The sequence below is a fragment of the Lepidochelys kempii genome, chromosome 5 (genome assembly GCF_965140285.1).
Source record: "Lepidochelys kempii isolate rLepKem1 chromosome 5, rLepKem1.hap1, whole genome shotgun sequence".
Lineage (NCBI taxonomy): Eukaryota > Metazoa > Chordata > Testudines > Cheloniidae > Lepidochelys > Lepidochelys kempii.
This window is the reverse complement of record NC_136384.1, coordinates 82,142,845-82,214,933: the sequence shown is the minus strand read 5'-3', so window position 1 is coordinate 82,214,933 and position 72,089 is coordinate 82,142,845. Positions and strand designations below refer to the sequence as shown.

General features: G+C 40.8%; 1 protein-coding gene across 1 annotated transcript; it reads right to left on the bottom strand.

Moving 5' to 3' along the window:
- Nucleotides 1–11,891: 11,891 nt before the first annotated feature.
- On the bottom strand, nt 11,892–67,632 carry SLC27A6 (solute carrier family 27 member 6). The gene is made up of 10 exons (XM_073346228.1): nt 67,152–67,632; nt 60,695–60,901; nt 56,529–56,687; nt 54,862–54,986; nt 32,863–33,057; nt 20,226–20,316; nt 16,942–17,140; nt 16,043–16,140; nt 14,006–14,136; nt 11,892–12,068 (listed from the first exon to the last, which is right to left on the bottom strand). Exons 1-10 carry the CDS (start codon nt 67,630–67,632, stop codon nt 11,892–11,894), a joined length of 1,863 nt encoding a protein of 620 aa, XP_073202329.1.
- Nucleotides 67,633–72,089: the final 4,457 nt, after the last annotated feature.

Below are 72,089 nucleotides of genomic sequence, written 5' to 3'. Positions count from 1 at the left end.
AGTACTGGGAGACCATTGTCTTTTAAAAGCATTTGTCATATGATGAGCTTACAAATATAATGTTTGAGGCAAGTTAAAGGATGGGGGGAAATGATTAAATCTGATATATAGCAATGTGATTTTCTAGTGGAAGGTTTGACTATCTGAAATGTTTATGATAGTTGATTGCCAATGAGATCACTTAAGGGTGCAGGTATTAAAGGGTGCAGGAGTTGCTCCCTGAGAATATTCTCTGAGCATGAGGCCTTGCCCATTGATGTAGAGATAGCAAGAGGACTCTAAGGCTAACCATGCTCAAAGTCCCTCCATATTGGGAGGAAACGGGTAGGCCAGGGAAGGGTCTGGGCTTAGCCAGAGACATTGTACTGAGACTGAGAGCTACTTACATCAGGGACTGGGCAGGCTCCTGACTGTGCCAGAATGTAGGGAGCAGTGGCTAAGAACACCACTTCCATCCAATCTTCTTCCATTCCTGTCCCAGTGTAGGAAGGAAGAACAGTGTCCTTGGTCTCTAGTCTGTACCTTCAGATTATCACCCTAGGAACTGAACATGCTGTTCTGAGAAGGAGGACTGCTGGGAAGAGATGGGGTCTGCCTGACCAAGAAGAGGAAGAACATAAATTGTGCATCAACCTGCCAACCTGGTGAGTAGAGCTTTAAACTAGCTTTAAAAGGGGCAGTGACAATTGCTACCAGGTAAGCATAAAAAAAGCAACCTTAACAGAGAGTTAGATGTTTTGGGGTGGCAGGGGGGAAGCATGGAAAATTACGAACAACAATAGGAAAATCAGTGGAGGAATCTGTTCAGCATCTTAGATGTCTACACACAAATGCAAGGAATATAGGAAATGAACTGGATGTATTAGTACATAAGTTGAATTATGATTTAATTGGCATCACAGTGACTTGGGAGGATAAATCTCATGACTAGAATATTGGTATAGAGAGCTATAACTTGTTGAGGAAGAATAGGCAGGGAAGAAAGGGAGGAGCTGTTGCATTATACATCAAGAATATATAACTTGTTCTCAGGTCCAGAAGAAGGTGAGAGAAAGACCAGTTGAAAGTCACTGGGGAAAGATAAAAGTTGGAAAATATGGGTGACATCAGGATAGGGGTCTACTATAGGCCATCAAATCAGGAAGAGGAGGAGGAGGAGGCATTTCTAGAACAAATAACAGAAATATTCAAAACACAACACCCTGTAGCAGTTGGGGACTTTAGCTACACAGACATCTGCTGGAAAAGTAATACAGCAAAACACAACATTTCCAACAAATTCTTGGAATGTACTAGGGACAACTTTCTGTTTCAGAAAGTGGAGGAAGTAACCCAGGGAACAGCCATTTTAGGTTTGATTCTAGCCAACAGGGAGGATTTGGTTGCTAATCTGAAGGTGGAAGACAATTTGGGTGAAAGTGATCATGAAGTGAGATAGACTTCATGATCCTAAGGAAAGGTAGGAGTGAGAGCAGAAGAATATAGGACTTCAAAAAAGCAGACTTGTCTGGAACTACAGGGGGAAATGACATGTGAAGCCTGGCATGGCAGATTTGATAAAGCCCAATAAGTTGGCTTTTAGACTTTGATAATAAAAAGTCACTTTGAACCAAATTTCGTAGCCCTCAATCAACCAAAACTCCCATTGTTGTCAAAAGGAATTTTGTTTTATTCTGTTGTTTGTATACCATGGCCATCAGAGTAGTATCAGAATTTGTTCCTTTGTTTTTCCTTTTGGCATACAGTAACTAAATCAAAAAGAGTGGTTCCAGCTGTAATTGATATGTCATGGAGAATAATGAACATCAACAAATATGAACGTTGTAGAAACTATGGAAATTAAAAATGGAGCTCAGAAGAAAAGAGATTTCTCCTTTCTGCTCCTCCACTGTCAGGGACCATTCTCATTTGTATCTATTTTTAAAATTAAAGACAATTACTCTATACTTCTTAATTTGCCAGTTCTTAATATTTTATCCTGCAGATGTAATTTACAAACTCAAATGCTCCTTTAAAGGTTTTTTAACTCGATTCCTCTTACATCTGCCTGACAAATGTCTGCATTATCAGCTATTCAAAGAATGAGGTTTTTATTACTCCTGAGACTGACCTATTTAATTCATGAAATCCTTGATCCATGAGTGAGTGTGCATTAAATTAAGATTTACTCCATGCCAGATTCTTCCACAGGATTTACTTTTATTTTTAATGGAGAAACAGAATGCAAAGGAATTAAGATGCCTAGCACAGAGAAAATTTGAAATTGTAGGAGTAGATCACCCTGAGAGAACAGAATCTGTGGCCTTATATTCCATGCAGGTCTGAAACACCTGTGTAAGTAACAGATTATGTTCACGGTAGTGAGGTCTGAGTGGCAGCCATCTCCTTCTGCAATTAAGCATCCAAGTGCAACTGAAACATTTAGAAGTTATTTATCGTGAGTATGCGCCAATGCAATGAATCAATCATAGAGTATCAGGGTTGGAAGGGACCTCAGGAGGTCATCTAGTCCAACCCCCTGCTCAAAGCAGGACCGATCCCCAATTAAATCATCGCAGCCAGGGCTTTGTCAAGCCTGACCTTAAAAACTTCTAAGGAAGGAGATTCCACCACCTCCCTAGGTAACGCATTCCAGTGTTTCACCACCCTCCTAGTGAAAAAGTTTTTCCTAATATCCAACCTAAATCTCCCCCACTGCAACTTGAAACCATTACTCCTCATTCTGTCATCTGCTACCACTGAGAACAGTCTAGAGCCATCCTCTTTGGAACCCCCTTTCAGGTAGTTGAAAGCAGCTATCAAATCCTCCCTCATTCTTCTCTTCTGCAGACTAAACATCCCCAGTTCCCTCAGCCTCTCCTCATAACTCATGTGTTCCAGTCCCCTAATCATTTTTGTTGCCGTCCGCTGGACTCTTTCCAATTTTTCTACATCCTTCTTGTAGTGTGGGGCCCAAAACTGGACACAGAACTTCAGATGAGGCCTCACCAGTGTCGAATAGAGGGGAACGATCACGTCCCTCGACCTGCTGGCAATGCCCCTACTTATACATCCCAAAATGCCATTGGCCTTCTTGGCAACAAGGGCACACTGTTGACTCATATCCAGCTTCTCGTCCACTGTAACCCCTAGGTCGTTTTCTGCAGAACTGCTGCCGAGCCATTCGGTCCCTAGTCTGTAGCGGTGCATTGGATTCTTCCGTCCTAAGTGCAGGACTCTGCACTTGTCCTTGTTGAACCTCATTAAGGTCAGGCTTGACAAAGCCCTGGCTGGGATGATTTAACTGGGAATTGGTCCTGCTTTGAGCAGGGGGTTGGACTAGATGACCTTCTGGGGTCCCTTCCAACCCTGATATTCTATGATTCTATGATTCATCAGATTTCTTTTGGCCCAATGAACACTATTTCTTATTCAGGGCAAAAGAAGAATCAACACACCTCAAGAAATAAAAATAAAATTGTTTCTTGCTTTTCTGAAAGTTTTGTGCTGCAGCTTTCTTGGCCTTTTCAGTGATGCCACTATTGGGGGGCAAGGCTTGTATGACTAATTGTTCAAGGATAGGTTATAAAATGAGGCCAGGTCTAAAAAGTAAATAATTGAATGGAATTTTTGTGAATATGGAGAGATATGACTGGATATGTAGGGCCAAAACCACTCCTGGTATAATTCCATTGAATTCAACTGAGTGAGAACAGCAGTGTCAATAAAAACTTCAATACTGTTCATGAGATAATAGCATTTGACTTTTCTGGGTGATGACTGGCTAAAATCCTTCTCGTGTCCAATAATCCTCAGAAATTAGTTCAAGCGGAATAGTAAAATACATTTTTTGGAATTTAGAAAAGAAAGCAAAACTCTGAAGCACCCCACAACGTGATAGTCACATGAATACATTGGGTGTTTTATTATGTTCCTTACAATTAATGCTTTTCTCATTGTTCTAAAACAATCAGGAAAATTAAAACTTGTGATCAATGACTTAAGACCAAGCTTTCATTTAATGTTATGGTATATCCTAATACTGTTACTTGCTTATTTCTGTAATACTTTGACTTACATACAAATGATAAAACCAGAAAGATTAACATTTTGCTAAATACATGTCATTTTTAAATATCATACAAGAAGCAGAAAGGTCTTTGAAATAACAAATACACACAAACTGGAATGGCTACAGTCTCCAGACTCAGACTCTTTCAAGTTTGTACCAGAATAGCGTAACAGGGTCTGATTCTCCAGTCTAATGCAGTTCTGCTGATGTAAAATGGCAGTGAAGCAGTGGTGAGTCAGCCCTATTATCTTGAACATGAATATCCCAACAAAAACATTCCATTAATGACAGATTACAGATATTTTCATATGACATGTGAAACCTTCTCCTCAGACAAATTAGATAATGCCCTTCACAATGGAAAAAGGGGCAGAGGCACCACGTTAAAAAAAGGTGGGGGGGTTCATTTTATGATGAAATATGACTTTCTAGATGTATATGATCTCAGAAACAAAACATTATTACCATGCTTTAATGTACTAACAGGTCACCTATCGGATTATCTCCTAGCCTTGATCATTACTCTAATGGAAAAAGAATCAGCTAAATTTATACCACTGGCCTTGTTGCTAGCAAAATGTAGAATTACAAATATTTTTATAAAGCAATGCTATCTTTCCGTTTGTCTTCAGATTAAAGATGTCATGCACAATCTACCATCATAAGCAAACAAGAAAAATGTGGTCTAGATGAAATTACTATGAAATGGGTACATAACTGGTTGAGAGACCATTCTCAAAAAGTGGTTATCAATGGTTTGCTGTTAAATGGAGATGTAGTATTTAGTGAGGTTCTGCAGGGGTCCTGTTCTGTGGCTGGTACTAATCAATATTTTCATTAATGACATGGCTAACTGAGTGGAGAGTATGCTTATAAAAACTGTGGATGACACCAAGATGGGAGGGGGAGGGGTGGCAAGCACTTTGGAAGACAGGATTAGAATTCCAAATGACCTTGACCAATCGGTGAATTGGTCTGAAATCCACCAGATGAAATTTAGTAACAAGTATGAAATACTACACCTAGGAAGGAAAAATTAAATGCACAACTACAAAAATGGGGCTAGGCAGTAGTAGTGCTGAAAAGGATCTGGGGATTATAGTGAATCACAGATTGAATACGAGTCAACAATGTGATGCAGTTGCAAAAAAGGCTAATGTCTTTTGGGGGTAATTTAACAGGAGTGTGGTATGTAAGATGTGGGACATAATTGTCCTGCTCTATTTGGCACAGGTAAGGCCTCAGCTGGAGTACTGTCCCCAGTTCTGGACGCCACCTAGAAAATAATAAGGTTATAAGAAATAGCCAGCATGGATATATCAAGAACAAATCATGCCAAATCACCCTAATTTCCTTCTTTGACCTGGTTACCACCATAGTAGATAAAGCAGAAACAGTAGACATGATATACCTTGATTTTAATAAGGCTTTTGACACAATCCCTTACAACATTCACATAAGCAAACTAGGAAAATGGGGTCTAGATGAAATTACTATTAGGTAGGGGAACAATTGTTTGAAAAACTGTACTCAATGAGTTTGCCATCAAATTGGCAAAGTGTATCTAGTGGGGGGACACAGGATAATAATTAATGACTTGGATAATAGAGTGGAGAGTATGCTTGTAAAATTTGGAGATGACAAGCAGGTAGGAGGGGTTGTAAGCACTTTGGAGGACAGGATTAGAATATAAAATGACCGTAACAAATTAGAGAATTGGTCTGAAACCAATACGATGAAATTCAATAAAGACAAGTACAAAGTACTTAGGAAGGAAAAATTAAATGCACAGCTACTAAATGGGGACTAAGTGGTAGCACTACTGAAAAGGATCTGAGGACTATAGTAGATCACAAATTGAATGAGAGTCATCAATGTGATACAGTTGCAAAATTGACTAATATCATTATGTGTGTATTCAGAGAAGTGTTGTATGTCAGATACAGGAGGTAATTGTCCATCTCTCTTTGGCAGTGGTGAGGCCTCAGCTGAAGTATTGTGTCCAATTCTGGGCACTTTAGGAAAGATATGGACAAACTGGAAAGAGTCTGGAGGAAAGCAACAAAAATGATAAATTTAGACAATCTAATCTGGGAGGAAAGGTTAAAGGGCATGTTTAGTTTTGAGAAAAAGAAAACAAAGGGGGGACCTGATCATAAGTCTTCAAGTATGTTAAGGACTGTTATAAAGAAGATGGTGATCAATTGTTCTCCAGGCCCACTGAAAGTAGACTAGAAGTAATGGGCTTAATCTGCTGTAAGGGAGCTTTAGGTTAGATATTAGGAAAAACTTTCTACTCTAAGGGTAGTTAAGCACTGCAGTAGTTACCCAGAGAGGCGGTGGAATCCCCAGCATTGAAGGCTTTTCAAGCACAGGTTGTACAATCACTTGTCAGAGATGGTCTAGATTTACTTGTTCCATCCTCAACATAGGAGGCTGGACTTCACAAGGTTTCAAGGTTGCTTCCAGCCCTATATTTCTATGATTCTATTAAAATTGTGTGTGGGTTTTTTGGGGTGGGGAAGAGGGGTTTGTTTTTGGTTTTGTTGGGGTTTTTTTGGGGGGGGGGTGCGAAAGGTAGCCATTTGTGGGAAAGGAGTGATTTTGGTTAATTTCCTGTTCAACATTTTTTTAAAATTGTCATAATGAGACTTTTTACACTTACAAAACCAAAGAGTTTTATCTTCTGGGCCAAAATGATTTTTTATTTAGAAATTTAATTGAATGTATAGTTATAAACTCTTTTTTATTCCACGCATTTTCAGTTCATGAAAATTTTTGAAATTTTGTTTTTTCTTCCCAAGTTGGGATGGGAAAATTTTTCAAAATCTCGAATTTGTGCAGGTTGGGAAAACCATTTCCTACTCTGTTATATACTGTGCATGACCTTTTCTTTCAGATGTGGACCTCACAGTGATGGTGCATGACTTTGTATCTTCAAGGTTGGTGTCAGGGTTCTTTTCCCACTCTGAACTCTGGGGTAAAGATGTGGGGACTGGCATGCAAGACCCCCTCAGCTTATTTTTACCAGCCTAGGTTAAAAACTTTCCCAAGACACAAATTCCACCTTGTACTTGAACAGTATGCTGCCAGCACCAAGTGATTTAGACAAAGAATCAGGGAAAGGACCACTTGGAGTTCCTGTTCCCCCAAAATATCCCCCAAAGCCCTTACACCCCCTTTCCTGGGGAGGCTTGAGAATAATATCCAAACCAATTGGTTACAAAGTGAACACAAACCCAAATCCCTGGATCTTTGGATATTGAAAAAAAAAATCAATCATTTCTTGAAAGAATAATTTTATTTAAAAAAAAAAAGAAAAGGTAAAAATCCCCTCTGTAAAATCAGGTTGGAAGATAACTTTTCAGGGTAACAAAAGATGCACAAAACACAGAGGAACCCCCTCTAGCCTTAGTTTCAAAGTTACAACAAAACAGGGATAAACCTCCCTCCAGCAAAGGGAAAATTCACAAGTTGAGAAAACAAAGATAAATACGCCTTGCCTGGCTGTACTTACAATTTCTGTAATATGAGAGACTGGTTCAGAATGGTTTGGAGGACATGGATTGATGTCCAGTCCCTCTTAGTCCCAAGAGTGAATGAACACAGAAACGAACCCAAAACAAAGCCTCTCCCCCCACCCAGATTTGCAAGTATCTTTGTCCCCATTGGTTCCTTTGGTCAGGTGCCAACCAGGTTATTTGAGCTTCTTAACCCCTTACAAATAAGGAGGAATTTTAGGCTACCCTTATGCTTATGACAGTTGGATTATCGTAATGTGTTCCGCCTTGTGACTTTTCTTGATGACTTCAATACAGTGCTCAGTAGCGCTAGATACCCCAAACATATTACACTGTACTAGTTTCTTCATTGTTGCACATACTGTTTTTAATATATTGTATAAATCTCTATCTGGCCTCAGTCTTTATAGACAACCTCTCCTCCCCTATATCTTCATGATGATTGAGGTCAGTCACAGAGCTCAAATTAATGTTGGAATGAGTGTTGGAAACCTTGTGGAACAGCAATTTTGGTGGAAGGTCCTCAATTTTGGAGTTTTGCAGGTCTTGTGACCCTGTTATGATTTTTTTAATCTTTAGGGATCAGGTCAAGGCCTGTCTATTTAGCTAGAATTTGTCTTGTGCATAGGTCCAAATGGGTGCGATCTCCTGCTTAAAGGTAATCCTGCTTAAATGATGACCCATTTACTCACACTGGTGAGCAGTCATCCACACAAGTAGCCCCACTGGTTTCAGTGGGACTACTCACCTGAATAAATGCTCACCACTGTGAATAAAAGGGTAAAAGGCCTTTTAATGCAAAAGTAGAATCTTGTAGCCAACTCAAAAAATGGCCAGTTGTAGCCTCAGCTATCCATCGCCTACCAATTGGAATGAAAACCCGAAACTATACAAAAACATCCTCAGCCTCACTAACAAATACGTTTACTTAGGCTGAGTAACTGCAATTAGAAAAAATGTATTTTTCTTAAACATCTGTCATCTGTTCATTTAATAGGACAAAAAATGCTCCACTTTCATAACTCAGATCTGTGTTTTGAATGTATACTTTGTGTAAACTGTTGACTTGACTGATGTAAACATAAAAAATGTCACCACAGTGAGAGTTTGCAACTGATTATAAACATCTCCTGCATCAGTGAAATAGGGTGTCTGATCTGGAAACCAATACAAATAGTTTGGCCACTTACGTTTCTATTATACACACAGTAATCTCATTAGCTTTGGTCACAAATACATAAGTTCCATTATGAAATACAGCTATCTACCAAAATCTATTATCTGGCCATATATCAAATGGAAAACTTACGTAAGCCATTTTCTTTAACACTTTAAAAACAAACGTGTTTCCTTGCATACAGTAAACACTGAGAGTTGTGTTTGAAGGATCACTCACCCTTTTGAAAATTGTGGGTATCTGCACACAGCAGGTCATTTTGAATTAAAGAGCAGAATTAATCAGAACTCTTTCAATATCAGAATTCAGATAATATGCATCAAGGCAGTCAATCACCCTATTGCAAAATGTGCTTAAAATATTGTCTGTACTCAACACTGAATTTAAGATTTTTTTCCTTTTGGCTTAGATTGAGTCATTAGGCTGATTCTAGACAGCAGGTCTACACTAGAACGACTTTCCCAATATAGTTACACTGGGACAGCTATACCAGCAGCCCCACTTCCCTGTGGAGACGTAGTTCATTGTGGCAAAATAATGCAGTTCCCCAAACAAACTAAACTGGCAAAAGGACATTTTTGACAGGATAAATGCATTTACTCTAAAGCTCTTGCTGTTACAAAAATGTTGTTAAGAATCAGGCCTCTAACCGATATTATCCTGGTAAAAGTTTCTTGTGTAAACCTGGCCAGAATAAGGGGGATGTGTAAATTGCACCATCCTAGGAGAAACTCAGGGTGGTTTTGCATCTCAGAGAGGCCTCTTGCTGTAGGGTAGGGTCAGGAGTACTTTGCTATAGCCCTCCTTTCTTGTACCCAGCCAGCTCCACCATGGCTGTGCCCAATACCTGCTCATTTGTTTGTTGGGGGCAAAGGGTAATATAGCGCTCCCAGAACATGCCCTACCACTTCTGCCTGGAGTCACTCTCTGGGCACAGTTAATTCAGCCACTCCTCTGCCTGGCTGAGTAGCCAGAACCACAATCTAGGCTTTTGTTGAGCCAATAAGATCTTCTACATGGCAAATTGGTTCATGTAATGGCATGACTTTTGCTGGAATTCTGTTGTTCTCTAGTGATCCCAGCTAACAGATAGCCCCTGGAAGGCTGTTGCTAGCCAGCCTAAGTTAAAGCAGCCTTCTTTATGTCAAGCATAAATCAGCCCTGAGAGTTGTTGGAGCATGCAAGGTAGTGTACATTCAAATAGCGCAATGGTAGGACCTTTTATTTTTTTAAGGTCCAAATCAAATTTGTAATCTGAAAAAGGACTGCAGAAAGGCAAAGATTAGACCAATATTTAGTTAAAGGCCAATAGCAGTGAACATTCTGATCTCAAACAGTATTTGTACTGTACATTCTAGTATAAACATTAATAACACGACTTCAACAGACTTCTAAAGTTAAAAATAAAAGAAGAAGATGTAAATTGTAAGCAATCCATTTTAGACTACGACTTTCAGGTGGTCTTTGTGCTGCAATCATACCAGATAAAGAGATGTTGTGTACAATGCTGAATAGCAGCAGCAGCATCACTATATTTTGAACAATGAGGAGTAGAAGACTCAATTTTTGTAAAAGTCTGTAAATATCACACCTGATTGACGGACTAATTGGAGAAATTTGGCATAACAGGAAGGTTCAGGAGAGGAGACAATCTAACCTAATATATTTTTTAAATCCGCCATCTGTCCTCTGTGAGGCGCATAATGTAACCAATCCCAAAACAAAACTTTGTCATTAATCCTAAATCAGACTGACACAAATACAGTTTATTTTAACTTTTACACTTTATTTTAAAACTCTTAAGAACAGTGTTTTAGCATGTATGTCTAGAATTTTAAAATACCTTCAAATAATAATCCGAATCAGTCATTAAGAAAACAAGGCACCCACTGGTTAATTAAGATGAATCTTTTAAAGAACTAATATTCTTGTTTTATACATTTTTTTTAATGTTCTAAGAACAATTTTTGCCCTCAGCTGGCAATGACTTCCAATCCATTTGTCCTAACTACATCTGAGTGACACTACCCAACAGACCAGGACTATGCACATCAATGCATGGATATTTTTATCCAGTGCCACAAGTGTGCTAGTTGCTTTACCAGACAGTATACCCTGCCCTCAGAAGTTTACAGTCTAAAGAGACAAGGTACAAATGAAGGAAGGGAATAGATGGCAACAAAAAGGCATGCTGCTGAGCAGTGAAGCTACCACACCTTTCGTTAGTTCCATGTTTTGTTAAGAGGATTTTTTGATGTCCAACTCTCTTCTTATTTATCTTGTTGATGTTGCTTTGAGGGAGCATTATGATCTGTAGGCTTTAGGCATGTGTGCGTTTAAGATTGGATTATGGAAAACAAGGTCAGGAAGAGGGATGGTTCCCCCATGTATGGAAGTGAATGGAAAAAGCCAGAGAGATCACCATTGCCTTCAACGGCTTTGGCCTGGGCCCTTAGAGCAGTAAACTTGCATCTTGCATGTGGACAAGGAATTTAAATATGCTGCAGAAGGTAAGTGGATTAGGAATCAGATGAGGACAGAACCAAGATCCAGATGCCATGTGGGAAGGAGATAAGAACAATGTATGCTGTATGCCTTCCATGTATTGAAACTAAGCAGCTTAAGTCAATGTTTTCATAGAGCAGGAAAATTATAGTTTGTGGTTTTTTCCGTACCTTTCTTCAGTTCCTTTTTAATTTTAACATTTTATAAATAATCATTTGGCTTTATGAAATTTAAAGGAAAACTATTAAGTACAGTAAAATAGATGTTAGTCTCAAGCAACAATACTAACAGTAGTATATTTTTCCAATATAATTTATTTGTGTATATTATTATTTTTCTGTAACTATCACTCATTCATGTCTGATATAGAAAATAGGTTCAAGACGTTCATACCCCAAATCACAAAGAAGATACATTTTAAACATGTTTCATAAGTAATATAAAGTATATTTGGTGTTTCAGGAGATAGAAAATTATTAGTGTTCAGTGACGATCAAAACTGAAAGGTGTAGTGAAACTTCTGAATCCAAAAAGATATGGCTGCAAAATATCAAGAATACAAACTACATAGAAATATTACTTAGTGCCTTTGTTGCTTCTTACAAAGTAGTTATCAAATCTGTTAATTTAACACTAATTAAAGTTTCAGTTGCCCAGATAAGATCTTGTCATGAAGTTCTTTGGTTAATGGAACATAAGATTTTTTAGAACTGTATAAAAAATAAAGTGGATCAGTGATTGCAGATAGATTAAACCCTTCCCTCACCAACCGAAATTTTTGTTGTTTGAAAGTTCCTGTCATTTCCATTGTTTCCTAGGGGAGAAAGAAAATTATTTAAGGTTAAGTGGAAATATTTAATGCTTTTTCTCTTGTCTGCATGGACACCTACCTTCTTGACTTAAGTGTAAGGTTGGTTTACCCAGTGATGACAAATTTGCAGTCCATCCCTTAAGTAACTGAGGCCCAATCAAGACTAGCGTGAAATTTCCTGCTTATGTTCCAAAACCACAAGGAGCAGAGCAAAATCGTTTCTTGCTGACTGACAGCTCCATGGTGACAACAGTTAACCCTCCCTCCTATTCAATCTGGGTCTTAGCCCTTTTATTGTTGCCTAGGCTGGGCCACATTTCGAGTTTCCTTGTCCCTCTATTAAATATTCTTCTACACACAAACATATATGTCTCTCTAATTTATTCTCTTACTCTCCCTCTTCAGGGACTGAGCCACAGAACCCGCATGCTGGCATGGGGCAAGAGTTTGAAACAAGAGGGAAGAATGTTGCAAACTATATTTTGGATCTTGCAACTGTAGTATCAAATCAAAGGCTTTATAGGAGAGCCCACATTTGACTGAAATAGCCCAGCTTCTTAACTACTCTGCGTTTGTGAACATTTATAAAGACAAAATTTAGGAAGATGTTCACAAAGTACAGACTGTCACAATCAAGAGCCTCTATTTATAATGTAAATGAGCATCTCTGAATTCCCCCAATAAGTTCCCATACTAATATCCAGAAACGGAAGATGGAAGAGTCATATTGGATCATCCAGTCCAGTGGTTCTCAAACTTTTGTACTCGTGACCCCTTTCACATAGCAAGCCTCTGTGTGCGACCCCCCCCTTATAAATTAAAAACACTTTTTTACGTATTTAACACGATTATAAATGCTGGAGGCAAAGCGGGGTTTGAGATAGAGGCTGACAGCACGCGACCCCCCCATGTAATAACCTCATGACCCCCTGAGGGGTCCCAACCCCCAGTTTGAGAAACCCTGATCAAGTCCATCCACTTGCTATGCAGGATTGCTCTCTACTAAATACTTTGTAATGTTCTGCCTAGTCTAATTTTTAAAATCACTCCTTCCTGGCGAGGGAAGGGGGGGATAAGGGGGAGGGAAATGGGAATGGTAGGTTAGTCAGAACCTCATATCTGTCTGTCAGGAAATTTTTTCCTCCCTATTTAGCCTGGTTTGCTTTTCTAGTTTCATCCAGCTACTCCAATTTATAACAATACATCATTCCTCTCTTCCCTTGCTATTAACACCCTTCAGAAATTTGTAGCATTACCTCTTGCACCTTTACTGTTGCTTACACAAACAATACACAGTTTGCTCTTAACCTTTCCTCCAGCCTCCTGATAATATTATGTTCCTTTCAACTCCCTTCAATTTGTCAAAATCTCTCTGGTAATATGTGCTCAGAATTAAATATACTATTCCAGGTGCAGGAGCATCAGAGCTATATAGAGAAGGTTTGTTAACTCTGCTCCAATACAGGATACCTTGGCATTTTTGTGGCTATGTCACACTGCAAATGCACGTCTAGTTCGCTGTCTACTATCACCCCTTCTCTTTCAGCATTACTTCTTCCCAGCTCTCTCCCTTCCATTAACTATATAGATTTCAGGTTATTTTCCCAGATGCATTAGGTACCATTTATTAATCTGAATATAATTTGTTATTCCCTGTCCATGTTTCTAATCTCTGTAAATCTCTTTGTATTATCTCCGTCCTCACAGCTGTACATGACTCCTCCCAGTTTAGCATAATGTGCAAATTCCATTACTATGCTGTATAATTTCCCCTTTTAGATCATAAATGAAGATGGTAAATAGGACTGGTCATACGGTCAATCTGTGCAATACACCATCAGATACCTTCTCTTCAACCCACCATATTGCCTTTTATGATCTTTGTCAGTGTTCTGTTCACATGTGATATTTGTGTGTCCTGCACAATAAATGTAAATTACCTGGAGTCTTAAAAATAGTGGGCAAGCATAGCCTGGTAGATATGTCACAACTTGTTCATACATTTGTTCTAAATCTAATGACTTATTAGGCTTCAAAGTAACAGAGACCATTCCCACTTTTCCTTCATGATCTGTGAAAAAAAGTTTAAAATTAGTTATATGCTACATAATCTGGAAATTTTCAATCTTAGTGTAACCTGACTTTAAAAATCATATATTAATATACTGAAAATTTGTCTGATTAAGAATGTATGTAGTATTTATGTTTCAATCAAACGATAAAATATACACGTGAACACACAAAATGACAAAAGCTTTACTGGAATAAATGTGGAATGACTACATTACTCTTATGTACCAGAACCATAAGTGAGTTATGTAGGCAGTCTCAAATGAATTCCTTATACTTCATCACCATATCGTATATTTTGTCACAAATTTTATAGGGGAAATTATTATAGGAATGTCTGAGAATAACTTAAGTACTGGCAGAAAAGAAAAGTTATAACTAGATAGCTTAGGTTTCTAGAACTTTCTGTAATATTTTTTCTGTTTAGGATGACTGCATTACTTATTAGCAAGGCTACAATTTAGTCATGGAGGTCATGGAATCCATGACTTCCAGTGACCTCTGTGACTTCAGTCTGCCGCCTGTGGGGGGCAGGGAGCTGCAGGGTACCCCTGCTGCCTCTAATGGCAGCAGGGGTACCCACAGCTCCCTGCTCCCATGGGAGGCAGGTGCACCCCACAGCTCCTGGCCACCACGGGCAATGGGGGGACCCCCCAGAGCTGCAGGCAGCAGGAGTACCCTACGCCCCCCACCTGCTGCAAGCTGCTCTTACCCCCTGCACAGCTGCCCCACTTCAAGCAGTGCTGGGACCCGCAGCTCCCCATTTTGTCCCAGATATTTTTAGTAAAAGTCAGGGATAGGTCAAGGCTTCCTTGAATTTTTCTTTTGGCCATGACCTGTCCGTAACTTACTAAAAATATCTGTGATAAAATCTTAGCCTTATTATCCACTCACAGGTTATGCAAGCTATTCCAGATGAGTGCCTCTGCCACTCTGGAGTAAAGCAGCCACCCTAAACTCATAACAATAAACCTTTTTATATCACCTTGCAATTATGTGGTCTCTTACTTTTAATACACAGAGGGCGGCTGCCATTAAAAATTCAGTATTTGCCAAAAGTTGTCCCACAGTGGCATGTGAGATATTGCAATTATTCCTTTTTTTTAAAATTTGGGTAAAAATTATACTATTTGTTGGCCAGTGTTGAACATACAATGGAGACCACTGTAGACAGAGTAGTCCTGATTCTCAGTTACAGTAAGGCTCCTTTACATTGCTCTTTCAGAGTAAAGGGGCTTTAAAGTGTGAGTAAATTAAACTTGCACCTACTTTCAAACCTCTTTAACTTCCCAGTGGGGTGTAAAGAGGCTGTAGCATGAATGGAAATCAGGCCCAGACCATTTTCGGCAAACTTTTTTTTTTGTTTATTATCATCATACTGTTTTACATATTTCATTCATTTCTTTTTAGGTTCCCAGGGAAATTCTCCCTCAGCACTAGTTTACTGGACTGCGTTAAAAGATGAAAGCAAACTAGCTCAAATGCTTAGTTTAATGTGACTTTTTTTTTAATTTAAATGATTAAAAGTTCTTTGCTTCCTCACTCTGTTGAAATGTTTCTATTTTTCCATACAAATGTTTGGGTTTCCCAGATGCCATATTAATGATGCTCAGAGGATTAATTCAAGTTATGCAGTAGTCTCAAATTCATGGCAAAATAACCTTTATAACAACAATACAACATCAAGTTGTCTCTCTTATATTCCACATAAATCAAAGTACAGGGTTAAATGGCTGATCCACAATCTTTTGTTATCTGAGCTCTTCTTAAGAGCTTTTTAGAGAGCTGAATATTAAATAGCCAAGTTAATTAAAAGTGATTGTATAACTTTGTAAAGCAAAAATAAAAGTTATGAGGAATAGAAGCATGAATTTAATGAAAAACCTCTAGAAATAAAAGGTTCTTACCTGGCACAGGAACACCATATACATTGGCTTCCTGTATGAAGTCCAACATACCAATGACATCAGAAACTTCAGTAGTTGCAACATTCTCTCCTTTCCATCTAAATGGAGTCGGGAGTGGAGAACAAAACACTGTACCCTCATGAAAACATATGGGCATATTGTACTCCTGATGGATATTATGAGCTCTTTGGGGGAAGCTAACATTAATATTATTATTAATAATAAAATAATAATAATAATAATTTATCTTATTATTGTGCCTAGTAGCCACAGTCATGGGCCTTGACTCCATTGTGTTTGTACAGGACCTAGCACAGTGGGGTCATGATCCAAGATTGGGGCTCCTAGGCACTATAATAATACAAATTAATAATAGTAATATTACCTTTTATAGGAATTATGAGTACATTGGTCTAAATATACCCTACATTTGTTCTAGCATGTCCAGTTAATGTGATGCTCTGATCACCATAAGAGTAAGCTTTGCTAAAACAGCTGCATTTAAAAATAAATAAATAATGAAAACAAGTAAATCCTATACTAATCTGAAATAAATTATTTTCAACATTTATATCCAGCTAAATCTACCAAATGTAGACATCTATTTTGTTTGATACATTTCCCCACTTCTCTACTTCAGTGTGCCAAGTCTCCTTGCCCACCATTTGCTAGAATGCTCATGAGAAGGATCATGAGGAACGTTGAATGAAAACCTGCCACAAAATGAAGTTAGGTATGGTTGCATGCTGCTCACAAAATTAAACACTAGCACTGTTATATACTTCAAGAATGGATATGAACCAGAGACACTTGGGAGCGAGGAGAGGAGCAAAACAGGTCAAGCAATATTATCCTATCCCATGCACTAATGCTTTTTAATAAGGACATAGTGATTGTACCTGTAGGTATCCCCAATCCTATCCAAAAAGTAAAGAAAATTCTCTTGGTCTTGAACCATCAGATCCCCTGTATTGAAATAAATGTCTCCCTTCTTAAACACCTCGCAGAGTAATTTCTTTTCTGTATGTTTCTTACTCCCAGCATAACCAAAGAAGGGATTCTTTGCATTCACTTTGGAAATGAGAAGACCAGCCTCACCTACAGAGAAAAGTTAAGGTGAATAGTGATGTAAGATATCACAGGATAGTTCATGTTAATGTTTACATTAATGTTAATTGAGTACATATCCTACATTTACAATATTAAGATACTAGATACCCAACTCGACATGGTGGAATTAGCCTATGAGACCAACAAACAATAGTGTGTCTTCTGCTCTACTGCCTTGCACCTTCTGTAGTCCTTTGCAGTTGTCCAAGGTGCATATAAACTGCTGCCAAATAGGAAAGATAGTGTTTTACATTACATAAGATCATAAGAATGGCCGTACTGGATCAGAACAATGGTCATCTAGCCCAGTATCCTGTCTTCCGACAGTGACCAATGCCAGGTGCTTCAGAGGGAATGAACAGAACAGTTAATCAGGTGCTCTGTCCCCTGTTGCCCATTCCCAGCCTCTGGCAAACAGAGGCTAGGGACACTTCCGAGCATGATTTTGCACCCCTGTCCATCCTGGCTAATAGCCTTTGATAGACTTATTCTCCATGGACTTATCTAGTTCTTTTTTGAGCTCTGGTATAGTCTTGGCTTTCACAACATCCTCTGGCGAAGAGTTCATACAATGCACTGTCAACCTGTGGAAGAAATACTTCCTTTTGTTCGTTTTAAACCTCCTGCCTGTTAATTTAATTTGGTGGCCCCCTAGTTCTTGTGTTATGAGGAAGAGTAAATAACACTTTCTTATTTACTTTCGCCACACCAGTCATGATTTTAGAGACCTCTATCATATTTCCCCCACCTTAGTCATCTCTTTTCCAAGCTGAAAAGTCCCAGTCTGCTTAATCTCTCCTCATATGGAAGCTTTTCCACACCCCTAATCATTTTTGTTTACCTTTTCCAATTCCAATATATCTTTTTTGAGATGGGGCAACCAGATCTGCACGCAGAATTCAAGATGTGGGCATACCATAGATTTATATAGAGACAATATGGTATTTTCTGTGTTATCATCAACCCCTTTCCTAATGATTCCCAACATTCTGTTTGCTTTTTTGACTGCTGCTGGACATTGAATGGATGTTTTCAGAGAATTATGCACAATGACTCCAAGATCTCTTTCTTGAGTGGTAGCAGTTAATTTAGACCCCATCATTTTATATCTATAGTTGGGATTATGTTTTCCAATGTGCATTACTTTGCATTTATCAACACTGAATTTAATCTGCCATTTTGTTGCCCAGTCACCCAGTTTGTGTGAGATCCGTTTGAAACTCTTCGCAGTCTGCTTGGGACTTAACTATCTTGAGTAGTTTTCTATCATCTGCAAGTTTTGCCACCTCACTGTTTGCCCCCTTTTCCAGGTCATTTATGAATATGGTGAACAGCACTGGCACCAGCCAGACCCCTGGTGGACACCACTATTTACCTCTGTCCATTCGGAAAACTGACCATTTATTCCTACCCTTTGTTTTGTATATTTTAACCAGTTACTGTTCCAGGAGAGGACCTTCCCTCTTATCCCCATTAACTGTTTACAGGATAAATATCACTACACAAGATGCAAGGCAGTGGAGGATCAGACTCTGCTCTGTTTTAGAGATATCACTTACTAAAGTGCACCTGCCAAGAAAGATTAGATCTCACATTTCTTAGTGAATTATAATTGTCAGCATTAGTTTCCTTTTAATACTCAAAATAAAGTACCTAAGATTTGCAAAAAATGTATGTCTAAAGCTAGGTATTAAATCCATATTTAAATAGCCTGATTTTCAAGAGTACTGAGCTCCACAGCAGTTTCCATTGAAGCCAGAAAAGTGGATTATATTTATACAGAATCAGTTTTTTTTCTTTGCCAATTAACTTATAAAAGTTAACCAAATCTATTTTCAGAAAATAACAGACAAGTTAGGAGAGGAGGAAATAAGTCTGCTTGTTGCACATAGAATGCATGGGTAGAATACTTCTATGGACTACTAGTTCGAAACAGAAAGTATACAGCGCATTCCTGGAAGGGTTGGTTGTGTCCCTGAGCATTCTAGGGTTACCCATACACACAAGTTTTAATTGTAGGGTCTCACATTTATTAAAGCGTTTTCTGAACAGTAAAACCAGAGGGTTACATTGTTCTAGCAGAGAAAAGTACTCCAATAAAAAATATACCCAAAAGGGATAGAAAACGTTACAAGGAGTTTAGGACCAAATCCTGGAGAAAGCATAAAAAGACTACATAACAGGGTTTTGCCTTGCTTTTCTTAGATTCATAAAGTTTAAGGCCAGAAGGTACTACAGGCGCATCTACTCTAACCTCTTTTATATCATAGACCATTAATTTTACCCAATTACCCCTGTATTGAGTCCTATAACTTTTGTTTGGTTAACACATAACTTCCAGAAAGGTAGTCTCCTTATACATGTATCAGGTAGTCTCTCAATCTTTCTGATAAGCTAAACAGAATGAGCTCTTTTAGTCTTTCACAGTAAGGCATTTTTTCCAGCCCTTTAATTATTTTTTGTATCTTCTCCAATTTTACAATATGCTTTTTAAAATATGGAAATCTGAACTGTATACAGTATCTGTCTCATCAATCACTTATACAGAGGTAAAAATCATCTCCCTAAACCTACTCACTGCTCCCCTACTTATATAGCCAAGGATTGCATTAGCCGTTTTTGCCACAGCATCGCACTGAGAGCTCACATGGAGTTGCTTGTCCACTGTGAAGCCTAATATCTTTTCAGAACCACTATTTTCCCAGATACAGTTAGAACTTGTCAAAACTCAGAATTTCATTGTCTGGAAAATTCTGACACTTAAAAAGGTTTTCATTCTGATAAATTTTGAAATTTCAAGCAGAAAAGAAAGACCATCTTTTCCCTATTCGTGCTTTTGTCCTTAGGCAGTCTACCATTAAACAGATTGTGCTTCTAAAGCCTCACATGTTTAAAAATGTACCACTTCAGGTCATTAAACCTACTGATTTTGTAGGCAGATTGTTATAGGTTATTATTAGCTGATGTTGGTGCTTTATCACTTGTAACACAACAATACAGTTCATTTAAAAAAAAAAAAAACACCTGCAAGTTATTTATAGGGTGGACATATCCTGTTATAATGAATGCTTACCTTTCTTAACCTTCTCACACCAACCATGCCTATTTCTAATCGGTTCATCTTTTTTAAAATCATACTTGATTAAGTCAAAGGGGAAAAAAAGCTGAAAAGAGAAGAGAACAGATGAACCATCACTTATTTATAAACACAGCGACATCTGGTGGCAGCAGAAGTAAGCAATGAAACAATTTTATGTATAGCATTCAAATCTTTTTTACCTAAATGTAGAATCCAGTTTTATGTAAATACAAAGTGCACAAGATAAACTTATACTATTCACTGAAGAAAAGCAACATCTGATTTTAATAACTCTGTAACATTAAAAATATCTCTAGAACACATATGTAATCTCACTTATTTCCATTACAGCATCCTGTGGTACAACTGTGGCCCCTATATACCATTGGAGCAGTGTACCAGAATCAGCACCAGGATGTCATAATAATAGAATCAGATCTGCAACTTTAGCTATAGTATTTGATAGTGGTGCCTGCTACAAAAACTACTCCTGGAACCAGATCCTTAGCTGGTGTAAATGACTGTAGCTCCATTTATTTCACTGGAGTTATGCCAATTTATTCCAGATGAGGCTCTGGCCCACAGTTTTTAGCATTGCTTGCTCGTGAGAATGCTTGAAGTTGTAGACTGTGGAAGTATTGTCAAGAGCAGATTAAAATGTTAGAAAAGGATTGTAGATGAACCAAAAGCAGCAGTCCTTAGGATCCTAAAAACTTTCAAGCTCACTCAGCACTACAGTATGGCTCTTAGGAAAAGCCTCATTTTGGTAAAGCTGCACTACCTGAACAAGAAGACTGGGAGCATTCTACTTCCCTAAACGTCAACAGGGAGGGGAGCATTTCCACTACTATACTTCTTTATGGACTGCAGCTTCTCCCTGCTGGGCACCAGTCCTGTTCAGTGGGCCTCACATCCTCCTTTTGGGTACTGTCCACTCCTGAGAGCATAGGGACAGAAGTTTCTATATTCCCCCGATCACAGACATTGCTATTCTGATTGACCCCCTACATAGGCTGCACACCAGAGTTGAAGCTGGGGTGAAAGGTTCTTGGGACCTCTTGCATAAGACTAGACAGAATCTGGCCATGGCTGCAGGACTGGGCCCCATATTCTTCCCAACATTAAAAACCCAGGTACGCTGTTTTCCACTAAATACTCAGGACCTGATTCTCATTTACACTAAGGGCTTGTTTTCACACTAGTGCAACTGCACCACTGTAGCACTTTAGTAAAGATGCTCCTTTGTCAACAATTAATCCACCTCCCCAAAGGCTGTAGCTATGTCAGCAGGAGAAGCTCTCTCATCAATGCAGCACTGTCTACACAGGGAGTTAGGTTGGTATAGCTATGTCGCTCAAGGGTGCGGATTTTTCACACCCCCTGGATAACAGATATACTGATACAGATTTGTTGTGTAGACCTGGCCTAAGGGCCCTTTGCAAGTAGTGTAAAGTGGTTTTCATGTAAATGATAACTTGACCCAGAGTCTTTGTCATTATATGGACAGGGTGCATTTCTTATCAGATATTCACTTATCTTTCTGTGCATTCAATTAGCCTGCCTCCTTACTCTCCTCATCTTCTTTCTCCTAAAGAAGTGCATCAGTAGTTCTTGTAAAAGTAGGACTAACAAAGGATTTCTGGAAATCTTTGCAGAAGAAGTACTGACAGGACCAGTGTGGGAGAAACTAATTGCAAATATATATTTTAAAATCACACAGCACTTTTTTTCACCAGCAAGAAATACAATGTAATTAGGGAAATGGGATTAGGAAGATGTCTCATGTAATGATAAGATGCTAAAACATAAAATGCTCATTTGACTTCAGTTAATTTGACTGAATAGTATATGATTTTATCATCCCTTAACCTGATCAGACCACTATTCATTTTGTTGTCACTGATGCCTGATTTTTTATAGCAACCACTAATTAGCACAGGGGACAATTTAGAAAGAATCAAGTCTGTGGTGGTTGGATGCTGGATTAGTGAATGCAGCTACACATTATTCACACCTTTTGTAATATGAAATTGAATGAGACTGGGACTTAGTTATAAACTTTACTTTTTGAATTAGACATATTGAAAATGCTTTATAATGTAAAGGGATGGATTTTGGTAGCAAAGCAACTGACTGCATATGAGAATTCAACTGTCATCAGGCACTCAAGTACAACCTTGTTTGAGCAAATCTGTTTCACTGACAGAGGAAATGTTGAGATTACCTGATTTCCCTGACCAAAGATGCATCTTTGCATCCAAAATGCATCTTTGGATCTCACTACGACCCAGAGCAAAAGAACCTTTGTTTAAACACCTGGTCTAAAGGAGAGTACCTCTTTCAGTGCGCTACTGTGTATCAGCCCAAGGATCTAAAGACTGGACACATGAACTGAGATTTACTGAACCTACTCATCAGCATCTGTAATACTGTAAACCTGTCTACATGCAAGCTGCTTTCCTTCTGCATTAAAGTTTGTGAATTGGAGTCACCTTGGCAAAGCAAGTGGCACTGCATCATACTGCTGTGGGTACAGACCTAAATTTGTTTCATCTTGGCTATTTCAAATTATGGGGAAAGAAGGGCTGTAGGCAAACATTACTGTATTATTCTACACAGTGTAATGCAGTGGATCATTCATCTAATTTAACTGTTTTACTGGATAAATAAATATTATACAACACATGAACCTTTCAACCAGATAAATTGCAATCTGACCATACTCTGTATCACCACTTCCCTGTGATTATGTTGCTCTGATATTATTTAGCTATTTAAAGTACTTATATGGCCAAATTACCATAGTATCTGAGCACCTCACAATCTTTAATGCATTTATCTTCACAATACCCCTGTGAGGTAGGGAAGTGCTATTATCCCCATCTATAAAACGGGTGATCTGAGGCACAGAGAGGCCAAGTGACTTGCCCACAGTCACACAGAAAGCATGGGGCAAAGCAAGATATTGAACCTGGGTCTTCTAGGTGCTAAGCTAATACCCTAACTACAGGACCATCTTTTTTTCTAGCTAACAGTATCATCATAATGTCACACCGTTGCTTTTTTAAATACAATATTTCAATTCAAATACATTTTTAAAATTGTTTAAAAATTATTATATTTTAAACTCACAGTGGACCAGTAAAAATATGCATCAGCTTTTGCCTTTGGTTTGGTTTGTCAGCTGGAAATTTTACAGGAAATCTACTGCTGAATACCCTGGTAGATGTTTATAAAACAAACTGCTACATTTGTACACTTGTCTGCACAGGGAAATAGCCCAGAATAGCTATTCCACATGAGTTCCCAATGTGAATGCTTGTTCCTTACTAAGGCTGCCTTATACTAAGGTTATATTATACTAAGGTTCCCAGCTCACTTACACATCCTCGTGCGAGGTCGAAGAGAGTTAGTACGAGTATAAATAGTACTAAAGCAGTAGCCATGATAGCACAGGGAACATCAGCAGAGACACAACCTAGCCATGCCAAGTACAAGCCCACCTGAAACGGGTAGCTAAGCTGTGCCACCGCTGCCTGTGCTACCAGGGCTGCAGAATTATTTATATTCATGCTAGCTTGATGAGCGTGTGTACCTGCGCTGAGAATCACACTTCTGTCTCCCTCGGGGTAGACACAGCCTAAACTGTGCTTTCATTTGGTTTAGGTTAATCCACTTTGTGTGGAGTAAGTGTGTCCACATGGGGAACTAGTGCAGAATAGCTATTGTATTTTTAGTTCACACCCTAATTTTATTTTGCAATAGCTTTCCTTTGTATACAAGCCTTAAGATTCAGGATCCACCATCCAAACAAATTCAAAGACTTAACTACTTTCCTTCCCTAGCACAGTTGCCCCCCTCCTCTTCCCTGCAGACTAGTTTAACCACCGGGCAGCGAAGCTTTCAATGAACTGGAGCAACGGAGCCGTGTGAAGTACTTCCACCGGCAGGGGAGCAACATGCACACAGGGCTTGTTGTTCTGGTTGCTTTCTGCCTAGCTGTGGAACTGGTGACTGGGGAACCCTCCAGCTGATCCTGCAGTCTTTGTGCATTGCTATCACTGGCAGTTTTGCCTCCAGGATTGGGGTCCTATAATATCACTGAATTTAGGTATGCATCCGATGAACTGAGCTGTAGCTCACGAAAGCTTATGCTCAAATAAATTGGTTAGTCTCTAAGGTGTCACAAGTCCTCCTTTTCTTTATACATTAACTATGTTTCATAACGACAAGGCCTTATCTATGATGAACTCTGAACCATGTATGAAAACAGAGTTTGAACACTATTTAACCCTGTTTGGGCTAAATTGTTTCTCTTCGTGATTTGGCTAGCCAGTGACAGGACCAACTATTTAAAAAAAAAAAAAAAAGCCTTGCAAAGAACATATTCGGTGCTAACCCAGAAAATACTGGTACAGTAAGATATTTTGGAATATAGTGGCAGTATTAGACCATGCTTGTCAAAAGCTATGTGAATAACCTCACTGTTAAAAGAGCAGGAGTGGTACTAATCTTCAGACATGTTTTAACCTTTGCTGAACAGGCAAAGATCATAGAAGCTTCTAGTAACACTGTTGATAAACGCATTAAGCATTTGTGCTGTTAATATTGATTTCCAGAGGCTTATAAATATCTGCTTCAGCTAAAACTTGACATGAAGTTTTCTTGTCATGTTAAAAAGTACCTGTTCTGTTATTTTAAATTTTAAGATTACAAACAAAAAACGAACTCCACTAGAATTGGGTCAGTTCTGAAATAGTTTGTTCTGTGAAAGAAAGGCAATAAGCCTCAACAAAATGCTACAATGTTTTTTGATTGATTGCCACAGTCAAGCTTTCCATCAGAATAAAAGGTTAAATTATTAATTTAGCACCTGATTCTGTCATCCATTCTCATGTAGAGTAATGCCTTATCATGCAAGCAGTCCTACTGATTTCTAGGAGAACAACAAAACAAGGTATTACACAGAATGAGTCCTGGATAAAGATTCAGGCCTTTACAATTTTTTTTTTAAACTAAAACACTGGCAAAAAAAATGTTACATGCAAAGTTCTGAATACAAATATTTAGAAGCTGATTTTTAGGTAGATAGTATTTGTACTCCCTGTTACCACTTTTTATGATGTATGAGTTCTCTTTCCCCTCACTCCTGTTGCATTTTCTCTCTTGTAGCCTGGGGTACATTTTAAGGGTAATGTGGAGTGTCTTTTCCATGCATCTTTGATCAATATTAATGGAAGTCTCATGCCTAACTCCTTATGCATCACACAAATCATATATGCATAAAAGGTCTGAAGCTGCTGTGTGCATTCCTGTTCAGAGGCTTCTGCAAATTTTGTTTCCTTAGCAGATATAGGCTCCCATTTTCTACTGCATTAATTCTATTCACCTGAGACATATAGACATCCTTGTTTTTGAAAAATCTGTTTATACAGATGGACTGAGTAACTGTGCCTTCAAATATATCAACAGGACCCACTGTACCTAGAGATTACACAGTACAAATAAACTAAATTATTCCTAGACAAGAACACCACTTTCCAGTTAGCATCTCACATCCAGTGGCTCTTTGGATACATGACACACTACTACAGCATTCACCCTTTTCTTCACACAACTGAAAATATAATAAAATATGATTTGGCTGACAGAAGATCATCACTATCAATATTAATTCATTTACTTCTGTCTTCTCACTAGCTTTTCTGGTTGCTAGCATTGTATCTTTTGCATCACCTATAATTTGGCAAGTGGAACATCAATCACACATTAGTCTTTGCCTCCTTGCTTTAGGAGAAGGCAGTTAGTGACAGAAAATTCGCTTTCATTATCTTGGGAGCCTGTACCAGTCTTGCCAGCTTTAGCATCTGCTGTCTCATCTGTCTGTATTTAATCTTTAGATACTGTTCCACACTCATCACTTCAACATACAAATATAGGAACTGCCATACTGAATCAGACTGGTGAACCATATAGTTCTGTGTACTGCCCGATAATGGCCAGTACTAGCTGCATCAGAAGAAGATGCAGGGAAACTTACCGTGGACAGCTATGAGATAAAGTGTCCATAGGGGATATGTTTTCCTATTTCTCCCTCTATCCCCACAAAGTGGCTGGTTTATGCTTGCAACCATGAGGTTTTATATCCTATTGTGATGGGGTGTGCAAACCCGCTTTGAGCTCAGGCAGTCTTACCCCACCACACCTGTAAGGCATAGCAATCTGGGAGGAAGAGCCTTAAAAGGGAAAAGCCTTGAATACTGAGGGATTTCCTAAAAAATCTCTACCTATTCTCTATTAATATTGTTTTGCACCAGATTCAGTGTGAATGGAAAGGCAACGAAGTGAGAAAAGACACTAGAGCCTCCAACAGGTAGAAGTCAGAAAGAGAAATTCCTGGGTGTGGTGGGGGTAAGACAGGAGGCCCATTGCAAACGTGCTCACACGTGATTTTCTTTTCCCATCCTCAACTTCTCTCTCCTTGTCCTATTCCAATTTAGGGAATGAGATCTCAGAGAGTATCTGAGAAGCTCTCTTCTTCCCATTCATGGGAGAGAGAAGTAGCATGTGTGTATTCAGTTACCCTACTTGGATTTTATGTATCACTTAAAGTTATGTCTGTCTGCTCCCACCAGCACAACCGTATTAGCAGAAAGGTGTGTAATAACCATTAGGATTCAATGAGGCCCCTTGTGTACACCACAAACATGTTTTTCCTCAAATGATTTTCAGCTAGCTTCCAATCTGTCACATCTGACACACTTTTCAAAGTCATAGCCGCTCTTCTTGTCACGCTTTGAGATGTCCAACCAGTGACACTCAAAGTGGAATAAAACCATGGCATCATCTACGCTTCTGAAATATAGTGTTTGCCAGTCAGTGATTTGTAAGGGTTTTGTTTGTTTATTTGTTTTTAGGAAACCCCTCAGTATACAAGGAAACTGGCCCAGGGTATTATGATTCAGAAACTATTTGTATCAATCAGTATTCAACTGCAGTGCAATCAGAAACACCAAAACAAAGGAGCAGTGTGAATGTTCATTCCCCTGCAGTTCAGACACTGCCCCCATACTTTTTTTTAAATCCAGAGGAAAGAGTGTAAAGTAACAAAAACCATATCTAGTGACCTTTTACTTTTGTAACATTCATTCCTTCTTGCCCTCTCCTACCCTTTGCTTTTTTTCATCCATTGCTGAGAGAAGTCTAACCAAAGACTCTTACTCAGGTGAATAGTACCAGTGCCATAACAGAGTGGGGAGCTATCCGCTGTTATGAACAGGAATGTGGCAGAAAGAGAAGTGAGGGAATGACCATTTTAAGATGACTTCAGTAGGCCTGCTTATATGGGTAAGGGATGTAGGGTCAGGCCCTTAGTTTGTAGATTCTTGCTTTGTCTTAGTATTTTATACATCACAGGGAAAAATCAAACATGCAATGTGGCTCCACAAGAAATATTCCCTTCAAAGAGAAAGGGAGCATCATTTTGGAGAGGCTTGGGAGGTGAGGGGGTGGAGACAAGTGTACATATTTTGGACTGGATCGTCCCACTGTAGAAAAATCCAGGGGAGAGAGTTCTGGAAGAGGAAGCATGTGCAAGAATATCCCTTCAGAATTCCTCCCCAGTCATTCTCTTGAGGTGTCAGATAGGTTTGTCTTCCATATGGGACCCAACAAAACACCTGGAAAATACTGAAGTATTCAAGTGCAGCCAGTGTAGTTAAATCAAAGATCCTGTGCCTCTGCACTAGTGACTAGATTCACAAAAGGACTTAGGCGCCTGCCACTGCAGGAACCTAAATCCCAGAATCAGGTCCCACAGGTATTCACAAAACCCTGGTCAGCTGCCCCTGAACCCTGTAGGCCTGAACGTAAAAATCGCTCAGCACCTAAATTTTTGCAGTAAAGTTTCCTGGGCACCGACATTTCTACCTCTGAGCATAAGCACTGCAACTGCACGGCAAGCATCCAAATGCCTAAGTCCTCATAAATTCACAAACCAGGAGTAGGTAGATAGGTGTTCCTCCACCTAATTCACCTGCGGGGCCTGATCTAGAAAGCAAGCTCCGACCTCAGCTACTAGATCAGGCCCCTAATAGGCAATCTCATACAAAATAAGGGAGATGGGGGAGAGAAAGTCCCTCACAACTTTTAGCCCAGTGGTTAGGGTAGTCATCTGGGATATCTCCAGTTAAGTCTCCCCTCCATTTGAGGCTGAAAAAGGGTTGAACAGGGATCTGCCACCTTTCAGGTGAATGCCCTCGTCTAGGATATTCTGATGTGGGGCTCCCTTGGTTTCTCCCGTTGAAGCTGTTGTACTCTGACTTTTTTAATTAATTTATCCATCAACATTCAGTATCATGACACCTAATTTTCTTTGTGAATCTAGCCCTTAATGCAGGTTTATTTTCTGGAGAAGAAAGAGTTTGAGCAGTATTTTAAAAAGACAATATAAACTAATTTTGAAGGCAGAATAATTGCAGAGCGGCCATTTCCTGTTCATGAGAGGTCTTGCATTCTTCACATTTTCATTTTTGAGAAAGGGTGAGGGAAGATGATTTCACAGTTATATTATCAAATTAGATAGATACTTTGATAGGGCACAGTAATGCCAACCGGTTAGAATTTACAGCAGAAATGTCTGTAGACATTCACTATCCAGTTGCAAAAATAAATAAATAAAATTAACAGAATTTTTAAAATGTGGATTGCAGCAGTATCCTTATTTCTAGTGTATTGTGGCTAATTCAAGTCGTATGACTAAACCACAGAGGAGAACAAATAGCACCTTTACTTTATATTCAAGAAAAAGTATCAATCTTCCTTTCTGGGTATATAAAAAGTACCATTTTATTAATGTATGAAACAAATATAAAACAACATTCCACACCTTACATGGTTTAAAGACTTGGGGGGTTGGGGATGGAAGGGCACAGAGGGAAATATAACAACTCTGGGCCTGATCCTGAACCAACCAAAGATTACAGATGGAATTTTCAAATGTGCCAAAGTGACTTAGGAACACAAGTCTCATTCTAAATCAATGGGATTTATGCTGCTAAATATTTAGTTGCTTTTTAAAATTCCATACTATGGGTGTGCTGCTCTTGATTTCAAGAAGAGCAGGACTGGGCCTCAATAATAGTACAAGGTTAAATTGGCTGCCTAGTGAGTAGAAATTCTGAAGAAGACACCTATCACTTAATTATCTAAACCCTTGGATGCAAGTTTCTTAGAGACAAATCTCTCCAGCCATTTAAAGGAATGATGTTAACAGGAGCCACAGGAAGATCCATCTACTGTCGTTTTCTAACTGGGAGATGGTTGTTGTGACACTAGGTCTTGAGGGAGGGTGAAGGAAAGGGTTTACAAAAAATAAAATTAAAAACAAGAACCCAATGAGAGTGGAAGAATCTCTCACGCAATATAAAGAAAGAACCCCTCCACCTTTTCCCCTACTGAACTGTATGGGAAAGTCTAACAGAATTTATTATAAAAAGGACCGTCTTTCTGTAGAGAAATTTAGCAATGGAATTTAATAGAAAATTTTATCCCTGCTATAGAATATCTATCCAGGATCAAAAAACTAGAGACAAATGATCTAATTTTCTATTAAATTCCATAGGGTTTTAGAGTAAATTCTATAAAATCCTATGGTTTCATCTCTATACAAAAGTCCTAACAGTTAATAAAGGGAAACAGAAAGACTAAACCTTCAGTACCCATCTTGCAGTTTTTACTTTTCTTTACTCAAGTCTGCTTTACAATGCATTGACTTTAACCATCAAAAAGTTAAATATTAACATTACACTGATCTGTGGTGTAATTGATACAGCTTTACTCAGTTGACCTTAGCTTCAAATGAATTTATTCAGACTTTAAAGAGGTAGTGATAGCAATAAACATGTCTGTCCAGATTCAGAAGCTTTCTCAAATGTCACTTAGCCTCACAAAAAACCACTTATTAAGCTGTTTGCTCACAACTTTCAAACTATGAGATGACTATACTCCTTTATAATTTTACAGCTTGTCACCACACAAAAACACCCAATAAATGGGAACAGATCCAACGTGAAAGTAAGATGTGTAAGAGTCACGCTGATAGTACTCCAGGAGGCCAGGGCAGCCAAATTTTAAAAGTGCTACCAACATGATCAGCAGCAGCCTGTCTCAGGAGCTACACTTAGGGTCCAAACCAATTCATAATAGTTTCATCCATTCACTTAGCCCTGGGGGGGGGGGAAATATCGATATAAGTTACGCAACTTACGCTACATGAATAACGTAGCTGAAGTCGACGTACTCAGATCGACTTACCATGGTGTCTTCACCGTGGTGAGTCGACTGCTGCCACTCCCCTGTCAACTCCACCTGCGCCTCTCGTGGCACTGGAGTACAGGAGTTGACGAGAGAGTGCTTGGGGGTCAATTTATCACACCTAGACTAAACGCGATAAATCGATTCCTGCTAGATCGATTGCTGCCCGCCGATCCAGCGGGTAGTGAAGACATACCCTTAGATTAAGTCTTTTTAAAAAAATATCTGAACTATTTACATGGATAACTTTTTTTTGCCGTTTCTCTCCATATACTATAGCGACTGATTACATACAGTGTATTGTTGCACTGGGCCGTTACAATATGGCCCACAGATTTTAACAGATGTTTAAAGGCTAATTAATTCTGGCATCTCACCTTTGTTGCAATATCCTTCTGTAGAAGCAGTTTTAGGTTCTTCTATAAAAGTCACCCAGGAATTCACCCTCCAGGCCTGTCTATACTAGAGATGTTTTTTATCAAAATATCCCACCATCACCAAGCCTGGTTAAGTTCCACTGGTTTTAACAATGTTAAGAGGCTTAGTACAGAATGGCTGCGTGCCACTAAGCCTGTGAGCATAGTGTAGAGTTCAAGAGATCCACCCAAATTGAACTTTTCAGGATCCTTTTAAAATGGGGTTGGGGAGCCCCGTGTGGGCTTGGATGATCAAGTTCTATGCTGACCTCAGCATACAACTGTAAAGGCACTCTCCACTTACTTCCAGAACTCCTCCTCACCTCCTATTTTGCAGGGAAGGGATGATACAGGTGATGTGAGCGACCCTCCCTCTTCCCAATCACATATTTTATTGTCTAAGCTGAGTGAAATGCCAACACATGCACCATGCAGTAAATAGTGAAAAGTAAATTTGATTTATCTTTCCAGTTTTAATCTAAAGTAACAAAATAAATGTTACAGACTCGGTGGATTTTGATTTTTGCCATGTGACGGGGTATGAACTTTTTGTAACTCTGACTTGGCCATGTGACTGGGGACAGGAAATATTTCTTAGCATTCCTGTATATCATTCTTTTGTTCCAGTCAAGCTAATATATTAGTGTCCTTTTTATCTTTTAAATTTAGAAGTATGGAAAACCAACTTGAGGTAAAATGGCCACACTGAGTTAGTCATGCATTATTGTAAATTTCATTGCACTAGTCACTTTACCCATAATAAAGATATTATAGATGATATAGTAGTTTATCTTTATTATTATTATTACTCAGATTTATTATTTTAAGCTGAATATTTGTACATTAGTGTATGATAAGTGTATTCTTTGAAACCCTAGCCCTGAATATTACTGTCCTACTAACTCCATGGAGAACTGTATTCTTAATCGTGCAAGTCTCTAAACCAAGGGCCTGTTCCTATGGACTGCCCCAGTGTTACTATCTCTCATGATTTTATCAAGTCTCATGATCTTTGGTGTTTTTCGTAGTGCCCCAGGTGTTGGAATCGGATTGCATGAAAAGTCCAGCTTTCTTTATGAAAAAAGTTGCGTCCTCATGGTTGTGGAAAGCTTCAAAACATGAAGCAAGCACACCTTAAAGTTTCAGAAAAATAGAAATGTATGGTTTTTAAAAATAATCTCATGACTTTTGAAAGCTTGGGGTTGGCAGTACTGCAGGCACCCCCAGGAAGCATGCTGCCTGTAGATATTGTTCTTCCACAGTTGAGTAGTTGAAGCCACACAGCAAGATACAGCAGAAAGGAGCTCCTGGCAAAATATCCCTGGGTCTAGATAGGGTAACATGGAGTGGAGAGTACTTGATCTCCAATTCCACACCAGGCTCTGACCCAGAAAATAAAAGTTTGAAGACTGGGAAGTAGATGGACTTGAGACATACAAGCATCTACAGACTCCTGATGAGCAGAGAGAGCATGCAGGTATACCTCCCAGTCTTCAATCTTGTACATATATTTCACTGGTTATAAATCTGTGATGCATTAAATAATTGTAATCTAGGCTCTTGCCTAGTAACAAAGATTTAGAATGCAGAACTGAACAGAACTTTCTTGAAACTTTCAGGATGATGGAGTTTCACTCATTTGTCTATGCTAGGAAATTTTAAGGGAAAAAAAATCCCACTGGTGCTGCCATTAGCACAGGTGAGAGCACTATATACACATGATTTTGGGAGCATTGAACAGTGTCAGTTAAACCTGCAGTAACTAGATCAAAAGACTTAGGACTTGATTTTGCATGCTCCATTCCCACTGACTTTAGCCTCACTTCTTCTGATCTAGTTACTGAATTAAGAATCACATTTATCCCCAACCCTCCTTCTAAAATAAAATATTAAATAGTTACCTTATAAAAGAAATTAGTACGTCCCACAGATCCTATTTTCCCAGTGTGGTTCATGAAAGAAATGTTTCCTTCAGTAGCCCCATAAAACTCACACATTTTGATGTCACCAAATCGGCCTAAAAATTCTCTCCATACATCACTCCTTACTCCATTTCCAACTGCCAAGCGAACTTTGTGATCTTTTTCTCCTTCTTTCTATGAAAAGAGAAATTAAAGAAGATTTTAAAGAATAAAATATTATAATGCATGTGTTTGATTGTAGCAGATGTTACCAAAAAAAATATGTACAAACTTTCAGACATCCAACAGAAAGCAAAAGAGAAACTAATAAGTTAAAGTAAATTACAGTGCATTTCTAATGTTGTGAACTATATCTAAGATACAGCTGTAGTTCAGCAAACACTGAACCAGTGTCATAAATATATGCATGTAAATTGATTGCAACGGTTAAAATGTTGCTTAAATGAATATTTAAAAAAGGATACTTGGATTAGAGAATATGAATATATGCAGGTTTTAGAAAAATTAACCGAACATTCTTCTCTCTAGAACAACTTTAAATTAAAAATTGATGTTGGGGAGAGGTTAGTAAAATGAACAGGGAAAAGCAGGAATTGCTTTTGTAACAGATTTACATCAGGAGAGGTTATCAGTTACCTCCTTGTCCTTTCAAATGCATTATAACTTTCATGAAATCTTGGTTGCGTCTCAGGCAATTACAAATTATGAGCATTCCTGTCCTGATTAGAGCATATGATCCATCTCCTATAGCATCTTCAATATTAAGACTTGCAACTAGGGCTGTTGATTAATTGCAGTTAACTCGCGCAATTAACTCAAAAAAATTAATCATGATTAACCGCAGTTCAATCGCACTGTTAAACAATAGAATACCAATTGAAATTTATTAAATATTTTGAATGTTTTTATATACTTTCATATATATTGTATTCTGTGTTGTAATTGAAATCAATATATATTATTTGATTCAAATATTCACACTGTAAAAATGATAAACAAAATAAATATTTTTAATTCACCTCATACAAGTACCTTACAAATGTAGATTTTATTTTGTTACATAACTGCACTCAAAACCAAAACAATTTAAACTTCAGAGCCTAGGCTATTAGCCAGGATGGGCAGAGATGGTGTTCCTAGCCTCTCTTTGCCAGAAGCTGGGAATGGGCGACTGGGAACGGATCACTTGATGATTACCTGCTCTGTTCATTCCCTCCGGGGCACCTGGCATTGGCCACTGTTGGAAGACAGGATACTGGGCTAGATGGAGCTTTGGGCTGACCCAGTATGGTCATTCTTATGTTCTACAACTGCACTCAGTCCTACTTCTTGTTCAGCTAATCACTAAGACAAACAAGTTTGTTCACATTTACAGGAGATAATGCTGTCCTCTTCTTATTTACAATGTCACCAGAAAGTGAGAACTGGCATTGCCATGGCACTTTTGTAGCTGGCATTGCCAGGTATTTATGTGCCAGATATGCTAAACATCCATATGCCCCTGCATGCTTCGGCCACCATTCCAGAGGACATGCCTCCATGCCGATAACGCTTGTTAAAAAAATAATGCATTAATTAAATCTGTGACTGAACTCCTAGGGGGAGAACTGTCCCCTGCTCTGTTTTACCCTCATTCTGCCATATATTTCATATTATAGCAGTCTCGGATGATGACCCAGCACATGTTGTTCATTTTAAGAACACTTTCACTGCAGATTTCACAAAACGCAAAGAAGATACCAATGTGAGTTTTCTAAAGATAGCTACAGCACTTGACCCAAAGTTGAAGAATCTGAAGTGCCTTCGAAAATCTGAGAGGGACGAGGTGTGGAGAATGCTTTCAGAAGTCTTAAAAGAGCAACACTCCAATGCAGAAACTACAGAATCCGAACCACCAAAAGAGAAAATCAACCTTCTGCTGGTGGCATCTGACTCAGATAATAAAAACCAACATGCGTCGGTCCGCACTGCTTTAGATTGTTATCAAGCAGAACCCATCATCAGCATGGACGCATGTCCTCTGGAATGGTGGTTGAAGATGAAGAGACACATGAATCTTTAGTGCATCTGGAATGTAAATATCTTGGGACTCTGACTACAACAGTGCCATAAGAATGCCTGTTCTTACTTGCAGGTGACATTGTAAACAAGAAGCGGGCAGCATTATCTCCTGCAAATGTAAACAAACTTGTTTGTCTGATCAATTCGCTGAACAAGAAATAGGACAGAGTGGACTTGCAGGCTCTAAAATTTTAGATTGTTTTATTTTTGAATACAGAGATTTTTGTACATCATTCTACATTTGTAAGTTCAACTTTCATGATAAAGACGTTGCACTACATTACTTGTCTTAGGTGAATTGATAAATACGATTTCTTTTGGGGGTTTTTACAGTGCAAGTACTTGTAATCAAAACAAATATAAATAGAGCACTGTATACTTTGTATTCTGTTATAATTGAAATCAATATATTTGAAAGTGTAGAAGACATCCAAAAGTATTTAAATAAATGGTATTCTATTATTGTTTAATCACACCATTAATCACAATTAATTTTTTAATCGCTTGATAGCCCTACTTGCAACCTTTTTTTTTAAATCTCAAAATTTTGTTCAATGTTTCTTGGACTATTTTAGCCTCCTTATTCACTGCAATCTCTAGTATTGCTAGCTCTCATAATTTTATCAGGAGAATCACAATATTAGGCATTTCTCTTAAAGCACCAGATCCTGGATTCAGTTGATTACATGAGAATCTCAGCTTTCATTTAGAAAAAATTTCTAGTGATTATGGTTGCAGGGAAAAGCTTGGAAATGTGATCCAAGTGTATTCCAAAGGTGCAAACATTAGAAGGCAAATAAAAAGAACCCAACATTTTTTATTTTTAAAAATCTCATGATTTTAAAGCTGAACTCATTTTCTGAATGTGTGGGTTTGGCAATACTGAATCCCTGCAAGTGAGCTGAGAGCATGAATTAAATATAGGATTTTATGAGAGACAACTATCAAATACATAGTACTGTCTATCTGCTAATAAGTCTAGAGTGAAACTGCAACAAAGAAAGGCATACAAAGAATGTATTGGAGACTTGGGGTATGTCTGCACTAGAATAAAAGATCTGTGACGTGACTGTGACTGGCCTGGGTCAGCTGACTCAGGCTTGTGGGATTCGGGCTGCAGAGATAAACCCTGCTGCGCAAACATTCAGACTTGGGCTGGAACTTGGGCTCTGGGACCCTTCCCCTTTATTTGTTTATCATTAAATAAACTTTTACTTGATTTCACTATAAACATATCTAAGTGCTATATGTTACATGGAGCAGTGATCCAGTGGATCTAGTAAACTGGGGTGTACTGTTTTTTTGGAAACAGCAAATCCCTCATCCACACTGCTGGGTGCCAGTAGAAGAGTCATTGTGAGCACAGGAGAGATCAAGCTCCTGGCCCTCAGTTTCAGTGCAAGCCCGACCATGGCTTGGAGCATCCAGTTCGGGGAAAGCCCAGCTTTACCTCATGGCCCTGAGCTGGAGCATGCTCAGTTGCTCTGTAGGGATGATGCCTGCAGAGTCTGATCAGCTCTAGGAGCTGTAAGAAGCTCAAGCATGTTCGGTGAGAACAGAGTCTTCTTCGATTTTAACTCCTCTAAGCATGTGCAAACTGCAATTTTTTCCAAAGACCTGTAAACTCATCAAATTCGGGCACATTTTCATGGGCACAGCAAAAGATCACACTCCAACTAAATTTCAACTCACTGCTTCAAAGCATGGGAGCCCTACCACTGTTCAAAGAAAAAGGTCACCAGACTTTTTTTTTTATTAGGGGTCAAACAATGTATTCCCTCCCCAGCTTTGATCTTGGAAATGGCTGAAGTGTTTTGGCTGAAATTAAAGTCAGGCTGAGGCAGATATATAGCATGTAAAATTTCAGCCCAGACTGTTGAAGCTTGGCAATGTTATAAGCAATTAAAAATAAGATTTCAATCATGGGGAAGCGTAAGACTGCCTTAATCTTACCTCACCTTTAATACTATTTATAGACAAATAAATCAAAATCTAATGCATTGCTGCATTCTTGATAAGTGATGAACTGAGGTCAGACAACCCTACTAACAGTGGCTGCTTTAGAAAACAGGGAGGCAATTTCAAGCTCTTGCCATGCATATTATTTGGAGCTCCATTGTTAGATCTCAGAACACTATGGTAGAGAAAATGAGTATTTCAGTTCAGAGTTCACTTGAAATGTGTATTTTTTTTTTGAACTGTGGAAGTTATATTACACTGTGTGTGTGTGTGTCAAAAGTGCACATTTTTCTTCTCCTACCCCCTCCTCCCCCCATTCACTTTAAGAATGGATAACTCATTATGAGGGAAGAGCAAAGTCTTTATTAGTTTTGGGAACCCCACTTCAGTGAACCAGAAATAAATCCACATTTTGTACATGTTGGTATCTCTTACCATGCAAGTATCTAAAGCATCCATCATCCTGTTACAATCCCTGTTCCATGCAGCTGGCTTTTACCACATCCATGTTTTTACCTTCGCCTACTGCTCAGTGACCTCAATTTGCAGTAAGAATTATGTAACCACTGATTCTATAAAGTCACACACAACTTTGCTCTTTTCCTACCCCTGCAGCTCTGTGATCTTGTTTCAACATGTGATTCATTATTCAGCATGATGGACCTGATGGAAGGTGTTACCAGTAACAATAGTGTCTAAATACAGCAGTGATGCAATAAGTGCCTGACTTAGTAAAATTTGGATGTCATATCACGTATCATAATGTAGATCTTCATACATCTGAGAGCTACAATGAGGTTTTACATGTATTTTAAATTTACCAAATATTGAAGAGCTTCTGACTACCACTATACTTTGAAAAAATGTGTTTAAATGCCATCTTGAATTTCAGTAGAAAAGCTTTGTGATTCATTTTGCTTCTAGAAAACTATTCACCCTCTGAGTGCTATAAAATTGAAATAGATAAGTCCATTTGATTTAAAAGTAGCAACTATTTTAGAATTGGTTATTTTTCTTTCCATTTCATTGCTACACTGACATTAGTGTGTCAGTTGCTGAACTACAGTTACCCTTTGCTGAGGTCATTGATTTCTCAGTCATTCAAAAGTAAAGAATTCTGGTAACACCCCACTGAAAACAAAACAAAGAACTCCTTTCACTGAGATAATTTGTTCAACAATGAACAGAAGAGAGAGCGTAAAAAAGTATACATAGATTGAATGGCTTATTCATAAACCAAGGGAAATTGAAGCTCTTTAGAGATCAAGTTAAGATATAGGTAACTGTTTCCATTTATACTTTTCAGGAACAAAGACAAAGTTGTTGATGGTATGCTGAAGAACAATTTCACAAGGAACCAGGCTCTGTTATTTCCACCAGTGCACATCCAGAATCAATAATCTCAATCCTCAGCCTCATTATGGTGGCTTTGCACTGCTCCATTATGGCCCTAAATTCAGTGCACCTAGGCCCCACAGGATCTTTCCTTCACAGGCACGTTCTCGGGAGGAGAAGAAACACAGATACTGCTGGGGATCTGGCCCAATGTCTCTTTGGGCATGTCTACACTTACTGGTAGATTGACACTGCTGCAATTGATGCAGCAAGTGTTGATTTAGTGGGTCTGGCACGCTAAATTGCTGGGAGAGCACTCTCCCATCCATTTGTGTACTCCACCTCCTTGAGAAGCATAAGGGAAATTGACAAGAGACACTCTCCCATTGACAGTGCAGCATAGCCACCACAGTAAGTGGCTCTAACTACGTCAACTTCAGTTACGCAACTTCAGTTACGTGAATAACGTAAGTTAAATCAATTTACCATGGTAGTATAGACCAGCCCTTTTTGGCTGCAACTTTAAGGCCATCAACAGTAAAAGACAGGGCTGCTAGATTTCAGGAAATGTTTTTCTGAAGTATCTAGCACTTCCTGCAAAGGGACAAAGGAGTCACATGGAGGTACCAAAGCCCAATGCTGGAGAGTGACCTTTCCTAAAAGTGGGGGCTGTCCTAAAAGAATCCATTCAACCATTCCTGCAGTCCAGCTTCCCACACTTCAATGATTGAATTAGATTTAATTGTTGAAGTTACAAGGCTTGTAATTTAGTCAAGTGCATGATGGGCCCTCTTAAAAAAGTTTCCTGGAGACATTCTGTGGACAAGGAGTGCAGGTGGAGCTACTGGAGAACTCCTGCATGCTAATGAAGTTGACTTCATGTCAGCTCTGAATTGGCCAGTGTAGCAGGAAGTGCTGGATTAGGGTAGGCATAGGCCATTGGATCCCCACTAACAGATCCAATGGGTGAGAGCTCCTGATCAGAGGGTGAAGGGCCAAAAGGCTATTCCTGTTCACAGAAGGAAATAGCTGGTCACAGAAGGTTTATGCTACAATCCCACAATATGCTCCAGCACAGGGGTGTTTTTGTTTTCACCCTCTCTTTCCCCAACCCATGCAGGACCAGCCCTAGACCAAATGGTGCCACCTCCATTTGTTAAATTTCTGAATAACTTACAGCATCCTGAGCCTGGTGCCCCCCAAACCCATTACCCCAGGCAGTGACCTGGGTTGCCTGACCCTAAAACTAGCCCTGAACCTATGTACAGAATTCCAGAATTTTTGGGAGTTTCCAGAATTCCACCGCATACAAACATACACAAACCCTTGGGACTAATCTTCAACTGGTGTAAACCAGCATAGTTCCAAAAATCTAGACTGAAGTCAGTCTGGATCCTCAAATGCTATAAATCAGTGTATCTGGCCTCTTCAATTTCATCCCAATGTTTCCAATTGAAATATCAGGAAGTCTTCTGTTCGTACAACTAAAGAAGTGTTAATGCAAGTTGTTTACTTTTGCTTTCATACCATGTCAAAAACATTGTAAATTACCAATTGATTAATGTTAACTCCTGACCCTATTAGTGATGCTAATAATCATCATCCCTTGTACTTGCTAAAAAAAAAAAAAAATTATGTCTGTGAATCTTAAAATGAAGGACAGATCACATGAGATTTACATTTTTATATTTACAAGGTAGCTTTATAGAAATCATGCATATCCACACTATATCCATTAATGTTTTAAATTGTGTGCTACACCATCAGATGTTACTGTCTGCTGAGTATATTCTTAATGTATAAAGCTATTGCCTTAAAAGATTTTATTCTCTAACTGTGCTCTTAAATCTAATGATATTTTTCAATAGTAACTTAAAACTCAGTCCCGAGCCTGGCTTCAGTAGGACTCTTCTGCTGAGAAAGGCTTGTAGAAATGGGCCCATGGTTTGGAAAATTATCTCCCAGCATTCTGTAAAATTACTCTTAGTATCTGTATTCCTTCTAAAGATTTTGTATCATATTAAGAGAAAAATGATTATAGATCAAAGATACAGAACTACAATTAGACCATATTTTCCTGTTAGTACATGAGTACCTGGTTCTTATGATATTCTGTTCAAATTAAATTTTTAGAAAGGGAGTATACTCTAGAGGTAAAAGTACAGAACTAGAAGTTGAGCGTTCTGGGTTCTGTTCCTGGTCCAGCCATTGACTTCTGACCATAGGGCAAGGTATTCTGTACCAGTCTATACCTCTATTTATTCACCTATAAAATGTGGTAATATTACTCCATCTCATAGGGTATTGTGAGAGGCTGAATAGATTAACATTCCTAAAGTTATTAATTACAGGTATTATGGGCAGCACCTAGATGCCACAGTCTCGATCTAATAAAGACACATAAATAGATGTAGTCCCTGTGGCAGAAAGCCTAAAATATAATTCAAGGCAAAAATGCAACAAATGAGTGAAACAAACACACACAAAAAATAGGAGAGAAGGAGGAAAAGTGCAATGGTGATAGGACTGTATTGTCACATAGTTCAGATTCATATGGAACTGCTTTAAAGTTCTGAATAAACTAGGTAACAATAGAAACATTTTTAAAGGCTTAAAGATCCTCAGAGGGTTCTATAAAAAGTAAAGTATTCATGATTCTGATATTCAGATATAATCAAAGATTAGCTTTGGTTAATTACAACTGTGATTAATGGTTCCCTGAGGGTTATAAAGATGGTATTTGTGAACTGATCAAACATTAGAATATTTTAAATCCAAATATTTAAATCCAAATGTTTCCCTGAACAGTGATTTGAGAGAAACATGGATTTGAACTCGTAACTTTATTTTTAAATATAAATATAAAGTTACAAGTTCTGTTTTAAATGCAGCCTAAAAACAGAGAGAGGTGAATGGAAATAAGGTGTAAATTTTTAACACCGAGAGTAATTAACCATTAGAATAATTTAGCAAGGGTTGTGATGGATTCTCCATCACTGACAATTTTTAAATCAAAAAGGGATTTTTTTTTCCTTAAAAGATATGCTCTAGGAATTACGTGGGGAAAGTTCTATGGCCTGTGTTATACAGGAGGGCAGAACAGATTATCATAATGGTCCGTTCTGGCCTTAATATATTAAATTTTTTAAAGTAATAATACACAAGAAAGCATGTATGAATACCAAATAGCTGGATGTCTCTTGAGAGCCTTTGGCCAAGTTCCTTTAATCATATGACATTTACTGGTACTTAGTGCAACTGAAATTCTGGAAACAGGTTTCTCCTTTATGAATGTTTGCTACATTTTTGTAGTAATTAGCTAACAAGTCCAGATCTGCTTTATTATTGCTAGATACCCAGACAGCTGGAATCTTCCTCAGCCATTCTTTCTTTCATAATGTCCTTTTTATTCTAAGTAAGCTGATAGGTCACTGATAAATGAGACTGTCATCTATAATCAACAGGATATTAAATGAGTGTGGAAGGAACTACATGACTGTAGTAATATAAAATCTTACTTAACATCTGCATTAAAAATCCCAAGAGACTGGATTCTCTGTTCTACCTTCCTACTTTGGGTTCAGGAAATGATGAGCGGGAGGGAAGCGAAGATGACTTTAAGCTGTCTTGTAAATTCTGGTCCTGGTGCAACTAAGCAGTCTCAGGGCTGTAACAATCCTATAGGGGCCATTACATCTGCAAAGAATAATAGATAGAGTACCAACCACTCCCATTCCCAGCTCTTCTGCTGGGTGCCAGGTGGGGAAAGAACAGAGCCAGGGAACCACAAGGAGATAATCTGCAAGGGTTGTCCCACTTCACCATAAGGTGCAATTAGGAAAAGAGTTTTGTACTGAGAGAGAAACATACAGAGGGATAAAAAGGAAAGGCATCTTGACTGTTGAAAACAGTCTGTAAAACTCCCCTGAGATAGGTCTCCTGCCTTTACCCAAGATCTGAGGGAGTGTACACAGAGACCAGAAAAGTGACAGAGGTGCAACAAGCCCTGTAACTGTGATACTCACCAATTCTCAAGGCCCTGCTATGTTGTAATCACTCACATTTTATATATAAACACCCAACAACCCTCAAAACTTTAAACTGCAAGATACTTGCCAAACCTCTACTAAACTTGCAGATGAAAGCATAGGTGCTGGAACTAGGAATGTGGTCGCACTCCTTACTGTAAAGGTAACAACAACCCAAATACATGGTTTCCACCTTCAGCACCCCCACTATAAAAACTGTTGCAGCACTACTGGACAAGAGTGATGCATTCATTCCTGTTCTTGTGTTATTACCTTGTCTAACATAGGACCATGACATACCTTCATAGCAAGTGGAGTTGCACAGAATGAGGAAATGCTGTCCACCCATTCTTTCCCTCTTCTTCAGAGTCTGTGAAGCTCCCTTCTTTTACAGGGATCGCTCTCCATACTGTGGCAAGGAGTGTTAGCTCAAAGATGTCTGTCCACTGTCCACTGTTCTCCATTTTAACATTTGAATTTCCAGCAGGGAAATGAATGCTGATCCTATCAGCATTAAAACTTACTTGCCTTTCCCTTCTGTCCTAGACAGTTCTCCCCATGTCTAAAGCTTAAAGAGTATGCAAAGCCTATATAATGAACTTTCAGGTTTTTCTCAGCCTTGATGTTGTTTAAATGATATTCTGACTTGGGGAACTCTTGTACTGATGGGGCATCTGTTGCTAGGTAAAAGAGGTCATTCCATTATCCACTGGCACTTTCTCCTGGGTTAAATCCCTACAAGAAATCTAAATTTAAAAAAATGTTGGGGTTTGAAGTATTCAGTACTTAAAAATGAGACCTATAGATACTGGCTAAGTTTTCATCTACATCTCTACTTCACAACAGTCTAATTAGAAGAAAGGTATGGCTAATGACCCTGGATGCTGACAGTATGTCTACATGGCCCCGCAAAAAAATCCTAGCAGCAGTGAGTCTCAGAACCTGTATCTACAGAGAGAGGCTTGCACTACGGTGCTGGTCTGTAAAGGTAATTTCAGACCCTACAGGAGAATTGGGAGGCAGTAGCTGACCCGATACCATACTCCATTATGAGATTTGTCAAAGCACTTAACCCTTTCAACAAAGAGGCTTTCAATGGAGCCTGACAGCAAGAACACTTATTAGTTTTATGACTAACTTTTTTCATTAAAGTATCTATATTAGTACATTAATACAGATGCCACTCTCTAGCTCTCTGCTGCATTTACTAAAGTACACTTCTATTGAGGAGATAAAGAGGCTGAGAGAGGAGCTTGGAACAACAAAGCTGCATAGACAACAATTGATTAGGAGCTCTAGCAAAAGTTGCACATTTCAGGCTCCCTTGAGTGGAGAAGGGAAATCTGGTGACTGAGGCATTCTTGTAACAGGTGGCCTTTCACACGTCTGCAGGTTGCTAAAGCACTGCATGCAGAATAGGGCACAGGAAAGCTCTCATTGCAAAAGTTGTTGCAGATGTGTGAGAAGAAGGCAGCAAGTCAAGAGGCTGGAGCGGAGAAAAGGTTTGTTCACAAGAGTCAATGCTAGAGAAAAGACACCAAGAAAAAACAAATAGAATATTAGGGTTGGAAGAGACCTCAGGAGGTCATCTAGTCCAACCCCCTGCTCAAAGCAGGACCAACACCAACTAAGTCATCCCAGCCAAGGCTTTGTCAAGACAGGCCTTAAAAACCTTTAAGGATGGAAATTCCACCACCTCCCTAGGTAACCTATTCCAGTGCTTCACCACCCTCCCAGTGAAATAGTGTTTCCTAATATCCAACCTAGACCTCCCCCACTGTAACTTGAGACCATTGCTTCTTGTTATGTCATCTGCCACTACTGAAATCTTCAAATATTTAGTGCAGAACAGCATGACAACAGCTTCACGGGATGGAGATCAATGAGGAGTCCTGCCTGTACACATCTCAGTCACAGGGGTTCCTACTACTACTCAAACCAAATTGCTTTCAGCAGCCTCAGATGCCAGGACAGACAGTGAGTCCCCAAGCCCTGGTCTACACTAGGACTTTAGGTCGAATTTAGCAGCGTTAAATCGATGTAAACCTGCACCCGTCCACACAATGAAGCCCTTTATTTCGACTTAAAGGGCTCTTAAAATCGATTTCCTTACTCCACCCCTGACAAGTGGATTAGCGCTTAAATCGACGTTGCCGGCTCGAATTTGGGGTACTGTGGACACAATTCGATGGTATTGGCCTCCGGGAGCTATCCCAGAGTGCTCCATTATGACCGCTCTGGACAGCAGACTCAACTCAGATGCACTGGCCAGGTAGACAGGAAAAGAACCGCGAACTTTTGAATCTCATTTCCTGTTTGGCCAGCGTGGCAAGCTGCAGGTGACCATGCAGAGCTCATCAGCACAGGTGACCATGATGGAGTCCCAGAATCGCAAAAGAGCTCCAGCATGGACCGAACGGGAGGTACAGGATCTGATCGCTGTTTGGGGAGAGGAATCCGTGCTATCAGAACTCCGTTCCAGTTTTCGAAATGCCAAAACCTTTGTCAAAATCTCCCAGGGCATGAAGGACAGAGGCCATAACAGGGACCCGAAGCAGTGCCGCGTGAAACTGAAGGAGCTGAGGCAAGCCTACCAGAAAACCAGAGAGGCGAATAGCCGCTCTGGGTCAGAGCCCCAAACATGCCGCTTCTATGAGGAGCTGCATGCCATTTTAGGGGGTTCAGCCACCACTACCCCAGCCGTGTTGTTTGACTCCTTCAATGGAGATGGAGGCAATACGGAAGCAGGTTTTGGGGATGAAGAAGATGAGGAGGAGGAGGAGGTTGTAGATAGCTCACAGCAAGCAAGCGCAGAAACCGGTTTTCCCGACAGCCAGGAACTGTTTCTCACCCTGGACCTGGAGCCAGTACCCCCCGAACCCACCCAAGGCTGCCTCCTGGACCCAGCAGGTGGAGAAGGGACCTCTGGTGAGTGTACCTTTTAAAATACTATACATGGTTTAAAAGCAAGCATGTGAAAGGATTACTTTGCCCTGGCATTTGCGGTTCTCCTAGATGTACTCCTAAAGCCTTTGCAAAAGGTTTCCGGGGAGGGCAGCCTTATTGCGTCCTTCATGGTAGGACACTTTACCACTCCAGGCCAGTAACACGTACTCGGGAATCATTGTAGAACAAAGCATTGCAGTGTATGTTTGCTGGCATTCAAACAACATCCGTTCTTTATCTCTCTGTGTTATCCTCAGGAGAGTGAGATATAATTCATGGTCACCTGGTTGAAATAGAGTGCTTTTCTTCAGGGGACACTCAGAAGAGCCCATTCCTGCTGGGCTGTTTGCCTGTGGCTAAACAGAAATGTTCCCCGCTGTTAGCCACAGGGAGGGGGGAAGGTTGAGGGGGTAGCCACGCAGTGGGAGGAGGCAAAATGCAACCTTGTAACAAGAGCACATGTGCTATGTATGTAATGTTAACAGCAAGGTTTACCCTGAAAGAGTGTAGCCACTGTTTTATAAAATGTCTTTTTAAATACCGCTGTCCCTTTTTTTTTCCTCCACCAGCTGCATGTGTTTCAATGATCACAGGATCTTCTCCTTCTCAGAGGCTAGTGAAGCTTAGAAAGAAAAAAAAACGCACTCGCGATGAAATGTTCTCCGAGCTCATGCTGTCTTCCCACACTGACAGAGCACAGACGAATGCGTGGAGGCAAATAATGTCAGAGTGCAGGAAAGCACAAAATGACCGGGAGAAGAGGTGGAGGGCTGAAGAGAGTAAGTGGCGGGCTGAAGAGAGGGCTGAAGCTCAAATGTGGCGGCAGCGTGATGAGAGGAGGCAGGATTCAATGCTGAGGCTGCTGCAGGACCAAACCAGTATGCTCCAGTGCATGGTTGAGCTGCAGCAAAGGCAGCTGGAGCACAGACTGCCACTGCAGCCCCTCTGTAACCAACCGCCCTCCTCCCCAAGTTCCATAGCCTCCACACCCAGATGCCCAAGAATGCGGTGGGGGGGGCCTCCGGCCAACCAGCCACTCCACCACAGAGGATTGCCCAAAAAAAAGAAGGCTGTCATTCAATAAATTTTAAAGTTGTGAACTTTTAAAGTGCTGTGCTTAAAGTGCTGTGTGGCATTTTCCTTCCCTCCTCCACCACCCCTCCTGGGCTACCTTGGTAGTCATCCCCCTATTTGTGTGATGAATGAATAAAGAACGCATGAATGTGAAGCAACAATGACTTTATTGCCTCTGCAAGCGGTGATTAAAGGGAGGAGGGGCGGGTGGTTAGCTTACAGGGAAGTAGAGTGAACCAAGGGGCGGAGGGTTTCATCAAGGAGAAACAAACAGGACTTTCACACCGTAGCCTGGCCAGTCATGAAACTGGTTTTCAAAGCTTCTCTGATGCGTACCGCGCCCACCTGTGCTCTTCTAACCGCCCTGGTGTCTGGCTGCACGTAACCAGCAGCCAGGCTATTTGCCTCAACCTCCCACCCCCCCATAAACGTCTCCCCCTTACTCTCACAGATATTGTGGAGCACACAGCAAGCAGTAATAACAGTGGGAATATTGGTTTCGCTGAGGTCTAAGCGAGTCAGTAAAGTGCACAAGCGTGCCTTTAAACGTCCAAATGCACATTCTACCACCATTCTGCACTTGCTCAGCCTGTAGTTGAACAGCTCCTGACTACTGTCCAGGCTGCCTGTGTACAGCTTCATGAGCCATGGCATTAAGGGGTAGGCTGGGTCCCCAAGGATACATATAGGCATTTCAACATCCCCAACAGTTATTTTCTGGTCTGGGAATAAAGTCCCTTCCTGCAGCTTTTGAAACAGACCAGAGTTCCTGAAGATGCGAGCGTCATGCACCTTTCCCGGCCATCCCACGTTGATGTTGGTGAAACGTCCCTTGTGATCCACCAGAGCTTGCAGCACTATCGAAAAGTACCCCTTGCGGTTTATGTACTCAGCGGCTTGGTGCTCCGGTGCCAAGATAGGGATATGGGTTCCGTCTATAGCCCCACCACAGTTAGGTGAGCCCATTGCAGCAAAGCCATCCACTATGACCTGCACATTTCCCAGGGTCACTACGCTTGATATCAGCAGATCTTTGATTGCGTGGGCTACTTGCATCACAGCAGCCCCCACAGTAGATTTGCCCACTCCAAATTGATTCCCAACTGACCGGTAGCTGTCTGGTGTTGCAAGTTTCCACAGGGCTATCGCCACTCGCTTCTCAACTGTGAGGGCTGCTCTCATCTTGGTATTCATGCGCCTCAGGGCAGGGGAAAGCAAGTCACAAAGTTCCATGAAAGTGCCCTTACGCATGCGAAAGTTTCGCAGCCACTGGGAATCGTCCCAGACCTGCTACACTATGCGGTCCCACCAGTCTGTGCTTGTTTCCCGAGCCCAGAATCGGCGTTCCACAGCATGAACCTGTCCCATTAGCACCATGATGCATGCATTGGCAGGGCCCATGCTTTCAGAGAAATCTGTGTCCATGTCCTGATCACTCATGTGACCGCGCTGACGTCGCCTCCTCGCCCGGTATCGCTTTGCCAGGTTCTGGTGCTGCATATACTGCTGGATAATGCGTGTGGTGTTTAATGTGCTCCTAATTGCCAAAGTGAGCTGAGCGGCCTCCATGCTTACCTTGGTATGGCGTCTGCACAGAAAAAAGGCGCAGAGCGATTGTCTGCCGTTGCTCTGACGGAGGGAGGGGCGACTGACGACATGGCTTACAGGGTTGGCTTCAGGGAGCTAAAATCAACAAAGGGGGTGCCTGTCCATCAAGGAGTATTTCAGGCAGGACTTCACGGAGGGTTCCAATAAGAAATGGTGCACCTAAGTTATCGTTCTTATTGGAACAAGGAGGTTAGCCTGGCCTCTGATTGATACATGGCTAGATTTACCTCGCTGCACCTTCTCTATGAGTGACTGCAGTGTGACCTAGAGGAATGAGTCCCCTAGACAGGGGAGGAGGCAAATGAGTACAACACAAATCTGGTCTATTTCTTGTTTTGACCCACTCCATCTATCTTTTACAGCTTTGGCTGGCAGCAGATGGTGCAGAAGGACTGCATGCCATCCACATCTCATGGCTGCTCGGCAGAAGATGGTACAGTACGACTACTAGCCATCCTCATCTCTTGCCTGCCTGGCAGAAGATGGTACAGTACGACTGCTAGCAGTCCGTATCGCCTGCCTGCTCACCATAAGACGGTTCAATAGGACTGACTGTAGGACTAAAGAGAATGACCTAGTCAAGTCACTCCAAATTTAGTCCCTGCGCCCATGTTTGTCCAGGCGCTCCCAGCCGACGTGGCCAGGAGCACCTCGGACATGACGATGACGGCTACCAGTCGTACTGTACCGTCTGCTGCCACAAGGCAAGGGGTTGCTGCTACTGTGTAGCAATGCCGTACCGCGTCTGCCACACGCAGGAGACATAGGGTGATGGTTACCTGAGCGGGCTCCATGCCTGCAGTGGTATGGCGTCTGCACAGGTAACTCAGGAAAAAAGGCGCGAAACGATTGTCTGCCCTTGCTTTCACGGAGGGAGGGAACGGGGGCCTGACGATATGTACCCAGAACCACCCGCGACAATGTTTTAGCCCCATCAGGCATTGGGATCTCAACCCAGAATTCCAATGGGCAGCGGACACTGCGGGAACTGTGGGATAGCTACCCACAGTGCAACGCTCCGGAAGTTGACTCTAGTCTTGGTACTGTGGAAGCACTCCACCGAGTTAATGCACTTAGAGCATTTTCTGTGGGGACACACACACTCGAATATATAAAACCGATTTCTAAAAAACTGACTTCTATAAATTCGACCTTATTCCGTAGTGTAGACATACCCCAAGATTGGATTCTTGGGGTTCCAAGTTATACCTATGAGCAAGTGAAGAGGAAAAGCTCCTCATTTACTATAGGTCCCATTGGTACCTATAGGCCATCTCCTGTAACTGCAAATTTCAAAGATTTTCACCCAGCTATGGTTATTTTTAATTTAGTATTGGTTTTAAAGAATATTGTACTTCCAGATGTGATAGATGTTTTAATTAGGAGGTCTTTCATGTACAGCAATGACAACCTTGTCCCTTTAACCCACATACCAGCACAGAATTTTTTTCCTTGTGCAAGCCAGATTTCTATTGGTGCCAAGATTTTTTTTTTTTTTTAAGTACTCGTTAGTGAAACTAAAGATTACACAGTAAACAATTTCACTCACTTGGAAAATATTAATGAATGTATCTCTACATGGAATAACAGGTTTTTACTCATACTATTTATTTGTATAAACATGTTTCTCCTCCAGTTCTAACATGGCAAACTATTACAGATTTTCTTCCAACTACAATCTAATAAACTTTAGAACGGATTCAGTTTAGAAGGTTAACTCTTTGAAGATAAGTGTTAGGATTTTCTTTATCTGACCAGCAAATTAAGTAAATGGTACATTGGTAGGAAGAGTTTAGGATGTGCCTGTGCCAAGGAATTAGACATGTATGCCCATGTTAGTAGGAGCTATTTAATGGAAGTGTGAGTTCATGTTGGTACAGAGAGGGGAAACTCAGCCCTAGAATGTGTAATCTCTCCTCAGTGTAGTAGTTATTGTTGTGTCAAATTCCATATGAAGAAAGAAACTTTGTAACTAAAATTAAAATTTAAAAAAACTAAGGCTCCATGGAGCTTGTAATTCCTTAAATTATCCATCATAAGAAAAGACTTGGCTGTGCCTGTGTTTTAGGCTATGAAACTAAACCTACCATTACACAGGAGGTGTAAAGGAAAATGAAATAAAATCAAGCAGCACTCTTCAGCAAAGTCAAGCAACTAAGGGATGGAAAGAGGGGAAACTTAACTGTCTGAGAGGATAGTTGCTGAACTTGTAAACCAAGTAAGGAGGGGGGTGAGGGAGAAACAGAAAAGCATGCTGTAGAGGAACCAGCTTATACATGGTCACCTTCTTGGTATGTTTGACTTCCAGTATAGTCCTGGGCCCAATTCTTCAGTGTACTGCATCCTGTGCAATAATTTGCATTTGTGTGAAGTGAATATAAGAAACTACCATTTCCATCTGATCCCATTCTGACAGCTGGGGAGCACTGGCCAGAGGACTCACAGACCATGCCTCTTTTTCCCCAGGAACATCCTCTGTGCTGGCATACAGGAGGGAGGAGCGGGGTTGGAGCTAGAACAGTGGTTCTAGCATAAGAACATAATGGCCATACTGGGTCAGACCAAAGGTCCATCTAGCCCAGTATGCTGTCTTCCAACAGTGGCCAATGCCAGGTGCCCCAGGGGGAATGAACAGGGCAGATAATCATCAAGTGATCCAACAAAGGCTAGGGACTCCATCCCTGCCCATCCTGGCTAATAGCCACTGATGGACTGATCCTCCATGAACTTTAGTTTTTTTTTTAAACTCTGTTATAGTCTTGGCCTTCACAACATCCTCTAGCAAGGAGTTCCACAGGTTGACTGTGCATTGTGTGAAAAAAATATGTTCTTTTGTTTGTTTTAAATCTACTGCCTATTAATTTCATTTGGTGACCTGTAGTTCTTGTGTTATGAGAAGGAGTAAACAAAACTTCCTTATTTACTTTCTCCACAGTCATTATTTTATAGACCTCCATCATATCCCACATAGTTGTCTCTTTTCCAAGCTGAAAAATCCCACTCTTATTAATCTCTCCTCATATGGCAGCCATTCCATACTCCTAATAATTTTTGTTGCCCTTTTCTGAACCTTTTCCAATTCCAGTATAATCTACACCACTCAAAGATTCACATGTGTAAGGAGGAATCTTTAAGAGGTTGGCTCCACTAGCTTTAGGGCTGCTTTGTACCACTGAAGTGCAGTCAGAGCATGAACCAAAATCTGGCTCTCGTAACATGTGCACACTTCATTTTAAAACCTGGGGCCGCAAGTGTCAGAGCCCCGGTCTATAGGTGCTAAAAACAGCAGTGTAGACATTATGGCTCAGGCTGGAGCTTGAGCTCTGAAGACCAGCCCCCTCCCTGGGCTTTAGAGCCCAAGCCTGAATGTCTGCACAGTTGTTTTTAGCACCAACCTGAGTCCATAGACCCAGACTCTTAGACTTGCTACCATGGGTTTTCAAACACAGTGTAGACATTTCTTCAGATTTTGACTGCCGTGACTTAAATGTCTTCATTAGAAGTGAAGCAGAGTCAATTTATAGGCCAACACTCCTGCACTATTCAGAGGTTACATTAGACCCCCAAAGGTTACTATTTTGAGTTACTATAGCCTTTGCTAGGGATTGTAGCAAAGCTACGTGAAAACTAAAATGTCTGATCCAATGTCCATTGACGTTAATGAGAATCTTTCCAGTAACTTCAGTGGTCACTGGATTGGGCTCTAAAAGTAAATTGTTAATAGTGCTGAAAAATAATCTTGGCTCACATTCATCTCCTGTTAACAGAACCCACTGTTGAAGTCAGTGCTGATTATTTTGAAAGAGCACTGACAGAGGATTGGATTAGAAAGGAGTTTTCATGTTAATTTGGAGGTATTACTATTAATAAATATCTCACCATATTTTCTTAAAATCTAAGTTGCTAAACAAAATCCACAAAATGACAGGGAAATTTACTAATTGTATATATTTTTGGAGTCCCGAGAATAATTTAAAATAATTATTGCATGCAAGGAGGAGATTTTCAAAGGCACAGAAGGCAGTCATGCATTCAGCTCCCGCTACATTTTCCTGGGCGTTGGCTGCCAAACTCCCCTGGGTTGTTTTGAAAGTCCTGTTAAATAAAGCAAAACCACTAATTGCAAGTGTCTTTGTTCCATTAAGTAAAGAGAGTATTTATCTATTTAGATAACTGAATACTAAACATTTAATAAATAAAAACTGTTCATGGTAACAAGCCACCACTATGGTAAACAATGGTCATTTTAAAAACAAAACAAAAAACTCAACTTAAAATTGTGTATGTTTTGGTCCTTAGGAGTTATTAACAACTGTCACAATAGGATTATCTGCAGCTCACAACAAGCATAAAGGTGGCAGTCGTCAATATCAGCAGAAACAATTTTAGGCTCCATCTACAAAGACCAAGAACTAGGATGGTTATATTTATTTTAAACTCAGTTTGACACACAGTTTCCCTGCATAGTTAAGGACAGAAACCAAGTAATGTTATAAATTGATTTTAGAAATTATTTTATAGCTTAGATTCACTCTGTTTTTCCCTGTCCAGTCAAACTATGATTAAATTCAATTAATCTGAACCAGTTATAAATGGTGTTTATAATTAGTTCTGCAAACTTTGTTCTTAGTCCACTGCAGATGGGGCCTTAGACAGCGATACTGTATCAAAACAAGCATCCTAAAGTTAGGACTAAAGTAGACTGTGATTCAGGCAGAAGTGATAGTTTGACACTAGTTAGATAGCTGCTCTAGTCAAAGAAAGTTTGTATGTCTAAAGAAAAAAAATCCAAATCCACAGACATGGAGTCATGATAAAGTCTTAGCTGTGAGACACTTTCACTTATTTGCTCTCAAGATAAAATGCGACAGATCCACATGCCACAGGTATGCTATTTCTGTACCACAATCTAAGCACCTGGTCTCCACACTACAAGGATATGTCTACAGTGCATCTGAGTGAGCCTCCCAACCCAAGTCCACAGACTCAGACTCGAGTTGGCAGGGTTCATGCCTGCAGGCTAAAAATAGCAGCTGTGTAGGCGTTCCAGTTTGGACTGAAGCTCAGGGTCTCAAGCCTGGGAGGTGTGGCTTGTGAGCCCAAGCCACATCATCAAAACACCATCTTTACACAGCTATTTTTAGCCCCAATAAAACACATCTGTGGGTTGCTCCCAAACACAGTCTAGACCTACCCTGAAGGACTTAAGAAGAATTAATTTATACAAATTATTCTGAATACAGAAGAGCCTTAAGTGTCTGATTCTCCATTGCCAGGCACCTTATATATTCATTTACACCTGTGGAAAAAGGATATAAAATACTGCGGTTGTGCTTGGATAGCACTTTACAGGTACAAGTAAGGAAGAATCCATCCCCAACTTTATTATCCATACATCAAATAATGAAGCCAGATCTATTATATAGAGGTGTATTTACAGAACTCTTTACTATGTCATATGCTAGATACAATTTTATAAAAACCTAAAACATAGGTTCTGTTCGTTAATGTAAAGGGTCAGATTCTGGGCTACTTTACAACCAGTGCAATCCCACTAAATGCTTGTGACCACTGGCACCAGAGTTTACCCAACTTCCCTAATGTAGCAAAACTTTTCAATTTTGCTCAAATTGCTTTTACACACTGAATTAAAGAATCAGGCCCATATTTTCAGGAGTACACATGCACTTGTGTGTACATCTCAGTCAAAATCCCTGACTCGAACATGCATTTTTATTTTAAATATTCGAATCTTCCTTATTTTGCTCTCTGTTTAAGCAAATCAGAAAGTTCTTTTAAGACATGCATAATTTAATGCCCCGGTTTTAATACCACCACTGAATGCAGCTTCCAACTAAAATGCTATATCAGCTTTTAACCTACGTATGTAATTTATGAGAGCTAATAAGACTTATGTACACAGAGTGCAAACCTAATATCTCTAGTGGATGGTAACAAATTGTTTCCTATATTATGTCAAGTGTACTTGATTTTTTGGACAGAATATCTATATATTCCTTATACCTAAGACACTGCTGAGGACTTAATTATGCCAAGTTTTTCGGTTTCTACATAGCTGGAAGTTTTGGTTAGTGACCAACATGCTAAAGATACATGGCTGGATTGTGGATAGTCACTAGTCTGCCCAGTTGGAGGTCAGATATGAGGCCTTCCAGACCTGGGAGCAGTGTGTTCACTCTGCTAGCCAATTCATGGTTCTTCCCCTTTGTGGAAGTTATTGCAGATGGGGACACCTCCCCCTAGGGACTTTGCAGCCACAGAAATCAGGAACTCCCATTTTGCCCAAGTGTGGCATAAGGACAGGAAGAGGGAAAGGCTCCCTCTTCCCTCCATGTGTACTTCTAGAAGGGGTAGACACATTGTTCTGCACAGTTAAGGCTGAAAATTCTAAAGGGCAAACTAATAGGAACTTGAAACAATTTTCTCTTGATCCTTTGAACTGTATTGACCCCTATAAAACCTTCAAGAACAGAGCAGAGGGATGGCCTATGTGCATGCATGTTCCACAAGCCAAAATAAAGCTAGTAGGGCCGAAAGTAGGCCTACAAAACTTGACAGTGTCTATTTAAGTTGATCACAAGAACCAAGATTTTGAAAATGCATTAATGTTAACATAGGTACTCTAGACTTACCCTTGGCTAAAGTTTGAGCATGAATATTTTCTTTTCCAAATAAAATAAAACTGATTCAATTTTTTCCCCTACATCTTTAAATATGGTATCAACTCCTTGGTGCCAGTTCAGTTTGCCCAGAACCAATCTATTGGCAGTCACAGACGCAGCAGCAACCTTGCACGGAAAGAGGGGTGGAGGGGACAGATTTTTTTCTTTTAAAATTACTTTTCACATTTCCCTTTTAATGTAAATACAGCTACAACTGCTAGCATGCAAATAAAGTTTAGTGAATAACCAAATGGTAGGATAACCATCATTTTAATTCCACTTACCACAGGCTGGTTGCAAAGATAACGACAAAGCTCTCCAATATACTGGATAACAGTCACATTATACTTTTTGCAGTCACTCCAGAATTGACTAGCTGAGAATTTCTTTCTTAAGACGCAAGTTGCACCTTATTAAGAAAATAAAAACAGGAAACACTGGTTTTGTGAACTTGACAAGAATGCTGCTTCAGGTACCACAGAGTCATGTAAAGGTAAGAACTTTGATTCAAATACAAACGACATTCTCATGTGTTTGTTTTACGGACAGGTCTAAATTCACAGACCTTGTCCATTACAGTGAAATGTGTCAGTGGGGGAGTCACAGAGCTCCAGCAATATTTATGCTGGTGTGTTTACACAGCCTGCAGACAGTTAAACACGTGCATAACTTTACACATGAGAACAGTCCAATTCTACAAAGTTATGGATCTGCTTAACTGTAAGCCTATAGCAAGTTTAAGACTTTAAAAAGAACAGCTTGTGTTTAGGGTTGTTATCCTATAAATGTGTGGTCTCCTCTTGGCCCCAAGGAAGCCCTGCAAGTGGCCCATTGCCTCACTTTCCCCTCTTGATTCCTCAAATAAACTCAATACAGCATTTGAAATGTATAAATAGCCCTGTGGGGAGAGGGCAAGGGGCATTATTTTATTACCAAAAGTCCCGCTACCATAAACCAGAATCCCTCAGTGCAGTCCAAACAGCAGATTAGGTCCAACAATCCAACACTAAGTGTGGCTCAGACATCCCTCATCTTGCTTCAGCCCAGCTCCCAGGTACAACTCTGGCATCTCACCCCGCACCTCGCCTCACCTCAGATGTTTATCTACCCTATTTTCTTCCCGGATAGGGTTCCGGCTCTTGCCTGGAGATATCGGCAAGGTTGTCGCTCCCTTGTTCCCCAGCCTTCAGCCCTCTCTGGTCTTCCGTCTTCAGCTGTCTGGCTCAGCATCTCCCTCTACTGCTCGCAGCCTTCAGCCCTCCCTGGTTATGGCTCTCTAGCCTGGAGAAGTTTGCAGGTGACCCCAACTGCCTTCACCAGCCTATTATTCTGGGTTCACTGCCTAAACTGGGAACTCACACCATTTCATCCTTCACGGGCATCTCCTCGCTGAAGCTCTCAGCCCAGCCCTGTCCTTCCTCTGAGCTCTTTACTCTCAGGACTCTAGACACTCTCCCCTTTTAAATTCTGGGTTCTGAACTCTCCTTCTAAGCTTCCCCTCAGGGTTTGAGTTCCGAATTCCCTTCTCAAGCCTCTGAACTCTCATTTTTAACTCCCAGGGCAGCCCCACCCGCCTCATTACACCAACACAGGCACACCTGGACTGCAACAGGGGTTCTGAGGCCAATTTCATTTAAGGGCCTGTTACCCTAATGCCAAAAACAAAACCGTGGATGAACAGAATTTTACTTAATTTTCTAAAATAAAAGTGGACAATATGGACCTTACTGCAGTTTCTTAAAAAGAACAAACAAACAAAAAAAAAACCTAGTCAATGGAATCACAAAACTGGTTACAATTATTTCCAGATTCATTTGTTTTTTGATTTAGAAAGGAAGATACAAGCCAAGTCTAATTAACTCCACTGATAACGATTCTGCACTGTGTTTTAATGCAGTTCTAAATTAATCCCCTCTTCAATCAACAACGCTATAAAATAAAGTGAGCCTACCCAATTTAATACATCCAGCAATGCCAAGGACAGAAGCTGCACTGTGGTAAAGAGGGAGAGTTATATAAACAGTGTCATCTGCAGTAGCACCAAATGCCCATAATCCAGCAGCTCCTTTTAGGATCTGCAGATGACTAATAACTGCAGCTTTTGGTAGACCTGTAAAGACATAAAACTATACATTACAGAGAGGTCAACATTCACTTTTGTTGAGTACATGAGTATCCAGTCTGTTACGAACTTCAACAACACTAATATTACCTACCTTTCTATATTCTAGAGCCAATTTTTCTGCTAGCCACTTAGCTAAACAGACATCTAAGAACTTGTTTGCAAGTTTAATGTGGCACTAGGTCTGTTGGTCCTATAGAAGTAAGGGGTATGCAAGCAAGTCATAGCTGCATCAACTCACTGCACACTGGGTCATCTGATTCAACAACAGATGGACCAGGATGTGAAGCAATATGAAGGAGCTCCAGGCCTGATGTATAGATAAAATAGACAAGGTAGGTGAAGTAATATCTTTTATTGGACCAACTTCTGGTGACAGACAAGTTTTCAAGCTTACGCAGAGCTCTGCTTCAGGTCCGGGAGAGGTAACCAGAGTTCGGGTCCTATATCCATATAACTATGTTGCTCAGCAGTGTGAAAAATCCACACCCCTGAGTGATGTAGTTACACCAACCTAGCCCCCTGTGTAGACAGCACTAGGTCAGTGGGAAAACTTCTCCCATCAACATAGCTACTGCCTCTCAGGGAAGTGGATTAACAAAGTGGAAGAGGAGAGTTCTCTTTCATTGACTAAAAGCATCTTCATTAAAGCACTACAGTGGCGTCAATGCAGCGTTTTAAGTGTAGACATGCCCAGAGTGTCAAGCTAAATACAAGGGTAGAACAGATCCAGTGTCTTTATTAAGTCCATGATTTTTGGTGTCTAGCAGAGTTATGAATTTAAGTTCCCTTTCCTTAGAGGACGAGGATTCAGAGGTCAGATATGCAGTGATCATTTTGTGAATAGTGTTCATCCAAGTTTTTGTCTTTTATCATTTTTCTATGCGAGTTCCTTTGAGAGCGCAGTGATTGTCCGGTTTTTCCCCACGTAGTTATTAGGGCAGTTGGTGCACTGGATAAGGTTCACCACATTGGTATGATAGGCATGGGTAGAAACCATGGATCTTGAGAGCAGTTGCATAGCTAGGCGGGGAGCGGGGCAGCGGCCGCTCCCCCACCAAGCGGAAGTAGAGTCTTTTTAATTCTTTGGCGCCTTTTTAATTTTTACTCTCCCGGCGGTGCTCTGGGTCTTCAGCAGTACTTCACTCGCTCCAGTGGTGGGGGGGGTCCTTCAGCGCTGCTGGGGGAGTACTAGCGGGTGGCACCTTTTTAAATCTACGCTCCCCCTGTTTTCTCCGCCTGGCTATGCCACTGCTTGAAAGGTGTGTTGTGGGGGGTACTGATCCTCATAACAGTGAGGACATATCTGCAGGTTTCACATCTGGTGTTATAGTGGGGGATGGTACTGCTTTGAGCTGGTATGTCCTAGTGTATGGGGAGCTCGCTCGCTTCTGATGACAAGCTTGGCGAGGCTAGGGGGCTCTTTGAAGGCCAGAAGAGGGAGTCTGGGAAAGATTTATTTGAGGATGTGGTCCCCATCAAGTCTGGGGTGCAAGTTTCATGATTCCCTGTGTGGGTTTTAGTGCTGGGTATTAGGTGACTAGGGTTGTACAGTGGGAGGTTTGTTTCCCCTCCCCATATTAAAGCAGGTTCTGTCAGATTATTTCGGTAGCCCATTCCATCATGTGATCTACTTTTCTGATGGAGTTTCCTTGTGTGGTGAAGGTGATTTTAAGTGTGTTAAGGTTTGTACCTGGACTCTGTCCTCAGTGCACATTCTATGATATCCGAGTGCCTGGTAGATAAGATTTCTTGGTGTGTTTGGGGATGGTTACTACATGTGTGAAGATAAGTGTGGCGATCGATGGGTTTCCTATGTATAGTTGTCTGTAGGGTTTCATTGCTGAAGCTGATAGTGGTGTCCAGGAATTTGATGCTGGTGTGGTAGTACTCTAGAGAGAGTTTCATGGATGGATGGTTGACGTTATGGTGGAAATCTACGAAATCACAGCTGTCATGCTTTGCTCCATTTCATTTTGGTTTTTCACACACAGCAATCTATGTGTGGACATGTAGAGTTTCTTTGAAACCGTACGAGGGATCCTGCTCGGAGGCAGACTGGGGAAGTTCTAGACACAAGCACTACAGTGAAGCTGAAGCAGAAGCTTTATAAACCAACATCATTTTCCTTATTTCTAATCCTTGTTCAGTGTTAGAAGAAATTAGCTCTTTCTAGGATTCTTTACTATCATCACCTGACACTGATTTCATGGCATCTCTCTCCAGTAAGATTCAAGGGCTTCCCTGCCTCTGCTTGACACCCCCAATCCCAAAAGCTAGCTCCTTAGAAGATGTGGGAAGCAGTAAGATATTTGCCTTCTGAAAAAGAGTTCTAAAAACTTTTTTCTCTTTCTTGTGCTCCTGGATGAATGTTGTTCTCACATTAAACAACGACAGCTGATGGTGCTCCAAACTCAGAAAGACAAGCAAAGACTGCAAAATTGATCTTAAATATACAAAATTAAAAACCAATTAGGAGTTTATATTAAGTAATCTGAGCACGTTTATACAGCTGTATTTGGGGTGAGAGCCACTCACAAGTACATATCGTTTCCAAGGATGATCGATTAATTATACACCCGCAGGACAAAAAAAAGACGTTCCATACTGATCAGATCAATGGTTCATTGAGTATTTCCTCCTGTCTGGCTCTGACTGTGGCCTCTACTTGACATTCCAGAGGCACACAAACCTGCCAACCATACTGTACCTACCAATAGCTCACTGTGCAGTGCTTTATGTGAAGGAAAGATTCCTTCCTTTAGGAATCAGCCTTCACTCTTACTGGCTGGATTTGTTTGTACTAGATGAATCAGATTGCACAAGACATGATTTTAAACATAATGATTCAATTCCCTCTAAACTTTTATTCATGCTAAATAACTGCTCTTCTTGCAATCACACTGTACTTAAAAGAGATAAAAGTTTCAGTGTGCATAGGCTACATACAATCACTCAAATTTTCTTACCTCTGTAAGTAACTAAACTATATTAGATTAATTCTGGGCATTGCATCTTTCCACCTCAGCTTCATATGGAGGCCTTAAATGACACTGAGAACTAGGTTACAGACTACCTAGGGAAGTCTATAACATGATTTAACTAAGAGTATTCAGAACAAAATTTCTATCCACAGTAGCAAGCTCTGCTATATTTTTTCATCACTATTTCAAACATAGTTAATCTCTGAATAATGTTTGCAACAGTTCTGGTTTTTTTAATTACTTTAAAAAACAAACAGAATTTAGTTCTAAAATAAACTAACATATGGTTCTATGGAGGCAAATAAAAATCAATAAAATAATTATGCTTGGGCAGGGAAAACAAGTTGTAAGATGCAAGTTATTTTTAAAACATCTCATGACTGAAACCACAAGTTAGTTTTCAGTTGAATAAGAAACACCAATCTGTTTAACCTAACATCATGATGCTGCTTTTTATGCCACTGATCAGAGTTTTTTTTAAAAGTCTTAACTTCTTAGCCACTGGAGCAATGGTAATGAAACCAGCCATCTGTTTCTAAACTAAAAGGCTAGTAACTTAATCCTATTTTCGGTCTCTTTGGTGACCTGCATTCAAAGCAGCTTAATGAAGACCCACTTCATAATAAGTGCATAGTAACTTGTTCTAAAAGGATGTTGTAAAGTTCTAGGTGTACACATTAGCTCTACAGCTGTGTTACAGAATCACAAAATATTAGTATTATGTTTGCAGTGTTGACTAGCAGGCACCAGTAATAGTAGCTATTTAATAAAAGGGCATAATGCCCTGCCCCAGGATTTAAGCAATTCGGCTGGGCAGGGAAAAAGGAGCTACCTCTGCGGGATCCCCTATGCCAACAGCCTTGGAAACGACCAATGCCTTTCTTGAGCTTCTGATACCTTCTCCTGTAGGCTGAAGTGAGACATTTAGAGTGTCTGATACAGACACATTAACTGATGGTTTCATAAACAGTTTCAGGAAATGATGGAAACATGGGAAAAAAAGAGCTGTACCTGTAGTTCCTGAAGTAAAAATGTAGAGTACAGAGGATTTGAGGTTGTTTGCAGAGCGGAGGTTAACTGGTACACAGTCTTCAGATGCAGTTTCCAGTTTGTCTAAAAGGGTATTAACACTTGGCAGAGTGCAGTCTTTTGTCATTACCCAAACACCAATATCTTTTTGGAGGCTAGGAAGAATCTCCTCTAATGTCCCAAGCATATCTTAAAAAATAAAAACAACATTGTTACCTATTTTATAATGTATTTACAGAAAGCTAAACTTAAAGCAAGTTTTTCAATGTTTTAGAGTTATGTTAGCAAAATACAAGGAGCCCGATTCACCTCTGTGAGAGTAAGGGAATATAATCAGGTGCTGGTGCCCTGTGGGTCGGGTGGACTTCATGTAGAAAAGGACAAACAATGGTACATACAGTTGCTGTCACTCCCATGCTTTAAATTTTAGCCAGCACTCCATGAAAACCCACTAGCAATAACTACCATCTCTTGGCCACACCCAGTCTTGGGTAGTTTACAGTCAAGTTTCAGATGAGAAGTGTAGTTAATGTTTCTCTCCAGATTTCATCTGGCAAGGTAATCTGCCTTCATGCATTGCAGTTTAGTTATGGATACTTGGGCTGGTCTACATTGCAAAGCTAGGCCAGCTTAACTATATTGCTCAAGACTGAAAAATTTCATGCCCTGTGCAATGTACTTATGTAGACCTAAGCTCTGGTATAGGCATAGCGAGATCTGTGAAAGAATCTTCTATTGACTTAGCTACTGCCTCGGAGAGCAGAGAACCCCTTCCGTCGCTGAAGTAAGTGTCTACACTAGTGACACAACTGCAGTGTTTCTAGTGGTCTGCTTAATCCAAAATTATCCCCTTGCAAATGGCATGGCAGAAAGCAGCAACAGATGTCACCATTCTCCAAACATACACAGACTACAAGTAAAAAATGAGCCACTACCATGATTTATTGTCTCTTGTGTTTCTCATCCCCAGAAATGTTTGCAATTTTATGGAATTGGTGCCAAAGCAGCATTGGCTTATTTACAGAAAACTATTTTTCCTGTGTTTATGACTACTAATTTAGCTACAACTAATCAGGAGAAAGATCTTGGCATCATCGTGGATAGCTCTCTGAAGACATCCACGCAGGGTGCAGCGGCAGTCAAAAAAGCGACCGGGATGTTAGGAATCATTAAAAAAGGGATAGAGAATAAGACGGAGAATATCTTATTGCCCTTATATAAATCCATGGTACACCCACATCTTGAATACTGCATACAATACTCATCTCAAAAAAAGATATACTGGCATTAGAAAAGGTTCAGAAAAGGGCAACTATAATGATTAGGGGTTTGGAACAGGTCCCATATGAGGGGAGATTAAAGAGGCTAGGACTTTTCACCTTGGAAAAGAGGAGACTAAGGGGGGGATGTGACAGAAGTATATAAAATCATGAGTGGTGTGGAGAAAGTGAATAAGGTAAAGTTATTTACTTGTTCCCACAATATATGAACTAGGGGCCACCAAATGAAATTAATGGGTAGCAGGTTTAAAAAAAAAAATAAAAGGAAGCTCTTCTTCACTCAGCGCACAGTCAACCTGTGGAACTCCTTGCCCGAGGAAGTTGGGAAGGCTAGGACTATAACAGGGTTTAAAAGAGAACTGGATAAATTCATGGAGGTTAAGTCCATTAATGGCTATTAGCCAGGATGAGCAAGGAATGCTGTCCCTAGCCTCTGTTTGTCAGAGGGTGGAGATGGATGGGAGGAGAGAGATCACTAGATCATTACCTGTTAGGTTCACTCCTTCTGGGGCACCTGGCATTGGTCACTGTCGGTAGACAGAATACTGGGCTGGATAGACCTTTGGTCTGACCCAGTATGGCCATTCTTATGTTCTTACTGAGCATAAAGAACACTAAGAAATTGGTCACTGATTTTATGGTCATTCAGAATTTCAGGTATAATTCTGATTTTTTATTTTTCAGTGCAGTAGTCTTAGAAATAAATTTACACTGAGTTCTTAATGTATTTGAGAAATGTCAATTATATTTAAACTGCAGACAAGTCAAGCAAGAAGGGGGCTGTGGTCATAAGACTACCCTATGGTCTAATCAGGCAATCCTTTCTAAGGGGAAAAATATCATAGTTACAGTCCAATTTAAACTGTCATTTAGGATTCAAGAATGGCAGAAAGGCAGTGGTTCCCACTTCCTAGACTGAAGCACATATTTATGTTATTCCAATTAATTAAGATCAAGCCCAGACTGAAAATATCCTTGATTTACTGTTTCCACTTCTAAAATTACTCAGTTAACCTAAAGTTTCTGTTTCTGTGTACGGGTTTGTTTTTTTCACCTAGTATTGAATATTAATACTGTGAGTTGGTTCTACAAAAGACTTTTCAGTTGCACTCTGGTATTAAAAATTTGGAACAGTATCTGAACTGTTTGTAGCCATTTGTTATCTTGAAAGAGATTCCAGGTTAGATAGGAGAGCACAGCAAAAAAACCATAAGCAATTTCCTGAAGGAAAAAAAGAATCAGAAATAGCTAAATATTTTCCTAATATTAAAAGAGCCGGAAGCCTTAGATTAATTCTGCATCATGCATGAACAATGTGAGCTGAAGATAAACTCTCCGTTGTACTAATATATTTCCAAAGAGCACTTATACCAATGTAAAAAGATCCAAGACTATGTCCAATGTTGATGTATTGTTTAATGCACACTGAATTTCTCCACCAGATGTTTTTTAAAAACCTGATGCTCATTTTACACTTGTATTACCCATATGTCCGGAATAAACAGCTCTCTTGGAAGAAATGCAATACATCATTTCTGGTGGTTCCTGGTACATGTACATAAGCAGATGGTAAAGCAAGTCACAGGTTGTGAACTTAAGCTCTCTCTATTTTTCTTAGCAACATACTAAGAAACTTTTAGGGTTTGTTTTGCAATGAGTTGTTATTATACCTAATCTTTAACTATAATAGAGTAAATAGCAGTCCTGTGTGTTGTTTACACAATACATTCTGAACAAACATACATTAACTACATGGCTTCCCTGGGAAAATTCATGCGTTATTGAAGGTGGAGATCTCCCCCACGCCCTGTTCCTTCTCCTGCTTCCCTACGAACAATTGAGCAGGTTTGTGACATGATGCAAACAACCTGAATACATAAATAATTGTTAATTGTGACATTCGAATAATAGACAATACACCTTTTGGTTCTAAACTACCATCCTGCATTGCTAGTCATACAAAAGGTTTTCTCTATTTTTCTGAGCAAGGAAATAATGCAATTATTTATTGGCAGGCAAATATGAACCCTCAGTAATAACTGACAGAAATCAGATTATGAGATCAACGTGTACTGAGCAAAATCTTAGTCAGTTCATTCAAAAAGTTTTATGAAATATTGCTGACAAAATATTTGAAGGGCACTCTGATGCATATGCTAAATAAGCTGTGACAATCCAGGTAGCCACCAATGATCCTTTGAACAATAAAAGGCCAGTCCCAAACTCCCCATTTTTAGATGCATTCCCTCCATATACTTAGTTCCCTGTCAAAAAGGCTCTCTGTTCCTGCTAAATTGTGTTCAGCAAAAGCCATAGGTGCTGGAAGTATGGCAGCACCCTTGGTTTGAAGTGATTTCCATTATACACAGGATTTGGTTCCAATGGCTTTCAGCTCCCCCACTATAAAAATGGTTCCAGAACCTATGGCAAAAGCTTGTAGGAGTCATCAGATGTAGCTAAGAATCTATGTTGGCTGCCATGCCTCCCTTGAAATGCACTGAAGACCATGCAAAAGATTCTAGAATGTGTACAGGAACTACAAATACTTAGCATATACTACTGATCAAACACTGGGATGTATCTGAAGGAGGCACGGACTCAGGTAGGGGACCCAGTGAGTTTCCAGGAAAGGGAAAAAGCAAGCAATCAAAATGGAGAGCCAAATCCCATCTTGGAACAGTCCATAAGAGTCCACACTGCATGTCTTTAACTCCGTGCTGCTCTGGATGTCTCATAATTCTTATTTTTATCATTTAGTTTAAATAATCAAGTTAGGTATTAGATAATAATTCACATTTATTTTATCAAGAAAACAATTTCCCCTTTAAAAGCTGATTAAGGATTCTGCTGCTTGTATGTCATAGTAGCTGTTCTGAATTCACAAGCTCCTGAAAATATCTCACTCATTCCCCTTCTCCAGGGCATTCATAGACTATGATCTAAATTCATTCCTAGTTTATCTTGACTTCTGCCAGCATAAACCAGGGTTCAGGAGCCATAGCGACAAAACTTCCACAAGGGCACACAGCAGTGGCAGAAAGCAACAGAAATTTCCCCTCTGCCAGGAGGCTCCTAGGCAGTCAGTGAAGCTAGGGGGAAAAAAAAGTGGGAAACACTGGTCAAAAAGGAGCCCTAATCAGAACAGCTAGGGGATACAATTCTGCACATCCCCCTGAGCAGCCTGAGTTGTCAGGGGCCACTGACAAAGCAACCCTCTCTCAGTGGAAAGCCCCAAGCAACTCCAGAGCTGGAAATACTGCATGTACTGTCAACGGTTAAACCCTTGGAAGGGTTCAGCTACCATTACAGGTGCCAGGAAGTTCCATGTTCACTTTCCTGTGCTAGCTGGGGTGACTCTGGTACTACATCTATGCTGTTAACACTTACTGCGTCCATACAACTTCCTGCAGTAAGGGATACAATTTACAGTTTTTGTCAAAAACTCTCATTTAGCCTAGGTAGGACTGCATGATTTGGCTCTTTTAAGGATCAGATTCCACTGCCCTTACTCATCTTAAGTAGTACCTTACTACTCACTTTGTCCTTATAGTTTCAATATAGGTAAGGGTGGCAGGATCTCGTAAGTGAGCAGAAGTTTCACAGAAGCGAATTTCCTCCTTCCACTCTAACACTAAATACCATCAATCCAGCAGGATTAACTGTTTTAAACTATTACATTGAGATATTTTATATATATATTGAATAAGGTAAGCAGGGAACAAGAAAAATGTAAACTCAATAGGTCATTATTAGAGATGGTTGGGAATTTTTCAACCTAACTTTTTTTTGGTGGGGGGGGGGGGGTCAGAAACTGTTAACTGAAACTTTCAGACCCATTTTCTCCCACCTCCCAGGTGAGAGTCTTCCACCAGGCTATGCAGTCAGTCTCATCCCGTGCCCCCCACTCACTTAGTTATTTATACAAAGTGAAACAGCCCCAACAAGAGAGACTGAAAGAGCCCTCACATTAGAATAGTCAAAGTCTGGTGGTTACAGCCCTCAGTTGGAATGTAGGAGATCAAGCTCCTACTTGGCCTCATTTGCAGGGTCTCCCTCATCACAGGTGGGCATCGTAATCACCAAGCTTTTGGCTATTCTGGGGGGTCTCACTCTTAAAACTTTGAAAAGATTTAGTTTCATCACAATGAGGAGCAGGAAAATTTTTGAATGGGATAGGAAAACTATCTGCCACCTACTGTAGTCATTATGTGTTTTGTGATCCTGCTGAATTTGCATTGCTGGTTCTCATTTCAGTAGCTTGCGTAAATAACACTCTTCTCCACTCATATTTTTCAAACACCCATACGAACAGTAGTACAAAACATCCAATGAAACTAAAAATAATCAGGGGGAAGTTTTAGGATTACTTTTAAAAATAGAAAATCACCACTGTAGATAGCATGAAGAAGGAAATTCCACCAATCAGGTGAAAAGGGTACAAAATCCCTCTCGCAGCCTAGTAAAGGCACAGCAATACGTAGAAAACCAGAAACAAGGCACAGAGTGCAGGTAGAGGTAATAATTTTAGAGATGGGACAAAGCTGCATATTTAGAGTGTAAATTTTGAAACACACACACTCCAACCCCAAAGATCAGAAATGTTCCAGTCTGAGATTTTGCTTAGTTTTTTAATAAAGATAAAGAGCCGTTTGCAAAAATTAGCACCTGGATTTGGATGCTGAAGCTGTTTACCAATCAAGCTCTGGTTTTGGATATGTGGTTTTGGTTTGGGGCCCTCTCTCATAAAAACTAATTACATTGTACAATACATGCAGGTCGAAAAAGGAGTTCTATCTCCTCTGAACACTCAACAAAAATCCACCCATAATTTGGAAGCTAACAAAGTGAGCTACCCCTGGTTATTACATGCCATCTCCTAAATGTTAGTTGTCTACTGTAAGTCTGTAGCGGTCTCATCTCATCTATACCACACAAATAACACAAAACTTTTTAAGACTGTCAGCTGCTTGGGTTAGGAACTATATCCTCATAAGCCTACCGCACAAAAGGGACCCACTCATGATTTGTGAGCCTCTTGGTGCTACTTTAATACAAACATTACATTATCTGTCTAAACCAGGTCTCCAAAGAAAGGAGGTGGGGAGAAATGCAGTGTATGAGGTTAAAGCATGAGTATACAAAACAAGTATATACTGTACCTGCTCCCACAATGAGTATCTTGGGCTCACAGTTCCGGATAGAATGCAGAAGGGACCTGGAGCGGACGTTGAAGTTGAGGAAAGCCACCACACAGCCCAGCTTGGCCACTCCAAACCACACATGAATGAAGTCAGGTTCATTGCTCATCAGCAGGGCCACGGTATCCCCCTTTTTCAGCGCTCCCTGTTGCAGGAAGACCTGAGCTACCCTGTTACTCCTCCTGTCCACGTCCTGGTAGGTGTGAACATCTCCTTCATAGACGATGAATGGCTTGTGGGGCTGCCTTTCAGCTTGTTTCACAAACCTGTCCAGCACCGTGAAAATCTTCCCTCGCAGCCTGTAGATCTCCATGGTCAGCCCATATTTTATCACTTTCAGCAGGTATTTAAGGTCGTGCCAGAAGTAGGGGAAGAGGAGTTTCTGGATGAGATGCAGGGAGACGATCCCAGCTGCGGCGCCCGTTACCCAATAGGGTAACATCGGAACAGCCGGAGCAAACAAGCTGCGGACAACAAGCAACAGCTGTAAGCGCCTCACCCAGCAGTACTGGGGTGCTTTACTGGCGCCCCTGAGTCTGGAGAGACGGGTCAGAGTCCAGATGGGAGAGTCCGAAAGGAAGCTCAGGAACTCCGGCAGCTTTCCCCCAATGAGCAAGCCGGGGGAACCCGGGGCAGGAAGAGACGCGCACGAGCGCCTCAAAGAAGCTCAGAACAAGGCAACAGGTGGAAGATGGGCATCCCCGCAGCAGGACCCACTGACCAACGCGAGCCAAGAGCTCCTGCCCCCGGGGTCCCACCAAGCGGAGCGAGCCAACACCCTCGGTCAGTCTCTAGGCAGAGCGAGGCAAGCTCCCCGCGCTGCACTTCAGAGGCTCGGCGAGCAGAGGTGGCAAGAGCGCCCTGTCCTCACAGCAAAAGGAGGGGAACGCGCCGCGCCTACGGCACCCAGCGAGCACAACGAGCCCGCGGCCCCCCAAGGAGCGGAGCGGGACTAGGGTCCCCAGCGTTCAGCAGGCAGAGCAAGGTGAGTGCGGGCCCCCGGCCCCAAGACCCACTGAGTGGAACAAGCTTCTCCCCTACACTCCCCCGGGGCTCCCTGACGAGCGCGACCTCCTGCCTGGGGCTAAGGTCAGACAGGGACTTGCGGAAAAGGTGGTGGGGAGCCTCGGTGCTGCGCTCCTTGCTATACCCTCTGCTGCTTCGCCCCGCCGGGAGCAGCATTGGGGGACGGCTCTTGTATATAACACAGGAAAGGGAGCCGCCCTCTTCCGCCCCCGGCTCAGGAGCTCGCTGGCTAGCCGGGCACGCTACTTGGCCCCGGCCAAAGCCATTGCTGGAGCTAGTGAGTAGAACTGGGAGTCGGGACCCCTTGCAGAGCAGACGGGGCGAGCAGCGGGGTTAGGCTGCCTACAGCTCTCACTCAAGTGAGACAAAGGTGACTAGTGTTACCATATGTCCCACGTTACCAGGAACCTTCTGGCTGTAGCTCTTTCCTGGGACATGCAGTCATAGTGCTGGCCCCTCTATTTGCTTCAGCCCAGTGCCCCCTTCCTCTCCCAAGCCCACAGCCCTAGAGCCCAGCTACACATACATATCTCAACCCCCGAACCAGTGATCCCACAGGTACACTATACATCACAAAGGGTACTGGGTTGTTGGGAAAGGTATCTCACAACCTTCTCTCTTCCCCCTCTCCCACCCCCTAAAAAAACCAACAGATCTTGGGAGCCAACAGAGATGGGATTTGTATGTGACAATCAAATTTCTGGTCCTCCTGGTTGGGGAGAGAAGCTTGAAAATGTGACCCAAGTGCACCCGAAGTTTAGAAAACCAGAAGATAGATCAAAAGAACCCAAACCTGTATTATTTAATAATGTTATTATCTGGATGTCAGTCACCTGATTTTGAACACTTGGGGCTGTCAATACTAAGTCCCCAACAAATCCAGTGGCTCCCCAGTACCTCACCCAAGTCTCTTCAAACATGGCAGCTCCCCCTCTATCTCCTTCAAACACCTTACTGCAGTCATCTGCCTCCTCTCAACCCAGAGGCTCCCCCAGCCCCTGATTGCTCCAACCTTCATCTGATCTGAGGCACACCTCTCCACCAAACTCATTTATTCTCAGACTCCCCAGGGAAGCAGAGTGGTTGCCTTTCCCTCCCTCCATCAAGGGGAGGAGGCATACAGCTCCCTGGCAGAATTTCCTATCTAGGTTGTACTGAGGAGGCTCAGTAACATCTACTGATGCTGCTGCCCTCACTCTGCCCTTCCTTGGACTCAGACTGCTGCCTGCTCTTCACAAGGTTTAAAAGGTGGCAAATCGGGGGCGACTGGTCAGGGTCTGAGAAGGGGGTGGAAATTTACTGGCCAGATGGTCAAGCAGCTGTAAGTAGTGGCAGGAGAGGGGCTGAGGGGCAAAATCAGGGAGGAGGAGTAGGAGCTTGGGATAAGCCCAGGGATGAGATGCTGTAGATCATGGCAGAAGCCAAAATCTCTGCACAGGGAGAACATCTGGGATGGGGAGAAGGGGTAACAGTTATCCCAAGGGGATGAGCCACCTGCCGTGTTTGCAAAAATAGGGATGGGGATCTCAGTCTTACCATGTAATAAAATTAATCAACTGAAATATTAATAAATTCCTTAATTTCTCATTTTTACCATGTAATAAATTTAAATATTAATATTGTACTTACATGTCAGTGCTGGACCACTAGGGTAGCAAATTCTGCTGGGTATGCAAAGAAGGCCATACTTACATGGTAACTGCTACTGGTGGGAAAATGTGCCGGCTGCTGTTTTTGCCCTCTTCTCTGGGCAATGAAGATCTTTATGGCCCGCAGACTGATCATGTTAGACTCTAGTTCTGCCTTTTAGGGTATTGTGCACATTGGGCCTGCAGGCTTTGTTCATTGCCTCCTGCCAGGCTAGAAGCTCCTGAAGCTGCAGGGCGGATTCTGTGGTTTGCCCCCTTCCCTGCCATTTGTGTGTAACTTGAGAACATAAAAACATAGGCTGCCATATGGGGTCAGACCAATGGTCCATCTAGCCCAGCATCCTGTCTCCAACAGTGGCCAGTACCAGAGCTTCAGGGGGAGTGTACAGAACTAGGTAATCCACCTGTCTTCCCTTCCTGACAGTCAGAAGTTTAGGGTTGCCTTGGGCATGGAGTTGCATCTCTGACCATTTTGGCTAATAGCCATTGATGGACCTATCCTTTGTCTCTTTCTTCACTGAACCCAGTTATACTTTTGGCCATCACCATCCCATGGCAATGAGTTTCACAGTTTAACATGCTATTGTGTGGAAAAAGTATTTCCCCTTGTTTGTATTAAACCTGATGCCTATTAAAAAAAATAAAATAAATAGGGTCAGAAGCCACATACCTGAAAAGGGTTGGGTTTCCTATGCTGGAGAACACCCTACAGATGTGGCCACGGAAACCCAGAGCATACGCAATTTCTGCTCACTGGCAGAAGGGCTTCTTCACGAGCCCAGCTTTCTGTTTCCTGACAGCTACTCTCCTTCCCTTCATCCTGCCTTCCTTGGAACGTCTTAACCAGACAGTTTCTCTCCCACTCTGTAACCCCTACAACTGGTGTGTAACTACAGCTATGATCTCTCTCTTTCTGAACAACAACCCATCCACACTGCCTACAAGTCCATTCAGCCACCCTATCTCGCTCGCTGCAACACCTCTGCCAGCCTTCTTGCTCTTCTTTTCTCCCTCTCTGCATCCCAGTTACTCTCACAGCCTGCAATCCACCCTGTGGTGTGCTGCTCTTCTCACTAGGCATGGAGGAGAGCTTGTATTGAATACTTGGTTTTATTTCAACATTACATAACTTTTACACAACACAACCAGAACCTGGGTTGTCAGCAGCCTGCAGTCCAGAGCCTCACCTCTCTCTTCCAAAACCACAGCTGCTCTACCAGTTTCCCTTTTTAATTAAAAAAAAGAATAGGGTTGTGCAGGCTTTGAGTGCATATGTAGCTCTGCAGTCATAGTCTTTTCTTTTCAGTGGTAGTACCACACATAGTCCATTTTTCAAGGCATCTGCAGAAATTGTTGTAAGGCAGAAAACATCAAAATATTATAGCCACTCTATTTCTATCTCCCTGCCAGCCACTCATACATACAGGCACTCACTCTTCCACCCTACCTGCCATATCTCACTCAGCCACTGTCCCTTCCATCTCTGCAACTCTGCTGCACTCATTCTCACTCTCAGAAATCCACATGCTCTTCCTTCCGTCCTATCTATCCCTCAGCCAGTCTGTCTCTCTCCCTGCAACCTATTCAGCTACTCTCCTTCCCCCCCACCCTTTCCTTTCTCATCAGGGAAGGAAGTTAATAGGCTGCTCCAGCAATTATCTAGAACTTAGTTATGTATAAAACTTTTCCTACAAACTGCATCTTAGTACAGCTTTAGATAAGAAAACTGTATTAACAAACATAGAAATAAATTGACACCCATTTTCAAATGTTGTGCCTAATTAGCACACCCAAATGCTACATTAAGACTTGAGTATGGAAAATAGTATGTATTGGCTTGGCTTGGGTTGTACCTTATGGATTCACGGGGTATGTCTACAAGGCATAAAAAACTCACAGCTGGGCCAGATCCTCTAACTCAGGCTCCCAAGTCAATATCCACACAGTGGTTTTTAGCTGTGCAGCATGAGCCCTACAAGCCCAACTCAGCTGACCTGGGCCAGCTGCAGCTATGCCACAGGTCTTCTGTCACTGTGTAGACATGCCCACATAGAACTGGGTGAAGTTGGGGCAAAACAGATGCAAAACTCTATTATGGTCTCGCAGTAGGAAGGCCACAGTTAAGTTTTCATCAGAGTTTTCTATTTTACAGGGTCTGTATCTCTGTGTCTCGCTTTTTTTTTTTTTTTTTTTGGAACCCTTTATATATAAACATGCCACAAGG

Excerpts from the sequence above, each read along its gene's own strand:
- SLC27A6 (XM_073346228.1), bottom strand. The coding sequence starts at position 67,632 with ATGTTACCCTATTGGGTAACGGGCGCCGCAGCTGGGATCGTCTCCCTG. Across the intron at positions 56,688-60,694 it reads TTTTACTTCAGGAACTACAG|GTCTACCAAAAGCTGCAGTT; the intron begins GTACAGCTCTTT and ends ATGTCTTTACAG. Across the intron at positions 54,987-56,528 it reads TGCTGGATGTATTAAATTGG|GTGCAACTTGCGTCTTAAGA; the intron begins GTAGGCTCACTT and ends TTTCTTAATAAG.